Source organism: Felis catus, chromosome B3 (genome assembly GCF_018350175.1).
Source record: "Felis catus isolate Fca126 chromosome B3, F.catus_Fca126_mat1.0, whole genome shotgun sequence".
NCBI classification, from domain to species: domain Eukaryota; kingdom Metazoa; phylum Chordata; class Mammalia; order Carnivora; family Felidae; genus Felis; species Felis catus.
The window spans coordinates 92,018,876-92,090,964 of NC_058373.1; the positions used below are offsets into that span (position 1 = coordinate 92,018,876).

At 33.6% G+C, this 72,089-nt stretch overlaps 1 long non-coding RNA gene across 1 annotated transcript; it reads left to right on the forward strand.

The window, feature by feature from the left end:
* Positions 1-6,929: 6,929 nt before the first annotated feature.
* On the forward strand, positions 6,930-39,183 carry LOC123386341. Its single transcript, XR_006600124.1, has 3 exons — positions 6,930-7,179; positions 8,354-8,497; positions 38,808-39,183. It is a non-coding gene; the product is annotated as an uncharacterized LOC123386341 (long non-coding RNA).
* The last annotated feature ends 32,906 nt before the right edge of the window (positions 39,184-72,089 follow it).

The window sequence follows — 72,089 nt, forward strand, 5'->3', positions numbered from 1 at the left end:
GGTCTGCTTGAAAACAGTAGCAGCATAGGGTCCTGGGATAAGGGTGGGTCCAGGGAGGGACAGAACAAAACAGTGAGAAAGCTACTGTGGCTACTGTTGTGGCTTTGGTCGGGCTGCTTTTTCTGGCACTGCTCCTACCCAGAGGGTCACAGAATCCAGTAATCTACACATCAACTCCAGCAAATGCTGCTACAACAGCCTCTAAGCCAAGAGCATCAAGAAAGATGACAGAAGTCCAGTGTGACAAGGTAAAAAAGGCCTTTAGCAAACCCGCTAATTTCATTTCTTATAAGCATAGAAAATATTGAAAACTTCAAATTTGACTAGTTTTAGGAGCATATGAAGGATTTGTATAGATAGGACATACCAATATTTAATGTTCTGAAGTTTCATGCACAAGAATGGAAAGAAAACGTTTAAAAATAAGATATGATTTGCATTTCCGGGATGATTAATGACGTTGAGCATCTTTTCATGTGTCTCTTAGTCATCTGTATGTTATCTTTAGAAAACAACATCTACTCAAGTTCTCTGCCAATTTTTAATCAGATTATTTTCTTGAGTTGTATAAGTTCTTTATATAGTTTAGATATTAACCCCTTATTGAATATATCATTTTCAAATATCTTCTCCCCTTCAGTAGCCTGCTTTTTTGTTTTTTGATGGCTTCTTTCACTGTGCAAAAGCTTTTTTATTTTGGTGTGATTCCAATAGTTTAATTTTGCTTTTGTTTCCATTACATGAGGAGACCAATCTAGAAAAAGTTGCTATGGCTGGCTGATATCAAAGAACTTACTGCTTCTATTTTCATCTAGGAGTTTTATGGTTCGGGTTTCACATTTAGGTCTTCTTTTTTAGTTTATTTCTTTATTTTGAGACAGAGAGAGAGAAAGAGAGAGAGAGAGAGAGAGAGAGAGAGAGAGAGAGAGAGAGAGAGAAGGAGTATGAGCAGGGGAGGGGAAGAGAGAGGGAGACAGAGAATCCCAAGCAGGTTTCACACTGTCAGCATGGAGCCCTATGTGGGGCTTGAACCCACGAAGTGGTGAGATCATGACCTGAACCGAAACCAAGAATCAAACACTTAACCAACTGAGCTACACAGGTGCCCTCACATTTAGGTCTTTAATCCATTTTTTAGTTTATTATTGTGCATGGTCTGAGAAAATTATCCAGTTTCATCCTTTTTCACGTAGCTGTAGAGTTTTTCAGAACAATTTGTTGAAGAAGCTATCTTTTCTCTGGTGTATATTCTTGCATTTTTTTGTAGATTAATTGACCATATAAGCATGGGATTATTTCTGGGCTCCGTGTTCAGTTTCACTGACCTATATGTTTATTTTTATGCCAGTACCATACTATTTTGATTACTACAACTTTATAATATATCTTGAATTCTATAATTGTGGTACCTACAGCTTTGTTCTTCTTTTGCAAGATTGTTTTGGCTATTTGGAGTCTTTTGTGGCACCACACAAATTTTAGCATTATTTTTTCTGGTTCTGTGAAAAATGCTGTTGGTATTTTGTTAGGGATTGCATTAGCTCTGTAGATTGCTTTGACTAGTATGGACATTTTAATAATATTTGTTCTTCCAATCCATGAACATGAGATATATTTCCATTTGTTCATGTCATCTTCAATTTCTTTCATCAATGTTTTAGAGTTTTCAGAGTATAGTTCAGAGTTTTTTTTCACCTCCTTGATTAAGTTTATTCCTAGATATTTTATTATTTTGGTGCAACAGTAAATAGGATTGTTTTCTTAATTTCTCTTTTGGCTAATTTATAATTAATGCATAGAAATACAACGGAATTCTGTAAATTGATTTTGTATCCTGCAACCTTACTGAATTTATCCATCAATTCTAGTAGTTTTCTGGTGGAGTATTTAGGGTCAAAATCACAATGTGATATCACCTTGCACCTGTCAGAATGGCTAAAATAAAATTAAAACAAAACTAACATAAGAAATAACAAGTGTTGACGAGCATGTGGAGAAAAAGGAACACTTGTGCACTGCTGGAAGGATTGCAAACTGGGGCAGCCACTGTGAAAAACAGTATGGGGGTTCCTCAAACAATTAAAAATAGAATTACCATATGATCCAGTAATTCCACTATTGGGTATTTGCCCAAAGAGAACAAACGCACTAATTTGAAAAGATATATAATATACACCCCTATGTTTATTTCAGCATTATTTAAAAATAGCCAAATCATGGAAGCAACTGAAGTTTCCATACTTAAATGAGTAAATAAAGAAGATGTGGTATAGGGGCACCTGGGGGGCTTAGTTGGTTAAGCATCCAAATTCAGCTCAGGTCATGATCTTGTGGCTCATGAATTCGAGCCCCTTGTCAGACTCTCTGCTGACAGCTCAGAGCCTGGAGCCTGCTTTTGATTCTGTGTCTCCCTCTCTCTCTGGCCCTCCCCTGCTCACTCTCTGTCTCTCAAAAATGAATAAACGTTGAAAACAATTTTAAAAAAGAAGATGTTGTTTATATATGTAATGGAAAGCACTCAGCCATAACAAAATAAGATCTTGCCCTTTGCTTCTAGGATGGACCTAGGCAGTATAATGCTAAGTTAAATAAGTGAGAGAAAAACAAATACCGTATGATATCCCTCATATGTGGAATTTAAGAAACAAAAAAATCAACAAAGAAAAAAGAAACAAAGAAACAAAAAACACTCTAAAATATAGAGAATAAACTGGTGGTTACCATAGGGAAGGTGGGTGGGAGAAAGTGTGAAATAGGTGAGGGGGTAAAAGCATACTTCTGTTGATGAGCACCCAGTAATGTATAGAATTGTTGAATCATTATATGGGGTACACATGAAAATAATATAACACTATTATATTCCATAAAAGAAAGCGCCACACCCAGATGTTTTCACTAGTGTATCTACGCTATCAAATAGTTAAGGAAGAAATGATACAACTTTCGACAATCTCTTTCAGAAAAGACAAGCAGAGAGAACAGTTCCAAATCATTCTGTGAGGCCATAATCATCCTAATTTCCAAAAAAAGGGGAAAGACATTTTAAGAAAGGAAAACTTACAGAAAACTATATTTCTTTTGAATGTAATGCAAAAAATTCTTAACAAGATGCCTACAAGGTGTAAGAAACTGAGTGAGATTTATCCCAGAATTAAAATTCTTCTCACTGTAGCCTCTCTCTGGTCTTTCAATTTGACTTTTTATTTGACTTTCTATGTAGTAATTGACATGTTTGAGGTCACTGATGGATTGCAATCTACCTCAAATACGAGTATAATGAGTAAAACTTTCTTATACACTTATAAAGTCAAAGGACAGGAATTTCCCATCACATAGTAACATCAACTAAATCTTAAAATGCTTTTTATTTCACATCTGTTGAATAATTTTCCAATTAAAAAAATTGTCTGCTTTGAAGTCATATTTGGCAAGTTTTGAAATTAAGAGACAAACATTTGAAGAAGACAAAAATAATGTAATTAGGTAGTGAGAAGTGAAGACAAGAAGCTCAAATACATTATATTCACACACACACATGCACACATACACATACACCATTTTATATTCATTTTTTTTTAATTCATGAATCACAATAGTCACATTTGAAATACTTTCTGTACCAATCAATAGTTTTGGTTAGAACTTCATCTTCAAGCTAATGTGGGCTTGATCTGGAAAGTAATTCTTTTACAATTTCATTGATTGTACAGACACTTTTAGCAATAGACATTCCTTGATTGTTTTCTGGTTAACAGGGCCACATGCTGATACTTAGATCTTCCAGTATTTAATATGATTACAATAGTGTCAATTACCAGTAAATTTTTACCATTTTTAGAACCTCATCAGGGACAACCAGATCCAACAGATCCGAGGCTACTGTGTATATGAATGTATGTTCCCTTTTGCTTCATATCTGAATATTGTACATCAGTTTTGGATTATACCTTGAATTTGTTTATTAATGCCTTGATTTGTAGTAGCTTCTCATGTTATGGAATTGATTTACACTGAGGAAAAACTACCAAATGAGCAAAAAAAGAGCAAAAAATATATACTCAACCAAGATATACCTCAGTGAATACCATTGTGCATGAATTTTTCTTGGAACATGGAACATGATATTTACTACCATTATGCAGATTCATGTCTTTATTTAGGTAAAGTTTTCTTTTATTATATTTTAATGGATTTCTGTTCCATTTTATTTTTCTATTAGCTTCTTCAGGAAAACCCTCAGTGCGTATTCTGGATATTTTTTGTGTCTCCTCCATATGTAGAACACATTTCTTCCTTTGGGTGACTTTTACCAACTTGTTATTTATGGCATTAGATACATGTTCAGTGACATTCTTTTAATTCTTCCTGTTTTTAATATATATCTCACTTTTGTAATGGTTCAGTGGTTCTCTTAGCTTTGCTTATCATTCATCTTTTTTATTTTTATTTATTTTTTTATTTTTGATGTGTCAGAGGCAGTAAAGACAAGTAAACTACAGAATATGAATTTTAGGGCCATCCTTCTTGGGATCCAATCTTATCTCCGCTATGCAACTTTGATCAAGTTACCTCATTTTTCTTTAATTAAGCTTTCTTACCTTAAAAAGTAGGAATAATATTAAGATGCTATTTATTTTATTAAAGTGTTGCTGTGAGAATTAAATGAGCCCTTAGTAGAGTATCTGACAGGAGAAGATTGGAGCACTCAGTGACTGAGTACATAGTAAGCACTATCTATGTAAGTGTTGTTATTTTTCCTTGAATATTCTCTTTTCTTTTTTGGGTGTTTTGTAACAGAGTCTTCTTTTTATTTGTTTGTTTTGTTTTTGTCTATTTAAAAATTTTGTTTTAAATGGGTCTACTCTTTTCCTAAGAAAATCAGTTAGGTATGAGCTAAAGCATCAACAAGTAAATTATACTAGAAAGGTATACTAAAATCAGGTGAGTAAATCAGTGAAAAGGATTTAGCTCTTTGTGATGCTATATCTCTTTCTGAAATGCAGCTGAAAATGGATTAATTATCCAATCAAATGGCAGGAAATGGCTGACTGAATAAAAAAAAAAATCAAGACCAAACAATATGCTGCTTACAAGAGACTTACTTTAGCTTTAAGGGCACACAAAAGTTGAAAGTGAAGGAAGAGAAAAAGAAATTTCAAATACATGGTAACCAAAAGAGAGCAGAAGTAGCTATACTCGGATAAAATAGACTGAGTAAAAATCAGTCGCAAGAGACAAAAAAGGTCACTATAGAGTGATAAAAAGGGTCAGTTTATCAATTGTAAATATGTACACACTCAATATTGAAGCACCTACATATTTTTAAAGCAAATTTTAATAGACCCGAAGGGAGAAATTGATAGCAATATGATAATACTAGGGGACTTCATTACCCACATTTTATACTGGAAAGATCATCCAGACAGAAAACTAATAAGGAAATAGTGTTTCTGAATAACACTATAGACCAAGTAGACCTAAGAGATATATAAAGAACATTTCATTGACTAGAACCAGAATACATATTCTTCTCAAGCACATATGGAACTTCATCCAGAATAGATCATATATTAGATCAAAAAACAAGTCTTGATGAATTTAAGAAGGGTAAAATCACATCCAATATCTTTTCTGATCACAATAGTATAAAACTAGAAATCAGCAACAGGAGCAAAACTAAAAAATTCAAAAACAAGCAAGTGGAAATATATTAAACTAAAACTGTTTCTGCATAGCAGAGAAACTAATCAACAAAGTGAAAAGACAACCTTATAGAATAAGAAACAATATTTGCAAGCCATATATCTGATGAAAGGTTAATATTTAAAATAAAAAAAAATTGAGTTCCTTATTCCTAAACTCTATAGCAAAAACAAAAACAGATAACATAGTTTTTTGTTAAAACATAGGCAATGGGGGACTCCTGGGTGGCTCGGTCGGTTGAGTGTCCGACTTCAGCTCAGGTCAAAGTCCAGGTCATGATCTCGCAATTCATGAGTTCGAGCCCCTTGTCAGGGTCTGGGCTGACAGCACGGAGCCTGGAGCCTGCTTCTCCCTCTCACTCTACCCTTCCCTCACTCACAGTCTGTCTCTTTCTCTCTCTTTCAAAAGTAGATAAACATAAAAAAAATTAAAAAAAACAAACAAACATAGGCAATGGACCTGAATAGACATTTTTCCAAAGAAGACATACAAATGGCCAACAGGCACATGAAAATATGCTCAACATCACTAATTATCAGAGAAATGCAAATTAATGCCACAATGAACTACTATCTCATGCCTTTTAAGATAGCCATTATCAAAAAGACAGGAGATAATAAATTTTGGCAAAGGTGTTGAGAAAAGAGACCCCTTTTCTGTTAGTGAAATGTAAATCAGATGGATAATGACAACATGGTATATATATGTACATATATATATATATATATATATATATATATATATATACACACGTACACACACACTGGATTGTTATTCAAATTTAAAAAAGAAGGAAGTACTGCCATTCGTTGCAACATAGATGAACCTGAAGATAATTATGCAAAGTGAAATAAGCCAGAAAGTAAATTGAACAGCTGTAAATAAACCTTTACCAATGTGGTGGTAAGGTGTTGGGGAGGGGAAGCCTTCTGTAGCTATTTGATTAGCTCTCTTTAGTGAACCTGTGCTTCTGGGTTGTGAACATCACGTGTGCTTCCCAGTGCCTCATCCCCCATTGGTGGGATAGATGGCTACAGTGGGCTGCATCTGGGTATTTCCCTCCCTATTTGTGGAAGTCTAGAGTCACCTGGAATTGGCTCGTTCTCTTTCCTTGGTTAGGTTCTGATAAAATCCCAGTAGGTCAGGTTCTAGTTAAATACTTTTCTCCCCAGGGCATACCTTGTTAAGAATAACAGCTTGCTCTAGCAAATTTCAAAATGGTTCCTTTCCCTTCCTGCTGGAAGCATGAGGGAATTGTTCCCCACTATTCACTGCGAGAACCTGGTGAAACTGCAGGAGGTAAATCTCACAAATGTGTGCTCTCATACCTCGCCAAAACTTGCCGCCCCCATCCCAGAGATTTTAATTCTCAGAGTTGTCCACACGGAGAATCCAGAAATTTGCCAGTTGTAGTTCAGGTTTCTTTACTCTGACACTTGTTCCCATGGAGGCTTTAGCTTCTGGATTTCTGCTCAGGTAAGTTGTGATTTTCTGTATTCTCCCACCAGCCCCTCCAATTTGGGGGTAGCATTTTACCCTGTAACCTCACTTCTCTTACAGATTGAAGATGAGTTGTTGATTCTTTAGGATTTTTTCAGCTTTTTACTTGGTAGGACAGAGTGATGGTTTACAAGTTTCTTACATGCCTGGCTGGATCAGCTTTTAGTTTTTGAGGTGTTTCTGTGATCTGCTACTTCATTGTTGACAATCAAAAATACATTAAAGTAATTAAGGTTTTCTTTCTGAAAACAAACAATAGGCTAAGCCTTTCAAAGAGTGTTTTTTTCTTTTAATTTTCTGGTATTGAAATACTACATTTTATGTAAAAATCTCTTTTCATTGCTCTTGATATCCCCTGAAATCAAAGCAAGTTTTTCTAAGTTTATTTATTTTAAGAGAGAGAGAGAAAGAGGGAGAGAGAGCACATGTATGATCAGGGGAAGGCCGAGAGAGGGAGAAAGAGAAGGCCACGCAGGCTCCACACTCAGCGCAGACCCAGAGGCCGGCTCCATCTCACAAACCGTGAGATCATGACCTAAGCCAAAATCAAGAGTTGGACGCTTAACTGACTGAGCCACCCAGGCACCTCAAGGAAAGTCTTGAGCCATGCTAATCTCCATGAAATTTTTAATCAACCCTTCAGACTTCAATGACTGTTTATGATCCCTCCAAAACAGCAAAGCACATTCACTAATCTCATATTACCAGGTGACAACTGTTGTGTGTTACTTTGAGCATTTTCTTGAAAGTGGTCCAAACCATTATAAACCTTGCATTTTAATACCGGCATGACACTCTTTATTTTTGTGCAACAATTCCATCACCATCACTTGAAAGCCTTTTATGAGTTATGGGTTGAAACTGTTAGCACAAAGACACAATTTGCAGAAAGAATGAAACTTAGTGACATAAAGAACACAGGATTTCAAGCACATTGAAACCAAACTAGTGTGGGAGCTGAGAGCAATTTCCCACATTAAAAAAAGGATATGTGTATATATAGATATAGATAGATATAGGTATAGATATAGATATATGTAAATGTAACTATATATAGATAGATAGATATAAAGTTAAGTGGCAAATACAAACAATGCTTTGGATAGAGTTGAATTTTATAAGTGTATTATTCCTGTTTTTTCCACTGCAGGTGGCATATTTTCGTATTAGACTTATTTAGGTGGGACACCACCTCTGAAAATATCCTGGAAACCTCCTTTCATAGTCTTGGTAGGAGGGCTGAAGCTACATTCTTCAGGTTCAGATCCTGATCCTCACTTGGCCTTATGATCTGGTAAGTTATTAAATTCTGTCTTCTTTAGTTTCCTCATGTATATAAAGAAGGTGAAAAAAATTTTTATGATGCTTGAATATGGCAGAGTATGTGATTTATCCCAGGAGGGGGAAAAAAGAATACTCAGGAAAATGAAAGATCAATTAGCAGTAGTGAGTGAGTAGTGGTGAGTTGGAGCTTAGACCTTGAGTAGCGCTGTAGAATGAGGTACCAGATGCAGTTGATTATTGAGATTGTAATGAGCCTTGTAATTTACACTTTAAAACCAGTGCTGTTTTAAAAATTTTTTAACATTTATTTATTTTTGAGAGAGAGAAAGAGTGTGGGGGGAGGTGGGGCAGAGAGAAAGGGACACAAAGAATCCGAAGCAGGCTCTAGACTCTGAGCTCACACAGAGCCCGACCTGGGGCTTGAAATCATGAACCTGTCTGACCTGAGCCTGAGCTGAAGTCAGAATCTTGACTGACTGAGCCATCCAGGCTCCCCAAGACTAGTACTTCTTTATGTGGGAGTAAAGGAAGGCTAATGAAGTTATTTTTTTTTAAGATCAGATCAAACAGTTTAGTTTAGAAAGGTTTTTATAACTGAATTTGGGAGAATAAATTTGAAAGGATCAAGAATGCAGGGGTACCTGGGTGGCTCAGACAGTTAAGTGTCAGACTGGATTTTGGCTCAGGTCATGATCTCACGGTTTAGGAGTTTTGAGCCCATGTCAGGCTCTGTGCTGACAGTGCAGAAGCTGGTTGGGACTCCCTCTCTCTCCTTCTCTGTCTGCCCCTCCCCTGCTTGCTATCTCTCTCTCTCCCAAAATCAATAAATAAACATTAAAAAAAATGGAGGCAGAAAGGTATGTGGGAGGATGAGTGAAATAAAGGGAATTAAGAAGTACAAACTTCCAGTTAAAAATAAATCAGAGATAGAGTACAGCACAGAGAATACAGTCAAAACTATAATGATGTTACATGGTGACAAATGGTCAGTACACGTATCATGGTGGGCCTTGAGTAATGTATAGATTGTTGAACCAGTATGTTGTACTTGAAAATAATATAGCATTGTATTCTAATTATACTTCAATTAAAAAAATACTGTGTAAAAGAGAGAGTGGAAGCAGAGAAACTAGTTGAAAGAATAGAAATGGTAGTGGGTATATAAGGAAAGGAAGATAGGAGGGTTTTGATAGATATTAAAATCACTATATTTAACAAAATTTAATGACTATAAAAACATGGAAATTTTTTTTAATCTTTATTTTTATTTTTGAGAGAGAGAGACAGAGAACTAGCAGGGTAGGGGCAGAGAGAGAGGGAGACACAGAATCCGAAGCAGGCTCCAGGCTCTGAGCTGTCAGCACAGAGCCCGATGAGGGGCTCAAACTCATCAACTGTGAGATCAGGACCTGAGCTGAAGTCAGACACTTAACCAGCTGAGCCACCCAGGTGCCCCAAAACATGGAAATTTTTTAGAAGGTTTCATTAATAATATATTCAATTAACTAGCACACTATTGACACTCATGAAAATAAATAATAAATAAAATATTTGACCTATTTAGCTCCACTTAACGTTATTTCATTTTCTGCAGCAAATACAACCAAGTAATTTTACATAGCTGGGACAGACTTTCATAATGTACTCCAATTTAGCCTGCACTTTTTCTTCTGCAACTTTTATACTTCATTACCATGTTTTACTTACAATTCTTAAATCACTGTTAGTTTTTAGTCTCTCATTGCTTATGTTATAATCTTAGCCTAAAATTAACCTTTTTTCCATTTCACTTGTAGTCTATAAATCCCAATGTAAATGCTCTCTCCTTTTTTCTTTCTTCCTTTATCCCTTTTCTTCTTTTATACCTTTTAAGAGGATTCTTTCATGTTTGCGTTGATGTTTTCAACCTACACTCCCCAATTTAACAGTCACATCCCTTAATAAAGTACCAATCTCAGAGTGAGATGCAATCACTTGTCACCCTTGTTTTACTAGCATATTAAAGGAGTCTCAAGTTTATGGATTTAAAGTTGTATCAGTTTATAACTCAAAGAGTTATTAAAATAGTTTGTCTAGTCTTCAAATTTGTTATTTTTCTATTTGTGAAAGATTAAAACGCAGGCAGTGTCAGCATTGACTCTGTTCAGACCTTTCCAGTTTGTGTTTCTACATTTCTACAGCCATAGCATTATTCAGTTCCTTGGGACTTTTTTTTTCATTAAAACATAAGTATGAAATGATTAATACATATGTATGAATTCTGCCACTACGTCCACTTGGTTATTGGGTAATCATACAATCAAGAATTTAAAAATATTTGGACGAGGTGTAAGGTACTGTATAGTTAAGAAGCCTATAAAGGCTCAAGCAATATTGTTCTAATATACCTGTCAGTTGGTGTCCTTACCTCTCAGCCCTTGGGGCACTATTCTTTAACAACCTCCATTATTTTTCAAGACTTGCAAGCCTTAGCACACCGTTAGTGCTTGCCTGGTGAGAGGCTGATCTACTCAGCAGAAATCTCAACACCCTGCAAAACCCCATTACATTAAGTTATTGTGATGGACATTTAGCTATATAAAGTTGGTTAATTCTCAAATCACCAGAACTCAAATACAATCGATATATATATATATATATATATATATATATATATATATATATATATATATATAGTTTTTGACAATATTAGATTCAGCGGGAGAGAAAGGGAAGGAGAGAGAAAGATGAGCGAGACATACATACACACAGAGAATGAGAAAAAAACTGTAAATAAAATGAAAATAGATTAAGTTTATGACCTATGTTCAACATAACTAGATGCAGAGATCACACACTACACATTTTGACGGTTGTCTCTTGTGTATGTCAATGAAAATGGAAGCCTGGACAAAGGTTTACCTTTGACAAATAGCATTGATAACAGAAGGTGAGATTGCTTTTTTGGAAGTGTTACAAAGGGTCTTTTAGGCATTGCAGCATGGGAGTTCAAGCTCATGGATGTTAATGTCCAGAAATCTCAGTTGCTGATCAAATTAGACAACCTATTAGAAGAAACTACTCCTCTCTAATAGATGTTATACATAATAATACCTTGGAGGTGCATTTGTTGAGTTATGTATTTAATCCTCAAGACTTAGCTCAAATTCCACCTGCTTTTGGAGACTGTCAGTACCCAAATATCTTTAAAACTTTATTTATTTTCTTTTGCACTTAAAAATATAAATGTAAAAAGAGAATAGTTTTTCCCTCTAACATAAGACCTATGAGTATTTCTGTTGTTCTCCCCTAAGCAATGAACATTATGACTTTAATATCAAACATAGGGCTCTTTCTTAGAACATCTTTAAAGATATGGCCTTGGGGTGCCTGGGTGGCGCAGTCGGTTAAGCGTCCGACTTCAGCCAGGTCATGATCTCGCGGTCTGTGAGTTCGAGCCCCGCGTCAGGCTCTGGGCTGATGGCTCGGAGCCTGGAGCCTGTTTCCGATTCTGTGTCTCCCTCTCTCTCTGCCCCTCCCCCGTTCATGCTCTGTCTCTCTCTGTCCCAAAAATAAATAAAAAACGGTGAAAAAAAATTAAAAAAAAATAAAATAAAGACATGGCATCAATATCAAAAGAAACTTCCGTAAGCACTACAAGGGGACCAAATTCTGTGCATATATGAGGTAATTAAATTATTTTACCAAATTAAAAATTAAATGTAAAATTATAAATGTAAAAGTATTTAATGTATATCTTTAGGTAAAATCCCTATGATATTTATTTAAAATGATGTTTTAATCAGATGGGACACTAGGGTTCAAGGTAGTATTATCCAACAATTCACTGAATTACAGGAATTCTGTGTTATAGATCAAGGGCAGGTACATATACTTTGACAATTACCAGACAAGAGAATTAAAATAATCGATTCATTGTAAAGTAAATGAATTAACCAAACTATTGATCCATTGCTTCAGAAAATGTTTACTGATTGTTCAATTAAAAACTAATCGTGTTGGGGTAAAACAGAAAACAAGATGCTTTCATGCTTATTTCTTAATGATTATCAGCCCAAATCAGTTTGGAGGTAGGCTCTAATAGTGCTTATGGAAAGCTCCAAAATATTCTTAAAAAGATCTGAGTTTTTGAAACCTCTAAGTTCTGAATCCTAGAATATCTCTAAAAGTTTTAATTGAATTTTTTTTCAATCTTTGAAGTTCATTAACTTATTAACATATATTTTGATGTTGAATATATTTTATTAGTTTTTCCTGGAACATGATACATCTTTTCCATCTGAAGATGGCATATTATATGGATTATATTTTTAATAACTGATTTTTTATTATTTACCTTTATTAGGTTAATTGTATATAAACAAAATCTTATTCTCTTATTTCTATAATTATCTCATTAATTATCTTAATGCTTTTTGCCCATATTATTTTGTTTTTTTTTCATTTTTGTTCTCTCCAGGCTTCATTTCCAGTAATTACAGATGCATCACAACAGCTTTGTGCATTTTCCAAAATTTTCTATGATTTTTAATTTTTCCCACTGTTTGTCAGCTTATATACCTCCTTCTGTTACCTCAATATTTCTTCCTTGTCATATATTTCTACTTTGTACTTTACTGCCATAGAGGGTAATATGTTATTGCTCTTGAGAGTTAAGATTTTTAGTAATGTCTTTAGTCAGGCTTTTCTTAATAATATTTTTCTGCTTCATATTCTCTTCTAGAGAGTGTTTTTTTTTTCTGTTTCTACCTGCCTATTCAACCCTCCCTCACTCCCTTTCTTCCTTCTGTCCTTCCTTCTCTCCCTCCCTCTCTCCTCCTTCCTTCCTTATTCTTTCTGGTATAAAATACAGTACTTATTCTGGATTCTTGTTAGATTATTTATCTTTTTTTGAAATACATGAGCATTTTTCCAGGACTAGCTATTGGTAAGACAGAAGCGGATGTGTATGTTTAAGGTAGGTGTGTGTGTGTGTGTGTGTGTGTGTGTGTGTGTGTGTGTGTGAGGAGTGACTGAGTGGGTGAGTGATGTGGGAAGGTGAGAAGAGGAGGGTTGGCTATTTTCCAAGCCCAGAACACAAGAATTTTCCTTAAACCAATAGTTCTGTTTATGTAAGCCTACTGAGTACACTTAGCATTCGTTCCCCCCATCCCTGAGCAGTTACCTGAGTTACGTAGCTGTGGAGCTGTTCAAAATTCAGTCTTTCTTTTTCCTTCCAACTGCAGGAACAAATTTGTCCTACAAGTAAATATGGCCTGCCTAGTGTATTTTCCATTTGGGTCCATTTCTGTTGCATCTTAGGTCAAAAGAGCATTAAAAAAAATCTCTCACAGTGCCCACATTTGTTGAAAACACAGGATATGTAACTCACTTCTAGAGATCCTACTGCAGAAATCCTCTCTTTGCTTCCACAGCCATTTGTCTTGCTTTATCTCTTCTGTTTTGGCAACAATGCCACCTAATTTGTGCTTTGTGGCTTTTAGTTCTCTTCATTTCTGTTGATGATGGTGCCTACAGTTTTTGTTCTCCTCCTATATGAAACTTTTTTCTCCGTTTATAATAGCATGGAATATATTTTAAAAATGCTATCAAATCATGATGCAAAAACAGTGGTTTCAAAACACATTTACATTTTATACTGTGTGAATTTTTTAGCTAACCAGGCAAGAAACCATTTCTTAAAACTCTCTTCCTTGAAATGATATTAATATTAACATTCTCTATAAATACCAGTAACCAGGGCTCCCTGTTATGTCTTTAACATCTCCAAGTAACATAATACAAAATGATGCTTTACCAAGAGTAATGACTTCGTAATGCTTTTTTGTATTAGTGTGTCTCATTTCTCCTCTAGATTATGAAGCTCTTTTGTTAAAAACATTTTACACATTTGTATGCCTTAGCAGAGAGCCAGACACATATTTGGCATGTAAAATGTACTGGTAAATTAAAGCTATGTAGATGAATGTTAAAAAGCTAAAAAGTGTTTTAACAAAATATTTGAGATGGAGGGCATTTATATATTCAGAGCCACCGTGCTATAAAATTATTAGGAATAGATACATACTATGATATTTATTACAGGAAGTGTCCAAACCTAATCATTTCTCTCGAGGATATTTAAGGTTAAGCACTATATTTTCATAGTGTTTAATCTCACATGTCTAAAAATTATTTTCCAAATCCCTATCCTGGTGACATTTTTCATATCTATTCATCACAGCCTTTGTTACTCAATGGTACAGTGGACAACAGGGCTTGGACAGTACTTTTAAAATAAAAGAACAAAGCAAAATGATTTTTATTTATATATAAGCATATATATTTTATATATGTTAATAAATATATACATATATTTTAACATTATACACACACACACACACACACACACACACACACACACACACACAGAGTTTGTTGGGTTTCCAAGATGGCTAAATTTGAGTTTCAGTAAATATCTTGGAAATCTTAACAGATACTCACTAAATCACTTGCACAATCTTCATTTTCAATATAGTTTGTTTAAATCTAATTTTGCTTGTATTCCATCTCATGATTTTAAAAAATACCTTAATTTAATATTTTCCTGTTCATCTGATGTATCTTGCTTCCCTCCCCCTCAAAAAATACTTTTTTATATATTTGCCTTATTTGCAAGTTGCTTTTGACCTTATATAAGCGCCATATGAACTGTTCAATAAAAATACCGTAATTCAGTGAATATGTATAATTCATCAGTCAGCCGTTTGCTCAACTCACAGCTCTTCCCTGACTACCTAAATGCCATGAAGAAAATTAAATATGGATATAAAGCTTGTTTTTCTGAGTAGATAGGCTTCAATGTCCCAGATTCATCAAAGAGATGGAGTTTGGGCATCTACTATGCAGCTGGACAGCTGCACCCACGCCAGACATCACCGAACTCTGATCTGAACCTGTGATGCCTTCCAACGCATCAGGAGACCCACTTGTACATAGCACTGCTCCTTCCCCAACTTCCTTGATTTGTCCCACAGCAAGGGAGATCACAATTTAATTTTTATGACATTATCTCTGATACATAACAATGGCTACTCTTCTACACAAACAGGAAGCAGCTACAGAAAAGAAGCTGTCAGTTTAAAAAAGAAACAATAACTATGTATGTACATGGTACAGCATTTAAGAGAAAATAAATTTTCTTCCTTTCATTTCTTTCCCTCAACACCTCAAATAGAGGTAGGTTACATTTTATCCCTGTGTATACCTCTAGAGATATTCTTTATTTACAGAAAAGAAAATGTTTACATTCTGTATTTTATATAAATGGTCCCATAATATGCACCTGTCTGGGTCTTGGTTTTTCACTATTAGCTATTACCATTACACACACACACACACACACACACACACACACACACACACACTGTAGAGTTTGGAAATTAGGAAATGGTGGGAGAGTGTGAATCAGCCAGGTGCGCTATCCTTCACTGAAAAAGGAAACAAGGGTTTTGGTTCTTTGTACCTTAATGCCAATCAATCTTGGGTCAGGGCAGGGTGTGGAAGGCAACTGCAGTCAGCCGTGTCCACTGTGAGCAATCCATCATAGCAGAAGTGCAGCCATTAGCCACAAACAACCACAACTGAAGTATGGGTGCACTGATCTACTAACAGAACTGTGTGGAGTCTTACATTATGTATGTATGTTTTGCTTTAATATTTTATTTAATAAAATAAGAGATACTGATCTTTTATCTATAACTTAAAAATAACTTACACTTTCTTTGTGTTTTGCATGTAAAAACATTATTTATAAATCTTACACTTTTAAAGTAATGCTACACTGGCAAATGTATTCTTCCTTTACTTTTATTTTACTTTATTATTTATTTTTAGTTTCAAGTTTTTATTTAAATTCCAGTTAGTTAATATTACACTATATGTTATTGGTTTCAGGAGTAGAACTTGATGATTTATCACTGAACATACAACACCCAGGGCTCATTTTCATGAATGCTTGATGCAAATTTTAGTCAAATGATTGTTGAATTATTTGCATTTATTATATTTCAAATCTCAGCTAGATCTATGGGTAGGATTTGAAGGCTCTGTTCACTCTCACCACCCTCTGCCCAGGCACTTTATGAGGCTTTTAGGATTCTCTGATTTCCTAGAATTTTCTTCCATCTTTACTGACTCCCTTTGTTTACTTACCTTTATTTCTCCTCATCTCCCCAGACTTATTGCTGATACCTCCAGATTTCCAATCTTGAACCTTTTCACGTTTCTATGTCATTTAATCTCTTGATTATCTCATCCAACCTCATGGCGCTAAAACCCATCTATCCACTGTGAATCGAAAATTCACACTTCCTCCCCTGACCTCATCCAAGAATGTTAGACTCCTATTTGAACAACTACTGAACCCCTCCATCCATCTCAAATTCACCATTTTCAAACCTTTGTTCTAAACTCATCTCCATGTCTGCATCTTCCAACATTTCATTATGTTAATTCATAATTGCTCTATTCTTTTGATTCCTCGGGCTGAGTTTTAGAGGCATCTGGAACACTTACCTTCTTTCCTATCTGACCTCCAATGCTTCAACAATATTTTATTTGCTCCACATTCAAAATAGAACTAGAATCTTACCTCCTCTTATTGTCTCTACTTCCACTACCTCCAATTAAAGTCCTCTCTCACTTGGGATATAGCAAATGCCTCTTAGAGCCTGATGCAACTTGTGGTCCTCTTCTCTTGATTTTCTTTCTTTCTCTTTCTTTCTTTCTTTCTTTCTTTCTTTCTTTCTTTCTTTCTTTCTTTCTTTCTTTCTTTCTTATCTAATTTATTGTTTGAATGGATAAATTTATTTTTAGACCAAGAGTATCACCAAAGTTTTTTTTTAATTTAAATTTTAGTTAACATACAATGTAATACTGGCTTCAAGAGTAGAATTCAGTGATTCATCACTTTCATACAACACCCAGTGCTTATCACAGCAAGTGCCCTCCTTAATACCCATCACTCATTTAGCCCATCTCCTATCCACCTCCCTCTATCAACCCTCAGTTTGCTCTCTATCCTTAAAACCCTCTAGTGGTATATTTCCCTCTCTTCTCTTCCCCCTACCCATATGTTCATTTGTTTTGTTTCTTAAATTCCACGTATGAGTGAAATCTTATGGTATTTGTCTTTCTCTGATGGACTTATTTTGCTTGGCATAATACATCCTACCTCCATCCACATTGTTGCAAATGACAAGATTTCATTCTTTTTGATGGCTCAGTAATATTCTTTTGTATATGTATACCACATCTTTGTTATGTGTTTATCAGTCGATGGACATTTGGGGTCTCTCCATAGTTTTGCTGTTGTTTATAATGCTACTATAAACTTTAGGGTGCATGTACCTCTTCAAATCTGTATTTTTGTATTTTTGGGGTAAATACTGAATGCAATTGCTGGGTCACAGAGTATTTCTATTTTTATTTTTTTCTATTTTAAATCTTTTAATTGTGTAGTATAATGATCACCTACATACTGAATAAGCATCTGAAGAAATAGAACATCTCTAACAACTTACACCTCCCTCTCTGTTTCTTTGTTCTTAATTTTTAAATTAATTTATTTAAATTCAAGTTAATCAACATGTAGTGTAGCATTGGTTCATTTATATATAAGTGATGAATCACTGGGTACTACTCTTTTTCTGTTGATTTTTCATGTCAACTGCCAGTGATATTCTGTTAAAAAAGTAAATCAAATCTCATCACTCTGCTCAAAAGCCTCCAAGGTTTCTAGTATTACTCAAAATAAAATACAAGTTTTAAAAGCCTTCCAGGCCCTACATGATCTGCAATCCCAGATAACTCACTGAAGTTATTTTTGACACTCTCCCATCACTTCCCATTCTCCCCACACTGGCTTCCACACTCTATTTCATTGCTGTTCCAGAGCCTTGGCACTTGTTGTTCCCTGTTGCTGAAACTACCTTTTCCCAGGTAACTGTGTGATATATTTTCTTATATTCTTTATGCCTTTATTCAAATATTAACTTCTCAGTGGTAAATTGTCCTCTTCCAACACTATCATTTCTTTTCTGCTTTATTTTTATTCATAGAAAACTGGACATCTAATATACTATATATATATATATATATATATATTTTTTTTTAATCTACCTCCCTCTGTGGAATATAAGATCCATGAAGAAGATGAACGTTTCCTTTTTCTTTACCTTTTTTTCATTGTTATATGTTAACTTCTAGAACAATGCATGGAATATACTTACCCATTTCATGAATAACAAATCATAAAATTATTTGTTACAGTGCATTAGTTCTGAAGTGGTAAATAATTATAAATACATGATACAATGTCAAATGCATCTATAATTATATGCCATGAAGTAAGCAGAGAGGTGCTCAAAGTTGTTTATAAAAGTATGTCATCAGGGCATTATTTACAATATTTAATCATTTGAAACAACTTAATTTTTAAGTAGTTAAATAATTGTCCCTCTTTATGGTGAAGTACAATAAAACTATTAACATAATTTTGTATTTATAAATATCAAGATAACATGGAAAAGTCCTTCAATTTATTGTGTGTGTATGCGTTTAATTGAACTACATTCCCGGTGCTCTATTTATAAACATAACATGATGTTCACACCTTAATTGTTCATCATAAACATTAACATACAAGTATACACACCTATTTCTCTTTATATTTACTGATAAATAAAGAGAGAAAAAGGAAGAAAGGAAAAGTCCCTCAATTATGCATAGTGAATGTTAAAACTAACTATAGATTAAATAACTAGATAGATACATAGATAAACTATGGATGACTTAGTTTACAACTTGTCTCAGGGATTTGTATTGCTCTTTATATTGGAAAATACACACACACACACACACACACACACACACACACACATATATATATATATATATATATATATATGTATGTATATGTTATATATATATATGTTAGGTGTTTCTTCACTCTTTCAATATGTAAATAAATTAGGCAGACCATACTACAAATTGATTTTAAGTGTAAATTATTTAACAATGTTTACCAGTTGGAATAAAATGGTTACAGGTAATTTTAAGTCAGACTTTTGCAACCTCCCAGAAGCAGTCAGTCTTTGTCTTCCTACTTTCTCAAGTATGTCACATGATTTTTATTTTTGATATACTGAGGAAAGTTTTGTGGGAAATATTGAATTTCTACTAGCACATCAGGTCACAGCCCACTTTAGTTTTTTAGCATCACATTGAAAATCTCTCAAGTTTTAATCGCATACATGGTAAGGAAAAATAATTTACACTAAAATTAAAAACACGATAAACATAGTGCAAAAAAATCCAAATAATTAAATATGCAAAAATACTGTTCATTCAAGTGTTTTATAAAAGAGCTCTTAAATATCTGTTTCTACTAAAATAGACAGTTGAACCTTGAACAACACAGAGATTGGGTATAGTTGAAAATCCATGTATAATTTTGATTCCCCCAAAACTTAATTATAATAGCCTGCTGTTAATGGGAAGTCTAATGATATACAGTTGATTAATATATCTTTTATATGTTACATATATTTTATGCTGTATTCTTCCAATAAAATAAGGTATAGAAAAATATTAAGAAAATCATGAGGAAAAACTACATTTACAATATTGTAATGTATTTATCAAAAATATTCACACATAACTGCATCTATGCAGTTCAAACCTGTATTGTTCAAGGGTCAATTGTATTTCATATTTTATATACCTATCTTCAGACAAATATATTTGACAGCCTTCAAGTATTGCACGACGTTTTAACTTCCCCAATGAATACTGAGGTTCATGACATTGGAAATATCAAAAATTTCTACAATAACGTGACCTTTTTCCCTTTAACAGTGTCACTTATTTTTGCATGGCTATTTCCTTCCTGTATAAAATATTATATGATGTTTTATTTCTGACTTGTTTTCAAATCTTCTCATTTTTTACACTTCTGAGATCTTTTGTTGTTGTTTTTGTTAAGGTATTTCTGTTTTTGTTTTTTTTTACATTTTAACTACAGATGAATATTTCACCATTATTCAACAACATTTCAATGTCATTTTTTTGATATAAAGCTATAAAGTCCACAAAATAAGTACTATTTTAAGGGACAAGATAGAGACACAAATTTCCCCAAAGGAGTTCAAGTTAGTTTAGAGACATCCAACTCCTTATTAACTTTCATTACAGCTATGATCTTATATAATTCCCATTAACCAAGAGGATGATGTAAAGGTGACAGGCCAGAAAGCCTGCAGGAGGTCATGGAGAATATGATTGAGTGATCTCACCTCCGTGTAGTAAATGATAAGGTTACCAGGAGATCCAAATAAGAAGTAAAATGATTTCATTAGCAGCTGAAAAGTGGGTTATCGTAAAGGTCTAAAATTCAATTTCTTCTAATTTTATAACACAAGCCACTCTAAAATCTCTTTGTAATATTGAAAGCAAAAAATGTGGTCAGCCACAACCAAGCTTGAATTTTTATAAACAACAGAAGAGTTTAACATTATGTAATGTATTATTTTATGATCTGGAGAATTTTAAATTCCTTCATTTTTTTTTATAAACTTGGCATATTTAGACTAGCTATTGCATCCTCTTTACATAAACTGTGAAAGTTGTAAATGACAGCATGAACAGGTATTAAAGAGATAAGCATAGAAGAACATATGACCCTTTTTAAAAAGTATTTATTACATATAATAAAGTTCAAAAATATGTGTATTTAAAACAATTTTGCTTTTCATATATAACAAAATAGTTACTGCAGATAAGATACCAAAGGAAATAAGACAACAGAAAGGTCTTGGTGGACAAAAAGAGAAACACTAAATAACAATCTAAATTCATGTAATTAGGCAATTTTTAAAAATAAATTTGTGAAATTCAGTGATATTACTGTTGCTTTCCTAAAAATGCTGAATATTATTCCAGACTATTTGTTTAAATATTTCTCATACACTTATCAAATGGTATTAATTGCCTTTAAACAAGAGGTTATTAATGTTTTGTTCATTGGTACTTTATTTTTAGTCTCATCTTTTAAGATATTTTAATCAATACCTAGCATATCCCCTACTCTCTGGTAGGCACTGAGAGAAGGAAATAACGAGTAAGAGAATGAATCTGCTTACTATAAAAAAATGCCATCTTTTTGGGAAGATAATAATATAAATTACAACAGTACATGGAATAAAGAGCCATACAGGAGCAAGAGATAAGTGTTTTTGGACATAAGTGAAAGAAGAAATTATGTCTTCTTAAAGCTATGAGTTATAGCATTGTTTTTGTATGACTAAGAACCAAACAGAAAATATAAAACAACATCACAAAAAAACTTAAGTTTGATCTTTGTGTTTTAGTGTACTTTGTATATTTATTCAGTGCTATATTCCTAAAAGGTTCAGTACAATTTTAAGGTGAATGAATAAATTAAAAATAACACTACTAATAATGTTAATATTAGATAGCAGCTGTTTTGATATGATATAACCCTGTAAATATAATTGACATAATTCACTATTTGGAGGCTAACTTCTCAAAGTAGTTACTTTGAATAAATACTGTAATATGTTTTAGGGTAATTTTACCTGTTCTGTAGGAAAATATAGAATCAAATGATTTCGTTACGTTTTTTTTTTTTAATTTTGTTAGTGCTAATTGAATGTAAAATTTTATAGTATTAGCGTTAACCTTTTTTACAGATTAAATTTTTTTTCAATTTGAGGTATAATTGACATATAATGTTATATCACTTTCAAGTGTGCAACATAATGATTTGATATTTCTATTATTGATGAAATGATCACCATAAGTCTAGTTAACATCCATTACCACACATAATTGCAAAATTTATTTTATTGTGATGAGAACTCTTAAGAGGTGCTCTCTTAGAAACTTTCAAATATACAGTACACTATTATTAACTGTGGTGATCATACTGTACATGATATTCCCATAAATGTTTAGTTTATTCCTGGAAGTTTATACCAGTTTGTACAAACGGGAAGTTTGTACTAGAAGTTTTGACCACTTTCATTCTTTTTTTGCCCACTTCCCACCTGCTACTTTTGGCAACCACTAACCTGTTCTCCATATCTATGAGTTAGATTTTTTGTTGTTATTTTGTTTTTTAGATTCCACATGTGAGATAGTGCTGTATTTGTCTTTTGCTGTTTGAATTATTTCATTTAGCATAATTCCCTCAAGATCCACCCATGTTGTCATAAATTGAAAGATTTCCTTCTAGTTTATGGCTGAATAATATTCCATTGTATTCATATACGACATTTTCTTTATCCATTCATAGAACAAGGAACACTGAGGTTGCTTCTGTGTCTTGGCTATTGTAAATCATGCTGCAATGAACATGAAGGTGCATGTATGTTTCCGAGTCACCATTTTGGTGACCTTTGGATAAATACAGTGGAATTACAGGGTCATATATAGTAGCTCGATTTTTTTTTTTTTTGAGGAACCTCCATACTGTTTTCTATACCTGTTGTACCATTTACATTACCACCATTAGTGTACAAAAGCTCCCTTTTCTCCTCATCCTTGCCAACACTATTTTTTACTACTATTTGATAATAGTCATTCTGGCAGATATTAAATGATATATCATTGTGGTCCCTGATGATTAGTGATGTTGAGCACCTTTTCATGCACCTGTTGTCCATCTGCATGTCTTCTTTGGAAAATGTTAACTCAGATCATTCAGATCCTTTGACCATTTCTAATTGTTTTTGCTATTGAGTTGTGAGTTATTTATAGATTTTGGATATTAACTTTTTATCAGATGCATGATTGGCAAATATTTTCTCCTATTTGATAAGTTGTCTTTTCATTTTATTGATGGTTTCCTTTGCTGTGCAGAAGCTTTTTAATTTGATATAGTCCCACTTGTTTATTTTTGCTTTTGTTGACTTTGATTTGGTATCAAATGCAAAAAATCATTGCCAAGACCAAGGATAAGGAGTTTACTGATTAGGCCTTCTTCTAGTAGTCATGATTTCAGGTATTACAATGAAGTCTTTATTCTATTGAGTTAATTTTTATTTATGACCTAAGATAGTGGTCCTTTGCATGTGGCCATCCATCTTTCCCAGCACCATTTATTTAAGAGACTATCTTTTCCCCATTGTATAGTTTTGGCTCCTTTGTTGTAAATTAATTAATCATATAGTGTGGTTTTATTTCTGGTTTTTCTGTTTTGTTCCATCAATCCTTGTGTCTGTTATTATGCCAATACCATACTGTTTTACTTACTATAGTTTTGAAAAATAATTTGAAATCAATGAGTGTGATGCCTCCAGCTTTGTTGATTGTTGCCAAGATTGCTTTGGTTATTTAGAGCCTTTCATTATTCCATATACATTTTTTGATTGTTTATTCTGTTTCTGTGAAAAATGACATTGGGATTTTGATAGGGATTGCATTGAATCTTTAGATTGCTTTGGGCAGTATGGACATTTTAACAATTCTAACTATTCCAATCCATGAGCAAATAATATCTTTCCATTTATTAGTGTCTTCTTCAGTTTCTTTCATCAGCATCCAGAATATTCAGTGTACAGGTCTTTCATCTCTTTGGTTAAATTTATTCCTATGTATTTTATTCTTTTTGACACAATTGTAAATGGGATGGTTCCCTTAATTTCTCTTTCATTATTACTGTATAGAAATGTAATGTTTTTTGTATATTGATTTTGTATCCTGAAATTTTCCTGAATTCATTTATTAATTCTAAGTTTCTTTCCTTCCTTCCTTCCTTCCTTCCTTCCTTCCTTCCTTCCTTCCTTCCTTCCTTCCTTCCTTCCTTCCTTCCTTTCTTTCCAAGTCCTTAAGTTCTTCTATATATAATATTGTCTCATCTACAGAGGCACCTGGGAGGCTCCATCAGTTGAAAGTCTGACTCTTGATTTTGGCTCAGGTCATGATTTCAGGGTTCCTGAGTTAGAGTTCCTCATCAGGGCTCTACAGCAACAGTGTGGAACCTACTTGGTATTCTCTCTCTCTCTCTCTCCCTCTTTATCTCCCCTCCCCACTTACATGCTCACTCTCTCAAAATAAATACACTTAAAAAATAAATAAATATAAATTAAAAATACTGTATCCTCTGCAAATAGAGACAGTTCTATTTCTTTTATGATTTGGATGCCTTTTATTTATTGTCTCATTGCTGTAGTTGTTAGTATTTCCAGTATTATGTGGATTAAAAGTAGCAAGAATGGGCATCTTTGTCTTAGTTCTGATCTTAGAGGAAAAGCTTTTAGCTTTTCACCATTGAGCATGATATTAGCTATGGACTTGTCATATAAGGCCTCTATTATATTCAAGTATATTCTGTCTATATCCACTTTGTTGAGAATTTTTCTCATAAATCCATGTTGAATTTTGTCAAATGCTTTTTCTGTATCTATTAATGATCATATGTTATATTTTTTATTTTGATGGTGTATTACACTGATTGATTTGTGGATGTTGAACCATTCTTGCCTCCCTGGGATAAATCTCACTTGATTATAGTATATGATCCTTCTAATGTATTGGGAAATTCAATTTGGTAATATTTGTTGATGATTTTTGCATAAAGTTCATCAGGGATATTAGCCTATAATTTTCTTGTGTCATCCTTGCCTGGTTTTGGCCTCATTTAATACTGACCTTATAAGATGAGTTTGGAAGTGTTCCTTCCTCTTCTATATTTTGAAAGAGTTTAGGAAAAATTACAATTAATTCTTTTAAAAATATTTTGTAGAATTCACAAGTGAGGCCATCTTCTCTGGACTTTTCTTCATTGGGAGTTTTTTTTTTTTGTTTTTGTTTTTTTTTTTTGCTTACTGATTAATCTCCTTACTGGTAATTGGCCTGTTAAGTCATCTTGGTAGGTTGTAGATTTCTAGAAGTTTATCTATTTCTCCTAGGTAGTTCAGTTTGTGAACACATAATTATTCATAATAATCTCCTATGATCCATTGAGTTTTTGTAGTATCAGTTGAAATACCTCCTTGTCATCTGACTTTACATCTTCTCTTTTATTTTCCCCCTTGGTTAGTCTAACTAAAGGTTTGTCTATTTTGTAAATGTTTTTCGTAAAGCTAACTCTACCTTCACTGATTGCATTTCCACTCTGATCTTTGTTATTTTCTTTCATCTAATAACTTTCGGCTTTGTTTATTCTTCTTCTAGTTCCTTGAAATGTAAAGTTAGGTTATTTATTTGAGATATCTCTATTTCTTAATGTTAACTTATTTTTTATTTAACAATGATTACTTAGCGGTTGAGACTAAACCCATGTAGCTAATGGTATACATGACCATGTACTTGGTTAACCTGGGAATTACATTTCCCCAAATCCCTTTCTTTATGTTTTCAGTTAGAATTGGCCTAAAAAGGAATTTACATGAGATTTGGAGGGTAGAAGTTGAGCAATGGCCATTTGTCTCTAAAGATCATTGCAGTCAGTTAAAGTGATGCAATGACAACAGAGGCAGAGACAAATAGATTCATCTTGGACTTTACTCTCTTCTGCTCTGTGTACTGTTATCCCTACCTACTGTGTGCTCTGTTGAACAAGTGTCACTGACTCACAGGGAGACTGTTGTCTGTAGATAGAGGCAGAATCTACATAGTGGCAATAGCTTCCTATAGACTTCCTCATGAGCATAATACTATGGAATCAACATGCTTGGCATCACAAAATGAGCACTTGACAACCTTTCTGATTGTCCAACTCTTATGTGTACTTTCACTATCCCATCTCTTTTCACAAGTATACAAATTGTAATCCTCATAATAACTTTCTTCTGTAATACAATTACTATGCTTTGATGACTGAACCCTGACTGACAAACAACTAAAACTTTTCTACAAATATTTGCATTGCCATATAAGCTTCAATGACCAAAAAATCTAATAGTTATCACAATAGAATGTCTAAAGAAACAGGCTACTGAATATTCTATCTTGGTACTTTATTTTTAGGTGGACAATACAGAGGAAGTGGTAGAATTATTGTAAGTTAATGAAAAAAAAATAGAGCTATCAATAGTGACTAAACCACAAATTACATAATTTTTCACTTTCAAAAAATATTAAATGTAGATTTGAACTCACTAGGAAATTAAGTGTTAGTAAAACTGCTCTTTCAATGAAATGTTCAAATGAATTGACCATATAGTTCTAGTTCCATTTCTGTTTTTTTTTTATCTGTTCCATTGATTTATGTGTCTTTGTGCCAGTACCATACTGTCTTGATGATTATAGCTTTGTAATACAGCTTGAAGTCCAGGATTGTGATGCCCCCCACTTTGCTTTATTTTTGTAACTTTAGTTTGGTTATTTGGGGTCTTTTCTGGTTCCATACCAGAATGCTGGTGTTATAAGGATTGCGTTGAATGTGTAGATTACTTTGGGTAGTATAGATATTTTAACAATATTTGCTCTTTCAGTCCGTGAGCATGGGATTTTTTTTTCATTTGTTTATATCTTTTTCAATTTCTTTCATAAGTTTTCTATAGTTTCCAGAAAACAGATCTCTTACCATTTGGCTAGGTTTATTTCTAGGTATCTTATGGGTTTTGGTGCAATTGCAAATGGGATTGATCCCTTGATTTCTCTAACTGCTGCTTCATTATTGGTGTATAGAAATGCAACAAAATTCTGTATATTGATTTAGATCCTGTGACTTTGCTGAATTCATGTATCAGCTCTAGCAATTTTTTGTGGACTCTTTCAGGTTTTCTACTTAGAATATCATGTCATCTGTGAATGTAAAATTTTGACTTGTTCTTGCAATTTGGATGACTTTTATTTCTTTTTGTCATGTGATTGCTGAGGGTAGGACTTCTAGCATTATGTTAAATAACAGTGGTGAGAGTGAACATCTCTTTCGTGTTCCTAACTATAGAGAGAGCTCCCAGTTTTTCCCCATTGAGGGTGAAATTAGCTGTGGATTTTTCGTATATGGTCTTGATGATGTTGTCCTACTTTCTTCAGGGTTTTTATCAAGAAAGGATGTTTTATTTTGTAAAATGCTTTTTTGGCATCGGTTGAGAAGAATGTATGCTTCTTATCCTTTCTTTTATTAATGTTGTATCACATTGATTGATTTGTGGATATTGAACCACCCCTGCAGCCTAGGAATAAATCCCACTTGATTGTGGTGAATATTTCTTTTAATATACTATTGGATTCAATTTGCTAATATCTTGTTGAGAATTTTTGTACCCAAGTTCATCAGGGATATTGGCTTGTAATTCTCCTTTTTAGTGAGGTCTTTGTCTGGTTTTGGAATCAAGGTAATGCTGCCTCGTAGAATACATTTGGAAGTTTTCCTTACATTGATGTTTTTTTGAAAGGTTTCAGAAGAATAGGAAATAACTCCTCTTTAAATATTTGGTAGAATTCCCCTGAGAAACCATCCGGCCCTGGACTCTTGTTTTCTGGGGGATTTTTGATACCTGATTTGATTTCTTTGCTGGTAATTGGCCTTTTCAAATTATACATCTCTTCCTATTTCAGTTTTGTTAGTTTATATGTTTCTAAGAACTTTTGTTTCTTCCAGATTGCCCAATTTGTTTATATATAATTGCTTACAATATTCTTTTATGATTGTTTGTATTTCTGTGGTGTTGGTTGTGATTTCATCTCTTTCATTAGGGATTTTATTTATTTTGGGGTCCTTTCTCTTTTTGATAAGCCAGACTAGGAGTTTTTCAATTTTGTTAATTCTTTGAAAAACCAGCTTCTAGTTCCAATAATATGTTCTGATTTTTTTAATTTATTTTATTTTTTTTTATTTTTTTATTCCTATATGCGTTATTTCTGCTCTAATCTTTACTATGTCCCTTCTTCAGCTGGGTTTAGGCTTATTTGCTGTTCTTTTTTCCAGCTCCTTTAGGTGTAATGTCAGGTTGTGTCTTTGAAACTTTATTGCTTCTTAAAGTAAGCCTGTATTGGTATATGCTTCTTTCTTATGACCGCCTTTGCTGCCTCACAAGAGTTTTTGGACTGCCATGTTTTCATTTTCATGTGCTTCCATGTATTTTTTATTTCTTCTTTAATTTCTTGGTTAACCCATTCAGTTTTGAGTGGGATGTTCTTTAACTTCCATGTATTAGTGGTCATTCCAAATTTTCTCTTGTGGTTTACTTCAAGATTCATTGTGTTGTAGTTGAAAAATACACATGGTATGATCTCAAGCATTTTGTACTCGTTGAGACCCAGTATGTGATCTATTCTGGAGAATGTTCCATGTGCACTTGAAAAGAATGTGTATTCTGCTGCTTTATGATGAAATATTCTGAATATATCTGTTAAGTTCATCTGGTCCAGTGTGTCATTCAAAGCCATTGTTTCCTTGTTGTTCATCTACTTAGATGATCTGTCCATTGTTGTAAGTGCGTGTAAAGTCATTTACTAGTATTGTATTATTATAAATGAGTTTCTTTAAGTTATTGATTTATTTATATATTTGGCTACTACCAAGTTTGGGGTCAAAATATTTACAATTTTTAGATCTTGTTTGATTCACTCCTTAATTTTGATATAGTGCCCTTCTTCATGTCTTATTACAATCTTTGGTTTAAAATCTAGTTTGTCTGATGTAAGTATAGCTACTCTTGATTTCATTTAATGTCCATTAGCATGATGAATGGGTCTCCACCACCTCACTTTCAAACTGGAAGTTTCTTTGTTCTAAAACAAGCCTCTTGTAAGCAGCATATCAATGGGCCTTTTTAAAAAACCCATTATGATAACTTTTGTCTTTATTAGAGCATTTAGTCCATTTACATTTAGAGTAATTATTGATAGATATGAATTTACTAGCCCTTGTATTACCAGTAAAGTTGCTATTCCTGTAGACTGTCCCTGTTCCTTTCTAGTCTTTGTTGTTTTTTGTTTCTCTTTCCTGCTCAAAGGGTCCCCTTTAATATTTCTTACAGGGCTGGTTTAATGGCCATGAACTCCTTTAGTTTTTCCTTGTTTTGGAATTCCTTTATCATTCTTTCTATTCTTAATGACAGCCTTGCTGGATAATGTATTCTTGTCTGAATATTTCCCCATTTAGAACATTGAATGTATCATGTCAATCCCCTCTGGCCTGCCAAGTTTCTGTGGACTGGTGTACTGCTAATCTTATCTGTCTACCCTTATATGTTAAGGCTCTTTGGTCCCAAGTTGCTTTCCGAATTTTCTATCTCTGTATTTTGCAAGTTTCACTATGATATGTTGTGTTTTTTTTTACCTGATTTGTTGACTTTGAGGGGAGTCCTCTGTGCCCTTTGGACTTGAATGCCTGTTTCCTTCCCTAGATTAGGGAAGTTCTCAGCTACAATTTGTTCCAATAAACATTCTTCCCCTTTTTCCCAGTCTTCTGGGACCTCAGTGATATGGATATTTTTGTGCTTTTTAGAATCACTGAGTTCCCTAAGTCTATATTTATGATCTAATACTTTTCTTTTCTGCTTCATTATTTTCCACAATTTTATCTTCTATATCACCTATTCATTCCTCTGATTCTTCCATCCTTGTTGTGATTACAATCTGTCAGCTTTGCATCTCAGTTATAACATTTTTTTTTTATTTTGGTCTAATTTTTAGGTCTTTTATTTCTACAGAAAGTATTTCTCTGGTGTCTTCTATGCTTCTTTCAAGCCCAGCTAATTTTCTTATTACTGTTGTTCTAAATTCTTCTTCATATATATTGGTTATATCTGCTTTGAGTAAATCTCTGGCTATAATTTCTTGTTGATCTTTCATTTCAGGAGAATTTTTCTATCTTGTCTAGGTTTCTGTCTTTTGCCTGTTATGAAAATTGTTATGTTTTCTGCTCCCAGAGGTAATGCTTTATTAAGAAGGGACCATATACTGTTCAGGGCCTGGCACTTCAGGAAGTATTTCTGTTGTATTCTGTGTGCACTCTGCTGCTGTTTTCTGTCTGCTCTTTATAGGTCAATTATCTGCAGAGTTCCTCCTTGCTTTTAGTGAGGAGTGTTTGGGTCTTTAAGGAGGTGTGCTTTGATTTGTTTGTTAAATAAGCCTTATTAAAAGAATAAAAAGGAAGAAAAAGAAATCCTGATCCAAAAAGAGAAAAGGAAAAGGAACAACAACAACAAAATAACTAAGCAAACAAAAATAAGCTTGTTTCCAAATAGAAAGAAAGAAAGAAAGAGGACTCATCCAAAAGAAGATAAAAGGAAATGAAACAAACAAACAAAAATCTATAAGCCGGTTATAAAAAAAGAAAGAAAAAATGCAAAGAAAAAATAAGTAAATAAAATAATGCCTGGTCATATTTCCATTAGAACTGAAGCTGATGCTTTGGAGCACTTTTTGATCAGTAGACTTGGTGCATGCAGGGTGCCTGTGTTGTTTCCCTGAGGGAGAGGCCCACTGTGCTGGCTCACAATCAGACTTGCCTTAATAAAGATGCCTGCAGGGCAAAAGGGGTAAGGTTTGGTGTAAGTGGCCTCAGCCTCCACTAGGGATGCTGTGTTGCTCACTGAAGTCCAATAGTGCTGGTTCATGGGGAAGGGCACTTGTGCCTGCTGCTGTTCAGGAAGCCCTCATAGAAAAGCAAACAATCTCACCTCTTGTGTCCCAGGCTTTAGTCAGATCCCAGCCTTCAACCTGTCTGTGCCCGAGCAGTTGCTATGCCCGGAGCCACTGTTCACCTGTGTTTTATCTCTGGTGTGAGGATGGGATTCAAAACTACAAATCTTAAAGGACCAGGCAAGGCATGGACCTGCCCCCCTACTGTGGAGGAGAGCCTCACAGCACTGTGTTTGGTGTCATTTTGTCCCAGGAAGGCAGTTGCACAGCTCTGCAGATGCTTGGAGTTTATAGTGAAGCACACTGAAAAGTTGCAACCGCATTAAGAATTTTCAAAGCATTGGGGTTCCTGGGTGGCTCAGTTGGTTCCAACTTCGGCTCAGGTCATGATCTCGCAGTTTCTGAGTTTGAGCCCCACGTCGTGCTTTGTGCTGACAGCTCAGAGCCTGGAGCCTCCTTCAGATCCGGTGTCTCCCTCACTCTCTGCCCCTCCCCTGCTTGTGCTCTGTCTCTCTTTGTCTCTCAAAAGTGAATAAATGTAAAAAAAAATTAAAAAAAAGAATTTTCAAAGCATTGATATTTATACCATCATTATATTAGTTGCTATTATCCTAATATTTACTGACAGGACATAAATCTAGAATGCAATGATAATATAATACTCTTTTTTAACAAAAGAAGGCAAGGGCATAAAGGACTAATTGTGCATTCTATATAAAATATGTACACGATTAGAAAAATCACTGTTCAGTGTCCTGGGAAGGAAATGGCTAGGAAAGAGTATCTTCACAAAAATGTTTTTTCCAGCTTATTTTTATAGCATCTTTTTTTAGAAGTAAACAGTGAATGCCAAGATATTTAGAAAAATTAATTATGTCTCCAGGCCAACAGCATTTTCAAAACTACATTAAAAAAAAGGGGGGGGGGGGTAGAAGGGTCTGCAAGAAGATGCTCAAAATGTATACTAATATTTATGTAATATTAATAATAAACCTATTTGCAAATAGAATTAAAATAACAGAAATGTATTCTCTCATATATCTGAAGGCCAAAAGCCAAAGTCAGTTTCACTGACCTAAATAAAATAGGCCATACTCCATCCAGAAAAACCAAGGGAGAATGTTTTCCTTGCTTGACAATTTTCCTTTCCCCTTTCTTGTAAGGATTCATGTGATTTCACTTAGAACCCACCTAGATAATCCAGAATAATCTACCCCTGTCAAGATTTTAATTTAATCACATCTGCAATGACACTTTTCTTTTTAAATTACTTATTTTTGTATGTATAGTTGACATGCATGTTACATTAGTTTTGGTGTATGACATAGTGATTTAACAACTTTGTGTGTTATTTTATGATTATTACAGGTGTACCTGCCATATTTTACCATACCATCCTATCGCAATACCGCTGAGTATATTCCTAATGCTGTACCTTTCATTCTTGTAATTTACACATACCATAACTGGAGGTCTCCTTTTAAAGTAAAATGTACAAGTTCTAGGGATTAAGGACCTAATATCTCTAGGTGACCTTTATTCAGCCCATTACCAGTAAATAGAATAGGACATATATTAAAAAGTTATAAAAACATATACAGTACTTTTTGGGACAGAAGAAAAAAACTGATGATACTGAAACAAACAATTGCAATGCTTCTCTACTCACTAATATCTTAGATAAATATATTTAAAGTAACCTTAATTAACAAGGCTGCCAAAGAACTGATTCTTCTTCTTTAGATAAATATGATTTCTTATTTTTTTTAATGTTTGTTTATTTTATTGGGGGGTGGGCAAAAAAAGAGGGGGAGAGAGAATCCTAGGCAGGCTCCATGCTGTCAGCCCAGAGCTCAACGCAGGGCTTGATCTCACAAACCACACACGAGATCATGACCTGAGCTGATATTAAGAGATGGGCACTTAACTGACTGAGCCCCAGGTGCCCGTACATCAATTTTCAATTCTATACTATTGAATTTTAATGGATGGATAAGAATTTCAATAAATTAATTATTCATCTGTTAGAGAAAATAAAATACATAACCTATTTTATTCTACATTTATGAAAAAGTCTTAAATGTCACCCATGTTGTATACACACCCACCTACACACACACCCACACTCACACATACCCACACCCACACCCACACATACCCACACCCACACCCACACACATACACATATATATATGTACATATGTACATATATATGTGTGTATATATATATACATATATATATATGTGTATATATATATATATATATATATATATATATATATTTGTTCTCCTACAGCCCCTTACATTGGAAGATGTAAACTCCCCTGTCCTTTGGTGTGGACTAAAATACAACAATAACTTCCCTTGTAATTCACAGATTTTAAAAGGCCATTTTAAGACAAAAGAATACATCTCAAGTTGGTAATTGGAGCATGTCATCACATTTATGTTTATATATTGATGTTAGAAACTGATGTAGAATGATCTCTTCTTTCTTCCTCTCTTTTGTGTTATGCATCTGAAGTGGAAAGGGATTGGGACAGATTTGGTTTCTTGTCTTCCTTTCTCCCTCTCCAGTCCTTCTGCACTCACTAGAGCCATCTTGCTCTCAGCTGGGCTATGAGTAGATGTGGGGGGGGGGGGCGGTAAAGGGAGATAGGAGGTAGGACACTGTTTCTTAAGCTAGGTGACCTAGAGTACCCTTGGTCTGATGGGTAGTTGAAGCTGGTCTCCCTAAGTTGCCTAGAGAAGATTCCACTAATCCACTCCTGAGCATGTTGTGATTCATTAGCAGATCCTTCCTGGACTAACAGTTTCCTTAATGGCATGCCTGAATCTTGGAATTTCATTTCCCTTTATCAGCCACAGGGTGTTTGGTGTAATAAATGCAGTCTCCTTTTGCTAATACTTACTTAACCTATCAGGATGCCCTATTGAAAATGGTCTGTGGCAACCCCATCATGGGCCAAAGATCAAATGGAAACATTCAACCATATAGCAAACCCTGAAAAAGTTTTCTGGACTCTGTTTCTAAAACAGTGAGCCTTATGAAATTTCTTTTCCACTTTAAAAAGTCCTGAAGGAATAGTTGGGGGATTGGAATTCAGACCTGCATCCACAATTCCAATATGGCTTTCCAAAATCTGCCTCAGATATGAATCCTTGATCTAACCTGCAATGGACATATTTACATATTATAAGTTTTCCAACTATTCATCAGTAGGGTAATAGCCTCATAAAACTATTTTACAAATCTCCCATTCTCCTGTTCTGATCCTTTTTATATTCTTGGGGGAGGTGCTAAAACTCAAAAGTGATGGTCGATTTTCTCTGAAAACTCCATATGCATATTGGTCTCACAATCATTTTGGTATCTAATTTTGTCTCACTGACATTTCAATAGAAACTTAGGAAGAGTGAGTCCTTTATAATGTCCTGTTACAAGGATTTAAAATGCAGGAAGCTAGCATATTTTTGTATGTAATGGAAATGTTGTATTTTTAATGGACAGTATAAATGCAAATAGGGGGAGAAAGAATTCTTAGGGTTTTATATTTTACTTTTATAAAGAAAGAGCATCATATTCAGATTAAACAGAGACAGGCACCATCACATCAGAGTTACTCCACAGAGGGGATATTAAAGCTTGAGCATTCCAAGTAAAAGGCACATTATAGCTTTTCAAACACCTAATTTCTCTCAGTGGTGTGGGAGATATAATGATAGGTAGCACTTCTGCAACTTAAGTGGCTCTTATACATCATCTACTTTTAAATGGCATAAACTGCTTTGCAGTTTTTAATTTTTCGATCTTCAAGGAAGTATAAGAGTAGAGCAATCATGTACGTAAGATCATCATACTTTTTTAGTCTTTCAAAGCAACAATTTGTGACTCCAAATACAGGGTTGTATTTAATGTTTTTGGATTCTTTTAGACTTTTTCTCTGGTTAGGTAAAAAGTTGAAATTAACTTTTTTCTTATGCTAATACATACCATGGATCATGTAAGATAGGATATGGTCTGCTTACCTTTAAAAAGAAAACAATATATGTAAGAGAAAATAATACCAGGTAATACAATACCACCTAAGTGGTATACTTAGGCCAATAGATGTTAAGATAATAGGATATGTGGTGCTTTCTGATATAAATTTGAAAAGTCTTGCCCTTAGCAACTTCTTACTAGACATGTCTCTGGAGGCAAGGGGAATGAAAGCAAAAATGAACTATTGGGACTTCATCAAAAGCTTCTGTACAGCAAAGAAAAGAATCAATAAAACTAAAAGGAAACCTACAGAAAGGGAGAAGATATTTGCAAATGACATACGCATCCAAAAAGCAAATAATCCAGTTAAGAAATGGGCAGAAAACAGAAATAGGCAATTTTTCAGAGAAGACATCCAGATGGCCAACAGACACATGAAAAAATCCTAAACATCACTCCCTCACACCCATCAGAATGGCTAAAATTAACAATTCAGGAAACAACAAATGTTAACAAGGTTGTGGAGAAAGGGGAACCCTCTTACACTGTTGAGGGAATGCAAACTGGTACAGCTACTCTGGAAAACAGTATGGAGGTTTCTCAAAAAGTTAAAAATAGAACTACCCTATGACCCAGCAATTGCACTACTAGGTATTTACCTAAAGGATGTAAAAATACTGATTTGAAGGGACATATGCACACCAATGTTTATAGCAGCATTATCAACAATAGACAAATTATGGAAAGAGCCCAAATGTCCATTGATTGATGAATGGATAAAGAGGATGTGCTATGTATGTATGTGTGTGTGGATATTTTATATATGGGCATATATATATATATATATATATATATATATAGTCTCACAATATATATGTATATATGTATGTATACACACACACACACACACACACACACACACAAAAGAATATTACTAAGCCATCAAAAAGAATGAAATCTTGCCATTTGCAATGACGTGGATGGAGATAGAGTGTATTATGCTAAGCAAAATAAATCAGAGAAAGACAAATACCACAAGATTTGACTCATAAATGGAATTTAGGAAACACAGCAGATGAACATGGGGGAAGGAAAAAAAGAAAGAAAAGCAAATCATAAAAGACTTTTATCTATAGAGAATAAACTGAGGGTTAATGGAGGGGAGGTAGGTGAGGAATGGGTTATATGGGTGATGCATATTAAAAAGGGCACTTGTTGGGATGAGCCCTGAGTGTTGTATGTAAGTGATAAATCACTAAATCCTACTCATGAATTCTACACTATATTTTAACTAACCAGAATTTAAATTAAAAAATTAAAAAAATACAAAAATCCCTCAAAAAATTAAAAAAATAAAAATAATTAAAAATAAAAATAAAAAAATTAAGAATCTGAATGCAATTTTCAATGAACACAATTTAGTATCGTGGTGAATATGGAAAGCATGTGTTAAGCTGTGTCTTCACTCAGTCAACACACCCTCTGGGCTGGTAAACCAATCAATTATATTGTTCCTGACAGATAAAGTGAGTGGCATATATCAACTGATTTTAGGCAAGTATTTTTTTCCATTTTTTTTTTGTTTTTTAGGCAAATATTTTGGTAACTATTCTAAGGCTTTAACTAAAGATTCAAAGAAATATTAATCATTCAGTTGTACATTTATAATTTGTTTAAACTGCAAATGGGAAATATTAAATGCCTAATAATTGATTTATTAAATAAATTATGAATATAATTTTATATACCTATAATTTTGTACTTAGCCACCACAATGATTTTACTTTGACTATATGGATATAGATATGTATTGACTATATATAAATATGTATACATCCTCTCTGGCCATTCTCAAGGGATATGAAACAAAATACTAGCAGTCCTCACTGCTGAATACATAAATGACTTGTGTTTGCTTTCTTTTCTTGTTTCTATGTATTTTTATATACCCCAGAAATAAAACAAAAATTGCTTTAACACCAGGAAAATAAAACAAAAATATTTTTTGTTGTTAGGCAATAAATCCATCTCCTGTAAATAAGGGAGGATAGGCTGATCTTGGAAAAGTTTTAGTGAAGAATAGAGTTATTGGCTGCATTCATTCAATGAATAATCAGTAAGTATGCTGTGTCAAGCACTATGCTTGGCATTGAGAGTAAATTAGAGCATCAGGCAGGGAACATGTTTCCTGAATTTACTCAGTTAAAAAAACCTAAAGAGTCCTCGTAATCATCACAGTTTCTCCCTGATACTAATAAATACGCAATAACAAAATATAAATTCTGTGGGGAAAAAAAATCACTGAGTGTCAGGGGTGTCTTTCTCCAAGAAAACTAAAAGAGCATAGAGCATAATAAGGCAAGATTTATGCCTGCATATACATTGGAATGTGTTCCACGTCAGAAACCCTGAGATTAGAAAACCCAAATCTTTATAAAGGGCAGTAAGCCTCCCTACTCTTTGCTTTGGAGGGAGCTATTACCTTTATTATACTGAGCATTAGGCATGCTTCCAGAGTAACACAACATCCTGATCCTCCAAGAGTAAAGCAAAGGCAGTTAGGGCCTCACACAAGATGTGCACAAGTGGAAAGGCCCAGGGAGAATTGCCTCTCAATAGAGAAGAGACTAAAAAGGACACTAATGAGAAGCAAGAAGAAAACAAATGTAAAGCCAAGAAAAGTGTTAAGAGAAAGAAAAAAAGGGAGTGACTGGGTTGCCCAATGGGTTAAGCATCTGACTTAGGCTTGAATAACGATCTCGCAGTTCATGAGTTCGAGTCTGCACAGGGTTCTCAGCGCAGAGCCCACTTCAGATCCTCTGTCCCCTCCTCTCTGCCCCTCTCCAGCTTGTTCTCTCTCTCTCTCTTTCTCAAAAATCAATAAACATTTTTTAAAAATTTAAAAATGTAATAAAAAAGTCAACGTTGGTAAATATTGAGAAATCAAGTCATAAAATGAATGAAGTACCCACTATATTTAACAACATGGAAGACATCATAAGTGATTCAGTTCACATTTTTGATAGCATATAATAAAAAATAGCTGAGAACTTGAAGAAGAAGGAGATCCTACCTCCTCTTTTGTTGGAGAAGACTTAGTTGCACCTGTTGTCTTGATGTAATGACTAATAGCATCCTTGTTAACTTTAAAAAGTATCTTGGTTTGGACTATAAACTATCTTTGGTTAATAGAAGAGTCTATTGAAGTAAAATAAGAGCAGAGTATCTAAGACCAAGAACGATAAGAACATGGGCCACCCCAAATCTTTCAGTGGAGAATTTATGAACATTTTCTGGAGGAGTACTGATCAATGACAGTTTTTAGTTTGTGTATCTCACTATTTAAGTATTTAAATCCTATTTAAAGATGTATAAATCGTTCACTTTGGTTTAGCTGACTCTGCAGTTATTTTAATCAGCTCTAGCCAAGAAATATCAGAAAGATAAAAGAAATTTTCACTGAAGAAATGTTAATGAGCCATGAACCAGCAGCTGTCTCACTTGATATTTCTTACAGTGATAGTAAAAAGGGAAAAGTTTAGGTGGCACTGTGGGAGTAAAGCCAGATTAGACTGGATAGAAATATGACTGGAAAAATAGAGATTACATATACAGACCATTCCTACAAAATATTTGGCTGTGAAAGGGAATAGATGAGGGTATCACTGATGTTGATGGGAAAGGGGTTAAAGATACAGGAGAGTCTGTAACAATTTATGTAATTTCTCAGTGGTGAAGATACACTGCACAGGGAGTATGATTGGTTCCTGGCAGGAAGAAGGCATTTCATCCATTATAACCAGAGATAGGAAGGAAAACACAGAAGATACAGGTGAGTTGGAGATTCGATGTCAAGAAGGTGAGAAAGCTCTTAGCTGACGGCATATTCTTTTATGTGAACCATAAAATAAGATCATATGTTAAAGATCAGGTTGGGGAAGGGCAGCTTTAGGAAGGGTAAACACGAAGTTGTTTTAGAGGCTAGAAAAATGAGGACAAAATAAGACTTCTAAAACTTTGGTCCATATTAGTATTTATAAAGGTATAGTGTTATCAACTTGCCAATTATGGGATTCATAGTGACAGTAGCCATATTTGTGTCAAATAATAGCATATGTAGTTTATTAGTGGTACATAAGATTTTAAATTTCAGAATAAGTGCTCAATCTATATTTTCTTTCTCAAAAGATATTAGTAAGACTTACTGAATGATTCATTCCTTTTATTTTTGAACATATGGTAATTTTAAATCTGGAGAGTAAACATATTTTTAGAAGAAATAGTAGGATTATAAAAGCAATTTTGTTTTCTCCATAAATCTCATGTCTCATACATTATTCATAAGTGGAAAGATTTGGATATTTTCAGTATCTTCTAATTAGAAGAAGCATTTTACTTGGAAATTAAGAGATACTGGGGAGAACCTGGGAGAGAAGGGAACAAGATGCTGTTTACAGGGCCTGTGTGGGACTGGGTCAGAGTATTCACTTAACAACCATTGGTTGAATGGGGGCATCTGGTGGGGGGGATATGGGAAAGAATATAAATGAGTAAATAAGTAGGACAGAGACCAGAACAGACCAGAGATTTAATTTGAAAATTTATTATTTAGGATATAGAATATTCCTTTGACTAGACTGTCTACCAGACACTATTTCTTAGAAATCTCAGCATGGTCTTAGTTGCAGGATACAAATTTATCTCTCTATCTTTCTGCAACAATTATCCCCTTCTCTTAAGGCACTTGTAATTTCATAGTTTGGGGGTAGAGGTCAAGTAAGTTAAATTGCTAAAGTATGTCTCTTCATTTTTTTTTCTCATGGAGCATGATGTTTAAATTGTAAGAATTAATCATATTTTATTTGAATCTCCTTATATCACCTATGATGCGTAGTCCTTGTCACCTTTAAAATTATTCCCTCTTTGTTTTCTCAAACTGTCCATTTACCTAGAAATCTGTAACTTCCTCTAAGAAATAATCAAATTATATGAGAGTTTAGGTCTGTGAATTTAAAACTTATGTATATATCTTTATCAGTATTTGGTTGATTTTTTTTCTGAAGCTTATCTGCTATACACACAAAAATATGAATTAATATATTGTCATAATCTGAGTCTATGTTTCAAAACTTATGATCCTTATTTTGTTGTATTGAGAGATTATTTGCCCTTCTCTGGACTCTGGTACGACCACACTTTATAACTTCAATTTGAAGAATGTAACAGATACTGAAAACTGTGGGTTAAAATAGTAACTCTGCAGCTGTGGAGTTTTTTGTTGTTTTGTTTTGTTTTGTTTTGTTTTACTTTGAGTAGCACACAGTTATATTTCACCCTTTATCTCTTCATAGATTTTGAGTTAATGTAACTATTCAAAAAATTTTGCATTTCTTTTTTTTTTTTTTAATTTTTTTTTTTCAACGTTTATTTATTTTTGGGACAGAGAGAGACAGAGCATGAACGGGGGAGGGGCAGAGAGAGAGGGAGACACAGAATCGGAAACAGGCTCCAGGCTCTGAGCCGTAAGCCGTAAGCCCAGAGCCCGACGTGGGGCTCGAACCCACGGACCGCGAGATCGTGACCTGGCTGAAGTCGGACGCTTAACCGACTGCGCCACCCAGGCGCCCCAAAAAATTTTGCATTTCGATGTAGCATAGAGTATTACTATATTCTCACTTGTGCTATATTCTTTTACATACTATTCTTTGGTTTGAGTTGGGGGTTGTATATTTGTTTGCCTATTTGTTGGTCCAATTCTAACACTTCCTTTCCATTGACTTGTTATTAATCTTATTCTTTTAAATTTTACACTTGAGATTATACTAGGCACCCCAAAATTAAAATCTAGTATAAATTGTTATTTTTGTAACTTTCTAAATGATACAAAGACATTGAAGAAATAGGGGCACCTGGATGGCTCAGTTTGTTGAGAGTCAGACCTCAATTGAGGTCATGATCTCACAGTTCATGAGTCTGAGCCCCATGTTGGGTTCTGTGCTGAAGGCTCAGAACCTGGAGCCTACTTCAGATCCTGTGTCTCCAGCTCACTCTGCCCCTCCCCCCCCTTTCTCTCTCCCTGAAAAATAAAGAAACATAAAAAAAATTTTAAAAAGACATTAAAGAAATTTAACCTTAATTCTTTTCTAATTTATGTACTATTTTTGATGTATATTTGAGTTTATATATGTAAATATATTTATGTATATTATATGTAAAAGCATAATATATTATATATATATATATATATATATATATATATATATATATATATAATTTAATACTCCCAAACCAATATTGGTATTTTTCCTAAATCATTTGTATGTGTATTGGTCTATATATTTTTCAATTTTTTTTCTTTGTAATTATTTTGTCATTTTTTTTAGGTCTGAAGAGTGCCAATTGATGTGTCCCTTTATGTCAATCTGTTAGTTTCAATTCTGTTTTGTTTTATTGAAAATCTATTTATTTTATATTCAAATATAAATTAATAACTGTTTAAAATCATAGACTTTATATTTCAGCATGAAGATTCCACTCTATTGTCTTCTGTGTTCCACATTCCAGTGCAATAATGTGATCTCATTACTACCTCTTTGAAAGTTACCTACCTTTTTTCTGTTTTTAAAGTTATTTTATCATCTTTGATTTGAAATAGATTTTAGAAAAATGTGGCTTTCAGTTGTTTCTTCGCCATTTTTTTCCTGCCTCTTCTTTTCATCCGTATACAATTACATCAGACTTTTTCACTCTATTTTCATTATGTCTTACCTCTGTATTTTCTAGTGTTTTGTCTCATCATGCTTCATTTGGATAGTTTCTTTGGACTTTTTCCTTTCATTAACAATGATATCACATGCATGTAGAAAACATAAAATAATCTGTATAGAAATAAAATTGATATTTGAGGAAGATAAGGTGTGAATATAAAATTCTTCTACAACACTGGTTTGTATTTCTATCTACTAGTAGAAAACTAATATAAAATGAAAAATGTAAAGTGTCCATTATAATAGCATAAAAGTTATCAAATACATAGGAACAAATATTTATTTATTTATTTATTTATTTATTTATTTATTTATTTATTTATTTAATCTTAAGAGAGAGGTATATATAGAGAGAACAAGTGAGGGAGGGGCAGAGAGAGAGAATCCCAAGCAGGCTCTCCGCTGTCAGCATGGGGCTTGCCACAGGACTCAGTTCAGGGCTTGAAATCACGAACCATGAGATCATGACCTGAGCTGAAATTAAGAGTGAGATGCTTAACCGAGACACCCAGACCTCCCCTATAGGAACAAATCTTAAAAAGATGTCAAGGTCTTTGGGAACCTGGGTAGCTCAGTCAGTTAAGCACCAGACTTGGGCACAGGTCATGAAAGTGTGGTTGGTTAGTTCAAGTCCCATATCCTCTCTTCTGCTGTCACCCTGGAGCCCACTTTGGATCCTCTGTCTTCCTCTCTCTTCTCTTCCCTCCCTCACCTGTGTATACTCTATCTCAAAGATAAATAAACATTAAAATAAGTAAATAAAAATAATAAAAAAGATGTGTGATATCTCTACATTGCAAACTGTAAGAAAATTGCTGAGAGAAAAGAAGCCCTATATTTAATAAAGAGATATATCTTTTGGTATGCTATAATCTTTTGTTCCTGATATGAATGCTAGTTACAAGTATGTGAAAATTTGTATCACTACTCATTTATGATATTCACTTTAATTTTTTTTATTTTTTAATTTCAAGTGTAATTAACATACAGTGTTATATTAGTTTCATGTACAATATAATTCAACAATTGTATACATTAGTCAATACTCATCAGGATAAGTGTTCTCTTAATCGCTTTCATTTATTGCACCCATCTCCCCACCCACGACCCCTCCTCCAACTACCAGTTATTTGTATCTGAGTTTATTTTTTATCTGTTTTCTTTGTTTTGTTTCTTAAATTCCACATAGGAGTGAAATTATATATTTGTCTTTCTCTAACATGTTTCATTTAGTATTATACTAGATCTATCCATGTTTTGCATGTTTCATGTATTGCATGCATTTCCACTGAATGTATTAGAAATGGAAAGATGTTATTCTTTTTTATGAATGAGTACTTTTCCATTGTATAGTTATACAACTTCTTGATCCATTCACCTTTAGATGGACACTTGGGCGTTTCCATGTCTTGGCTAATGTAAATAATGCTACAATAAACACAGGGTCTTCCTGAATTAGTGTTTTTGCTTTCATTGGGTAAATTTCAGCAGTGGAATTACTGGATCATATGGTAATTCTTTTTTTTTTTTTAATTTTTTTTTCAACGTTTTTATTTATTTTTGGGACAGAGAGAGACAGAGCATGAACGGGGGAGGGGCAGAGAGAGAGGGAGACACAGAATCGGAAACAGGCTCCAGGCTCTGAGCCATCAGCCCAGAGCCTGATGCAGGGCTCGAACTCACGGACCGGACCGCGAGATCGTGACCTGGCGGAAGTCGGACGCTTAACCGACTGTGCCACCCAGGCGCCCCGGTAAATCTATTTTTATTTTTTTAAGAGCCTTCATACTGTTTTCACAGTGGCTGCATCAATTTACATACTCACCAACAGTGCACAAGGGTTTATTTTTTTCCACATCCTCACCAACACTTGCTATTACTTCAGTTTTTGATTATAGCCATTATCACAGGGGTAAAGTGATATCTCACTGAGGTTTTCATTTATATTTCCCTAATGATTACTGATGTTGAGCATCTTTTCATGTGTCTGCTGGCCAGCTGTATGACTTCTTTGGCAAAATGTCTATTCGGGTGCTCTGTCCATTTTTAATCAGATTATTTGTTTTTTTGGTGTCAAGTCCTAGAAGTTCTATATAGATTTTGGAGAGCAACCCTTTATTGGGTATAATGTTCAAGTTTCTTCTCCCATTCAGTAAATTGCCTTTTCATTTTGTGAATGGTTTCCTTGACAATGCAAAGAGAAAGCTTTTTATTTTCATGTATTCCCAATAGTTTCATTTTACTTTTGTTTCCCTTGCCAAAGGAGACATTTCTAGAAAAATATTTCTGTAAGTAGTGTCAGATCACTGTCTATGTTTTCTTCTAGGAATTTTATGGTCTCAGATCTCACACTCAGGTCCTTAATCCATTTTGAGTTTATTTTTGAGTATGATATAAGAAAGTGATCCAGTTTCATTCTTTTGCATGTAGCTGTCCATTTTTCTCCACACCATCTGTTGAAGAGAATGTCTTTTACCCATTGTATATTCCGGTTCTTTTGTTTTAGATTAATTGACTATATAATCATGGGTTGATTTCTGGGTTCTCTATTCTGTTCCACTGTTCTATGTGTCTATTTTTTCATTAGTACCCTACTGTTCTGATTACTACAGATTTATAGTTTATCTTAAAATCTTGGATTGTGATACCTCCAGTTTTGTTCTTCTTTTTTAAGTTGCTTTGGCTATTGGAGGTCTTTTGTGGGTCCATGCATTTTGAGTATATTTGTTCTGGTTCTGTGAAAAATTCTTTGGATATTTTGACAGGAATTGCATTATATCTGTAGATTGTTTGGGTTACTATATATATATATATATATATATATATATATATATATATATATATGTGTGTGTGTGTATATATATATATACACACACACATTATATATATATACACACATATATATAAATATATATACATTTTAACAATTTAATTATTATATTTACATTATACATTATATATACATTAATATATATATAATGTATAAATATATACATTTTAACAATATTTGTTCTCCCAATCCATGAGCATGAAATATCTTTTCATTTGTTTGTGTCATTTTCCATTTGTTTTATCAGAGTTTTATAGTTATCAGAGTACAGGACTTTTACCTCTTTGATTAAGTTTATTTCTAGGTATTTTATTATCTTTGATGCATTGTACATGGGATTGTTCTTAATTTCTCTTACTGCTTCATTATTAACATGCAGACATGCAACAGATTTCTGTATATTGATTTAGTGTCCTGTAACTTTACTGAATTAATTAATTAGTTCTACTACTTTTTTGCTGCAGTCTTTAGGGTTTTCTATGTATAGTATAATGTCATCTGCACAGAGTACAAATTTTACTTCTACCGTGTAAGTTTGGGTGTCTTTTATTCCTTTTGTTTGTCTGATTGTTGTGGCTTGGACTTTCAGTACAATGTTGAATAAAAGTGGTGAGAGTGTACATGCTTGTCTTATTGCTGATCTCGGGGCGGGAAAGCTCTCAGTTTTTCCCCATTGAGCAGGATGTTAGCTGTGGGTTTTTCATATAAGGCCTTTATTATATTGAGGTATGCTCCCTCTAAACCTTGAACGTATGCTGAATGTTGTCAAGTGATTTTTCTACATCTATTGAAATGACCGTATTATTTTAATACTTTCTCATGTTAATGCTGATACTTTTCTTAATCTATATTGCACTTTCCAGAAAAGTTCATTAGGAAAAGTAAACAAGACATTTACTGCGGAGGACCCATGAATAGGCAATTCCAAGAGAAATGAAAAGAATTAAAATTGCTGTAGATAGGGTTATATGGAGAGTTAAAACCATAGATGTAGATGTTTATTCATTCCACATACTAAAACGGAATGACAGCTTTAAAGGAATTAGTTGCCAGATCCTCAGCTTGCATGAATTCCATTTCCTAAAACTAATCTGCCAAACACATGCCTTCAGTCAAGAAATTGTGAGGTTCTTTTCCTTTCCCACTTTAAAAAAGAAAACAACAGTGTCTTTTACTCCTTTTGAATTTTGGTAACATGTCTTAAGGTTTTAAAACTTACAAAACAGCAATGAAAAAGACAATTTGAAATAGTTGTGTTCATAAAGCCTCCTTTGATCAAGACAGCACATAATACCAGTTCAGGCTTCAAATGTTTCCCCACCTTAAAGATAACTTCTGTTATAGAAAAACATTAAAAATGGGATCCTTGACCCATAGTGGTGTATTCTGAGTTCAGATAATTTGTTAAGTAAGGCAGCAAACATGATGACAATTTTAATTTAATGATCTTGTTTTTTTCCATACTATTTTATTGTTGAATAATGCATTGCTCCTATGAAGTGTCCTGGGACAGCAAAAAGATCATCAGAAAGAAATATTGAAGACTGTGGTACTAATTGTACTCAGATAACAGAGCAAAACACCATGCTTTGCTGTCTGCTTTTGGCTCTTACTCTCCTTCCTTTCTCTCTTCCTTCTTTTCTTCTTTCTTTTTCCCTTTCTTTCTTTCTATTTTCTTTTTCTCCTTTATGTCTTTCATCTATTTATCTATCTATCTGCCATCTATCTAACTAGTAAATAGAATATTCGACTATGTAACAAGCAAACATACATACTGGAAAATACAGACTCTCAACTTTTGTGTTCACACTTTCTTCATTCATAGGAATGAGAATCATGTTGGTGAATATTCTTGTTCATGAGTCAACTGTTGTTCCTCAGTTGCATATTTTGTGATTTCCAAAAATATAATCAAGAACACAATTTGCACAACTTTATAAAACCACCTTTTACGAAGTACCACAAATTATTATATCTTACATCTATATGCTGTTCCAATTCTGTCTTAAGCATAAGTAAAAGCTATTAATTATTAATATATATATATTAATTTTACCACAATTAAAATTATATCTATAACCCATAGCTAAAACTCTAGGTTTTGCCTTCTGACTCCAATATGATTTATGAATAAGTGCACAATCACAATATTTATGGAAATCGTCTTATAAAGAGGGAAGGAAGAACTCTTCAGAAATAATCAAATTAAATTAGAGGTCTTCAGGGTGTACAAACTCAGCAAATTTGATTCTTTTGCAGGTTATTGAGACCTAATTTTTCTATGTTTTGCTGTTTACAAACTAGGTAAAGTGTGTAACTATTAAAGGCAAATAATTCAGATGTATAAGAATAATTAATATAATCACAGACTCTCAGAGGCAAGGAATAAAACTAACCCAAATGTCTGTTGAATTCAATATGTTCCATCCTAAGATATAAAATCAGGTCTCCACTTTCATTTTCTACACAACAGAGGAATGGATTATTGTATTGGGAGGGTGGAAAATAAAATATAATTTTATTTAAGATGAAAACTACTTTTGTAATCCTGTCAAAATAGTCTCACTAATGACAATTTTAAAGAAGCACTGGCTTTTCTTCATTAATCTATTTCATATGTCTTGCAACAATTTTTTGGCATGAATTAATCAGTAATAATACAATTTGTTTCTGTAATTTAAAAATTCTATAATTAGTTCTTTTCGACTACTTACAGAAATCTACCATGTCAAAATATTAATAAGTCCAGCCATTGAATAGCATTTTTATGATACAATTTAAATTAGGTATTTTTCATAAAGACTTTCTAATCATTTGAAAATTTTGAATTGTCTTCAATAAGTTGGAATGGCAATAGCTCAGATTATCAAAAAGTGTATAAATGGTAACAGAAAAACTGGGTTAAATTCCATTTTTTTGAAAAGTGACATTAGAATTCATGTTACTAGTGATGAAAGATATCTATAATAAAATATTCACTGAATATTGGATTTTAAACACTTACCTGCGAAATCTGTGATAGGAGGATAAGAGAGAAAAAAGAAAGAGATATGCTAACTGAATTCTATGTCAAACTCAATACATGGAAATAGTATGTTAAATCAGGCAAATTAGGACGTATATAATATTTTCACAGCTACCTTGATTGTTACCTATGATCATACAACTGCAAAGGCACCTCGATGTATTTCAACATGTTTTTTTATTTAATGACTACTCACTTTTTAACAATCTTCCTGCTCAGGGCTCCTCAGTTGGTTACTCATCCGACTCTTGATTTTGGCTCAGGTCATGATCCCAGGGTTGTGGGATCCAGCCCAGTGTTGGGTTCTGTGCTGGGCGTGGAGCCTGCTTGCGATTCTTTCTCCCTCTGCCCCTCCCCCCCACTCGCACATGTGCTCTCTCTCTCTCTTTAAATAATAAATAAAATGAAATGAAATGAAATGAAATGAAATGAAATGAAATAAATCTGCCTGCTTAAGTTAGCCATTATGATTTCCAAGCAAGTCACTGAAGCTCTTTGCTTTAAATTTGTAGAGATAGCATAGAACACCAAATTAGATGGAAAGATGTGAAGAAGACAGTGATAAGATTTCATTTTCAATTTGATTTAAGATGGTAATTGATCTTTTGGTCAATTTTCTTTTGACCCACTTGAATTAATACATTCTTTTTTTCCCTGGTAACCATCTGAGCACACTATTCTTTTTTAAACTAAATTTAATACATTTTTCTCCCAATATATTTTAATAAAAAACAACTCTAGAGCATTAAGTAAAATTATCATTAAAGCTAGGTCAAATTATTTTTTGTTGCTTGTACACACACAGATAGATCTTGTGTCACTGTAATCATAACGTATCTACTGAAATGAAACAGTGAAATTCAGTTGCCAGCTACAGTATGGTTTCTTGCTTAATATATGGGTCTTTAGAAAACATTTAGTATTTCGATGTATTATAAGAGTCTGCCTCCAGCATCATCACTATTACCATATTTATGATTATAATCCACAACCATTATCTTACTGTTTAACATTCATTATTAGTATGGCACATTCTATATTAAACTTGAATATAAAACTTTTTTGATATTTAATTCCTTTTATTCTCTCAGGTCATAGAGATTCAAATTGAATAATATAACTTGGGTAAATTATATATATATATATATATATATATATATATATATATATGCACACACACACACATATATATATATATTTTAAATTTTTTCATGTTTGATTATTTTTGAGAGAGAGAGGGAGAGAGAGAGAGAGACAGAGTGTGAGCAGGGAAGGAGAGAGAGGGAGACACAGAATCTGAAGCAGGCTCCAGGCTCTGAGCTGTCAGCACAGAGCCCGATGTGGGGTCGACTCACCAACCGCCAGATCATGACCTGATCCGAAGTCGGATACTTAACCCACCCAGGCGCCCCTTGTAAATTATATTTTTAAGCCTGATTTGATGACCGACTTGCCACTTTTGCATACATATGCTTTCAAACGTATTTGTGAAATGCAAACCCAGTTTTCTCTACTACTTTCCATGATGAGGGCAAATTCCACAAACTGAACTGAAAGTGCTGAATAGTATGTAGTACTGTTTACTAAATGATTCCAGACAAATGGCAGGTATTTACATTTCAGACAAATGGCAGGTTTGCACCTTCTTGCTTTTCTTTTTAAGTTGGTCATGGTTGCAACTTTGGTTTTGGCAAATAAAATGCAAACCAAAGTGACTTAGCAGCTATTAAGTTGTAGTGTCAGTTACAGATGGGAGATTTAAGAGTCAACAGGTGAGTTATTACATCCCCTGACCACTGCTGCAATGATCTTGGAGGTGTATATAGTAAACCAAATTAGAACTATAAGAGAACTAGTGAGTAAAATAATTTCTAGTTGAAATCAAGTATATGTGCTCTAATTTCTACTAATAAGCATGACTGAAAAGTTAATTTAGTATGTTTACTTATATAGAAACATATTAATTAGATTCATGATCAGACATTACTGAAAAATGAATAAACTCCATCAAATTCATTCCCTAATTTTTATCTTTCTCCTTCTGTTCTTAAAAAGTTTTAAAATATTGATTTAAGCAATGTGCTATGTCCTCAATTTATATCTGTTTTTCTGTAATCTTTTTTGCATCCTCTCTGGGTCACTAAAATTGGTCTGTGTGAAGTCACCGATGATCTCCATCTAACTGCAGACTGTGATCTGTCCAAAATCTTTACATTTCCCCTTGGGCAACTCTAACTCTCCCCTGATTTTACCAACATCTATTTCTTTATTATTGTTTCATATATAACTTCCAAATTTAAATCTCTAGCCATGACCTTGGTTGTGATATCCTTTCTTAAACTTTCAAGTGCTTTTGGACATTTTAAGGTATGCTTAACACTGAACATAATTTTAATCAAATATATTTTCAAAGGGATTTCTCAGATTGGTTACTTGATTAAATTTTGATAAATTTTCAATATTAGATTTAATTTTGAAAACTGAGGGGGTAATTAGTTGTTTTGTTGGCTGACTCATCTTAATCAAAATCTGCTTATTTTTATTTATAATATCCTCTGAGAAATGAGAAAAATCAGAATTATCTTTCATTAGTTTTTACCCCCAAAGATTTTACTAACGAATTTGATTGATTCTTCTTTTAGTTTAATTGAGTCTTATTTATTCGAGACTTGATCATCACCCTATGATCCTTTTTCTCACAAGTACACAATCTGAAACTTTTCTAAGTGATTTCTTTATCTCCATTCTCCTCTTTCTCCAATATACCTAGATTTACCTGTAATACAGATTATCAAGTAAATTCATGTTTATTTGAAGAGACCTAGAAAAATATTTCCAGTCTATACTATATTGTATAGAGCTGAGTCAAATTGTATGTAAATACTTGAACATTTTATCTTGCCAACTGTACTACAGAGACTTAGATATACTTCATTTCCTAAAGAATAAAACATCTGCTTTGCGATTCGTGTGCTCAGTAATCATAGATTACTTATTTTTCAATAATAGTTTAAGGATAATTCTACAATATTGTGAAAAAACATTTTTAAGTTTTCCCAGACTGGGGTAGGGAAAGTTAATCATAACTTTTTTTTCTGCATCAACAGTAAAATAGTAGTAACACACATACACATGTATACATTATATTTAGTAAAAATAACTATATTTAAATGTAAAGCGAGCATAAATTTTTACATTTCCCTTATCTTACCCCTTTTGTTTTTGCATTCCTAGGGAATTTTAACAAATTATAGACCATGAACCATGTCACTTTTTGGTCACATGAGAGGGTATATCACTTATATTGCATTGATATCTCATAGATTTTATTAGGATTAATTGGTTTGCATTTCCATTGGTATCTCCTTAGGCTGCTTAATGGATTTCTTTTGCCTAGGCCTCATTTTATTCCTGTTTCTATTTTATGATGTAGTAATGCCTGCTGACAATAGTAAATGTCCTGTAGTATTTCTATTTCTAATACCGTATTTCATATATTTAGTACCAACCATAAATGATTGTTAAACAGGGAACTAGAAGGTAAATTTAGATTGAGATTTTACAATTGAATTGAATTACAATTTTACAGTGGAATTCATTCAGCTTAGTTAAAATTTACTGCTATTTTTCAATCAGTAGATGTTAACTGGTGGTTTTCTAGTTTGTGTTATTTAAAGTTATGCTAATTTTAGAAAGTGTACATTAGTTACCCAGGATTATATGAAGTATTTTACCTGCAGAAAGCAAACATATTTTTTTCTAATTTTCCTTTATTTCTACGATGGGAATTCTACAAATTATGCTGTTAATAAAAACATTCTGTGACTTAAATTATACATTTATGTTGGTAATATGCTATGTGTTGAAAGTTACTTTTCACACTCACATTCCCTAAATAATGTAGATTTGCCTGATATACTTGTTTTGGTCTTTTGATTCATCCTAAATTATGGGAAGGCACAGCTATGTAGATGTACCAGCTGTACAAGGTCAGTAACTTTCAGGTCACTCAGTACCAAACTAGCACAATGGTGAGAAAAATAGAAAATACCTGATTAATTCCATGAATGATTTTATTTGAAAGTTTTGAATAAAAATATCAGAGATAAAATTTTTTTCTTGTTGAGACTATTTCATTACTTCTGTAATGAAACTATTTTAACCATATAGTGACATTTTCAACAGTCTTTCTATTTTTATTTTTTTTTCAACGTTTATTTATTTTTGCGACAGAGAGAGACAGAGCATGAACGGGGGAGGGGCAGAGGGAGAGGGAGACACAGAATCGGAAACAGGCTCCAGGCTCTGAGCCATCAGCCCAGAGCCTGACGCGGGGCTCGAACTCACGAACCGCGAGATCGTGACCTGGCTGAAGTCGGACGCTTAACCGACTGCGCCACCCAGGTGCCCCTTCAACAGTCTTTCTAAAGCATCCTTTCATGTAAAAAGAGCAAAGTGCTCCTGCTGTGCACATGTTAGATCAGGTTATTTAGCTTTTACCTTAAAATGACCAGGATATCTTGAATGGAACGACAAGTATACCTTTAGTCTTCAGAAGAAAATATGTGTGTGTTGATGATCAGGGTTAACATTTTTATCAGGTAGATAAAATAAATTTCCTCTATCTCTTCCACAGATAATTTTGGAGTAAAAGTACAAAATGCTCAGGCTTGTCTTCATTTTAATAATTACTTAACATGAGAGTCATTCAGATTCCATTTGGCAATCATGTTTTCTCTTAGTTTGACAAAAATAGCATGTTAATATCTTCCTCATAAAATAGAAAGTATTGACCAGAAATTTTTATTACATATGTGTTAACAGAAATACAGCAATGTTTGGCATGTCTGCTGCCGTTCATGATGTTAACTAAAACCAAGGAGTGACTACATATTTGTGAAGAGCTAATCATAGTCCAAATAGTGGTAATGGTGTGAAACATGGGAATTTTCAATTAATCTGTGAAGAGTATAAAGTCAATTCACCAAAATCTAAGTTGAAGATATAGCTTCTGAAGATATAGCTTCTACTCTTTTTTGTTTTACTCCTAGCTAATGTGATAGATTCTCAATTTGCACATAAAGAAATATGACCAAATATGTTAATTATACAAACGCTCATACTAGAAATTTTTTAAAAGTTTCTATCCATGAATGTATTAGTTTTTAGAGCTACAATAACAAAATATCACAGACTGGGTGGCTTAAAGAGTAGAAATGAATTTTCTCACAACTGTGGAGGCTAAAAGTCCAATAAAGAGTCCTTAGTTTCTCCTGAGGCTTCTTTCTGTGGTTTGCAGATAGCTGCCTTCACACTGTGTCCTCACGTGGCTTTGTGTGTTTCCCTTGTTTGTCTTACAAAAACACCAGCCCTAACGAATTATGGCCAAACCCTTGTGACCTCATTTAACCTTAATTGCCTGTTTAAAGGCTCTATTTCCAAATGCAACCATGCTGGGGGCGAGGGCTTCAACATATGAATTGTGAAGGCACACAACTCAGTCAATAATAACCAAAAATGGATTAATTTTTTTGTGTCTACTTACACAATAAAATATTCAATAGCAATGACACTAAATGATATCAGTCAGCTTAACCTAAGTTCTTCTGTGGTAATAAATGACCCCAATGGCTTACAACATAATTTACTATTCCCTCATACATCAATGGTTAGCTTCTGTCCTGTTCCTCAATCTTTGCATGTGGGAAATCATATATGTCTCTATATATATGTCTCTATATAGTTTATCAAACTTTTCATGGAAGAGAAAAATAAATCACAAAAGCATATATATCATTGACACTCATCTCTTCCCTCCTCATTTCATTGTCTACGACAAATTTAATGAACACTTCTCACATTTACAAGACACAACTAATTCCTTCACTGAAGTAGTAAATGTTTTAAACTTAACTAAAAAGAAATCACTTTCATTTGTTAGGTATTAGTGTAGATAAATCTCTCTCATGAACAAATGCTAAAAAGCTTAAGATGTATAGATATGGTATAATATAGTACTAGCATAAAATATAACCAAATACTTTAAAGATGCTTATTTAGGGGCACCCAAATAGCTCAGTCAGTTGAGCATTTGACTCTTGATTTCGGCTCAGGTCATAATCTCATGATTCATGATATCTAGACCCATGTCAGTCTTTGCTTGGGATTATCTCTCCTTCTCTCTCTCTCTGCCCTTCCCCCTACTCTATCTCTCAAAATAAATAAATAAACATTTAAAAAATATAATGCAAGTCAAATATGCCATCTGTGATCACAATCTCCTCAATATTTCACCAATATCCAGCTTTGGAGCTTACTCATATGGGTGTGACCAAGTGACAAAAGGGCAAGAAAATTTAAGACAGTGGCAATATTGCTGTTAAATGGCAAACGTTATATACAATATGTATACAACATATATTGTGGTTAGTTACCTAGTACACTTTTGACTGTATTTCTCACTATTAAAATCTCTTTTAGTTGAAAGCACACCAGAAGATTAATTAAGATGGGGGAAGGGGAGCACTTCTGGGAACTATGTTTTTCTTTTTTTTAATTGTTTATTTATTTATCTTGAGAGGGGGAGGGGCAGAGAGAAGGAGAGAGAATTCAAAGCAGGCTCCATGCTGTCGGCTCAGAACTCAACATGGGGATCAGTCTCACAACCACGAGATCAGGACCTGAGCCACTATCAAGAGTCGAATGCTCAACTGACTGAACCGCCCAGGTGCTCTCTTTTTGATAAAAAAACAAAAAAACAAACAAACAAAAAAAAACCCTTCTGTTCTTTCTCTTCCTTCTTTCTTGGGAAGACAATATTTGGTGCTGCAGAGTTCATCTATTAACCATGAAATACATAACAAAAAATTGTACAGACACTAATATCATTGAGCTATTGGAGGAACTTAAGTATTTCCCTCCAGAAAATTGTTGTATGAGAAAAAAAATTATCTTTATAACTCAGTTAAAGTCATACATGCATTATTTTAGCCCAAATCCATCTTGATGACAGAATCAAAGATATATAAGAAAATTTTATAGGAAATAGGGTACACAGATTGGAGACAAGTAGAATAGAAGGTAAGAATTAGAGAAAACTCCATTGAGAGTTAGGTTCAAAAAATGCAGCAAATTCTAGAATTATTTTAACAAATTAATTCAAGACTGCCAACTTCAAAAGAACCATAAATATTTTCCAAAATTTCTACCCAGTTTTTCTACTCAACTCATTCTTGGTTTTCTTCAGTGATATCTCTACTCTCATCAAAATGTCATATTTCACTAATTCTGACTCCTTTTCATCAGAAGACATTTCCCTCTTTACTGAGAGGAGGAAGCTCTTCAATAACTTTCTGAACTTCATCTCACATTAGTCTTAGAAGCTGAGTTTCATTGTCCCCTTCCCTGCCTCCCTCTTATAATCCATACCTTCTTCTTCCTCTCATGGAAGGAAGATTCTTCCCTCATTTCCTAAGATTCACTCATCTTCCTCCTAATCCAGAATCATATTTTTTTATTAATCCTTAGTATCTCCTTTAAAACCGCTACTCAAGTGTCTTTTAAAAAAATCTTAAATTCTTTCAAGTATCTGACCAAGTCTATTGTCTTTGTGTGTGTGTGTGTGTGTGTGTGTGTGTGTGTGTGTGTGGTTGTCTGCCTTTCACCTACTAATTTATAATTCTTCTACATTCTCTACATATGGTAGGTATTTTGAGAATTGATAGACATATCTATAGTAGACACATTTTTCATACCCTGACCCATGTATTTTCATGCTGTTAAATGTGACTTCTGATAAAATGAAATTGTTAATTTTAATCAAATTCATAATTTTCCTTTAGTTTTTTGTGATAGTTTTAGGAAAGTATTTTGTGTACTCCAAGTTTATGAAGCTGTTTTTATAACCTAACCATTCACATTTAGAAATACAATTTATTAATATAATGATATCTGTATGTTTTGAAGAAAGAGTTAAAATTCAGTTTTATACCAAAATTTATTTGAGCGTACGTCATTTATTGAAAGATTATCATTTCTTAACTGTATATTGGTGTAATTTTTGTCATTATCAAGGAACCACATATGAATGTGTTTTTCTCTCAATGCTATATTCTGTTTCATCTGTCCATTTGTTTATCTTTGTGTCAATATCTCACTGTGTCAATATCTCACTTATCTTTACAATAAGTGCAGATATCTGGTAGCCAAAAGCCTTCAGCTGTTATTCTCTAAGAATGTCCTAGAGATTTTTATTCCTTTACATTTTCACAAATATCATAATCTGCTTGTTAATTTCCATGAAACAACCACACAAAATATTATTATGCTTCTTTTGAATCCATGGATAAATTTAAAGAAAGTTGGCATCTTTACAAAATTAATCTTGCAATCCATGAATATGGTATATTTTACTATTTATTTAGAATTTTAAAATCTTTTTAATATGCTTTCATAGCTTTCAATGCAAAGTTTGATACATCATACCAGATTATAGTCTTAGGCTTTTGATAATTTTCATTGAAAAACAATTCTCCTTCTGTCAGTAGTATATAAAAAACAAATGTATTTTTGTATATCTTATAGGGTCAGGGCTGCTGTAAAAATTCTTTATACATTTTTATAGATGGCCTATAGATTCTTTGGATGTTCTAATTTTTTTTAATGTTTATTTATTTTTGAGAGGCATAAAGAGACAGGTGCAAGCAGGGGAGGGGCAGAGAGAGAGAGGGAGATACAGAATGCGAAGCAGGCTGCAGGCTCTGAGCTGTCAGCACAGAGCCCAATGCGGGGCTCGAACTCACGAACCATGAGATCATGACCTGAGCCGAAGTCCAGTGTTTAACTGACTGAGCCACCCAGGTGGCCCTGAATGTTCTAAATACACAAAATTGTTGTCTGTGGTTAATGTCAGTTGTATGTATGTATGTATGTATTCATTTGTTTATTTTTATTCTGCATGCATCTTACTTATATTCTCATCTTCTTTGTACTTGTTAGAACTATCATTATACTATTGAATAAAAGGAATGATAGTAGGCATCTTGTCCATCCTCTATTCAAGAGGAAAGCTTAGAATATTTCACCATTAGGTATGATGGCTCTGGTGGGTGTTTTGTGAAAGCTCAATTTCTAGTGTAAAAGGTCCACTCTATTTCTAATTTGTTGAGATTCATTTTTATCATAAAGTGGTGCTAGTTTTTATCAAATTATTTTTCTGCATTTAGGTAACCATAATATATTTTGTTTTTACGTTTTGTGATGGCTTATAGTCACAATCCTTTACATATAAAATTCTCTTTCATTCCTGGCATCTTTATGTTTCCTTTGTTATTTTTATTTTATATGACTGAATTAAGTCTGTTAATATTTTCTTTAAAAATGTTTATATCTTGGGGTGCCTGGGTGTCTCAGTTGGTTAAGCATCCTTCTCTTGATTTTGGCTCAGGTCATTATCTCATAGTTCATGGGATCTAGCCCAAGCATTGAGCTCCATTCTGACAGCACAGCAAGGAGCCTACTTGGGATTTTCTCTCCCTCCCTCTCTGCCCCTCCCCACTTGCACTTTCTCTCTCTACCTCTCAAAATAAATAATTAACTTAAAAAAATAAAATGCTTATATCTTTATTCATGGGAGATACTGTCTATAATTTGAATACCTTGTAATGTTTTCAACAGGTTTTGGCATAGAAATTTTCTATAGTAAGTTGGGAAGTATTTTTTAATCTATTCTTTGGAAGAGTTTGTGTAAGATGGTGTTATTCTTAATCATTTGGAAGAATTTAGTTCTAAAGGCAGCTGAACTTGGAAATTTGAGAGTATAATTTTGAATATGGGATCCAATTTTTATTTTGTTCTAGTTTTAAGCATAGAAACTAACATTTTAAATTTCACATGGATCTTTTTAAACTCCAAGTACAAGTTTCCTACTTGTCCTACATCAAATTTCCTACTCAAGATTTGAGCCAAGTTTAACTAAATTTGTGTAATAGAAACTTATTAGCACAATAATGAAAAAAAATGCTAATGTACTCAAAATAAGCCTAAGCAGTAATACAACGAGGCATGGCAATATCTTCACATGTCAGCATTATTGTAACATGGCAGATTACTTTTTAAAGTATGCTATTCTTAAGCATAGCAGTCTAACGCATATATTTTTAAGAGTAACAAGCCAATATGGAACAAGAAAATGTTTTGATTAAATTAAGAGTATTCTGTGGAAGAAAATGTATTAATTTCTTCTGAGAGATAGTGGTAAATGACTTACCTAGCAATCAGTAAAAAAAAAAGCTATCAAATACCATCCTTATATTTTTTAACCCTATCCATATTAGTCTCCTGAAATTCTAATTTTTTTCTTATAAAGTATAGAAGTGTCGTATAATCATTATTCCCTTAAATAAGTCATTTGATTTTGGCTGAGTTCCATGTTTTAGAATTTAAACCAGGAAAAATATTGGTTTCCATATATAAAATAATAATCACAGTATTTTTAATATATTTTTACCTCTATGTTATCTAAGAGCCAGTAATATAGGATATTCTTTGGAGACTCTAAAGCAGAAGGAAAATAACAGACAAAAAAATATTATGTCATGTATTTTTAAGTTTTACATGTTCTTCATACAATTATTTGAAGCTGCCATAAAATTATGTCAATATCATTATATTCTTTTTGTATTGACTTCACTGCAAAAGGGGAGACCTACTTTATACACGTACAAAAATTATATAGTATATGGGGGTTAATATGAAAGAAAAATTTCAAATTATCTGGAAGCATAGTACGCTGTCAGGAAAGTTTAATTATTTCTGACTTGTAAGACTGGTTAGTTGTACTGCGAGTTACTCTATAAAACATTTCCAACCTGACTGAAAATGAATCAATATTTACTGATGAAAGATTCTACAACTTTGAAAGAGACAAACTCTGAAATTGTTCTCTTACTACCTGAAAGAAACTCCCATCAGTGTACAGTGTGGAAAAAAGAACAAAGTAGCATTACCTTTGACTTATAATTGATTTTAGTTGTTGGAAGACACTAAACTAATCAATAACCATAATAGTGACAGAAACTAGAGTCTCATGTTTGGAAGTTCACTAAAAACATATCTGTATTCAAAGCAATGTGAAGGTAATAGTCATGAGCTCCCTACCATAAAATGGCTCTCCAAATAGCTACAGAGATGTGCAAATCAATATATGTCCAAAGTGATGCATGATATGCAGAATCTTCCAATTGAATCCAGTAGTAGAAAGTGGTATAAAAATAAATATGAGAATCAAAATTCTGAATTTTGGTTAGGCTACTTGTGATTGCAAGTATAGGAAAGCTAGTTGTAAGGGATAAAATGAACAAGTTTATTTGCTCATATGGCTAGAAGTCCAGAGGCATATCTGGTTCAATCTATCTAAACCCATTGAATCTAGTCTGTATGTTTGCAATTTCCCTATGAATTCATCTGTCTTCATCCCTAAATTGGCCTCTCTTATAAGAACAGAATAACTATGGAATGTCAAAGCTTTACAGTCACATTGCACAAAATCAGCACAATGAGAAAAAATACCTTCTGGTGGTTTATTTTAGGAAATAGAAAACTTCTTTATCTTTAGCCCCCAGTAACCTCTATTTTATCTCTTTGTCTCAATGTCAGCCATATGCCAATCCTGGAGCCAAAGGGATTTTTGTAGTTAATTGGCTTAGGGATTACCACTGGATTTATCAGGCTCATCCCAGGACCTGAAGATAAAGAAGCTTCTGTTTTTTTATGAAAGAAATATGGTACACTGAAGAAAAAATGGAGTGCTCCAAAAAAGTTAAAAATGAAAACGTTTCATATGTTGGTAAATTTAAAAAATGAAAATATTACTACATTCTGTTTGAGCTATCTTTACTGAAGCAATAAAAAATGTACTCAAAAGGCAAGTATAAGCTTTATCCGTAAGAAGAATTGTCCAAACACACACACACACACACACACACACACACACACACACACACACACAAAGTCAATGCCCAGGTAAAATCTGTCTGTTCCACATTAATTCTCTAATGAGGTCTTCTCTCACTGAGATTATATTCTATGTAGTAAGACAAGTCAATAATTAAATGAATAAAATATCTCCACAACACTAAAATTTATGGAAGAAATCAACAGGGAAATATGATAGAGAATAATAGGCAAAAGGTCTGACTACTTTTCATAGAATAATAAGAGCAGGTTTCCCTGGGGAGCCAACATTTAAGCTTCAACATAAAAGCTGAAAAAATGGGAAAGAGCATTAGAGCAGTTGTTTCAGAAAGAAGAGGCAGAAAGGGTGAAAGCTCTAGGAGACACACATATACACACATGCACACACACAGACACACACACACACACACACACACACACACTAACACACTCCATCCAGTCGTTACAGAAGCAGGTCTCCCTCTTTTGAGGGTGAAAGTAAGGTAGTGGAGACATATAATAATAAAACAAATGTAGAATAAATATGTGAATTTGATCAGCACTTTAGACAAAAATAAGCCCAAAAAGGTTAAATAAGATGGGAATGATGGGGACAGGGAAAGGGTTGAAATGTTAGAGTGATCAGGACAGAGTCTCAAAGAAAAGGTGAGATTTGAACACCTGAAGGAAGTGAAAGAACAGGCCATTCAGAGATCTGGGGGAAATGAAATTTAGGGAGAGGAAAATGTGAATTCAAAGACACAGCTGAGAACTTTCCTGAGATTTTTGATAAAAGTAGGAAGGCCAGGTAGCTAAAGCTAAGTGAGCAAGCTGGAAGAACAGAAGGAGCTGAAGCATTATAGGGCATTGAGGTCTTGGTGAGAATTTTGACTTTTACTCTGAGATCAAAGCCATTGGAGGATGAGTTGCATAAGGGAAGCAATGATCTACACAATCTGACAGACTTAAAAGATCACTCAGGCTGGTGTGTGCTGAAGTAGAATGCAAGAGGACAAAGGCAAAATGAGGGTCATTTCAGGATACTATTGAAAAGTCTAAGTGGGAAGTAATGGTAGTTGAGACAGAGAAGTAGTAGTGAAAGCGGTAGGGATTGATTGAATTCTGGATATGTGTTAAAGGAAACACTGAAAGGATTTGCTTAGGGAATAGATAGAGATTTGAGAAAATAGTATGTATAAGGAAAAAAATGGCAATTTCCAAATTTCTGTTTCCAAGTACATATAAATACCATAAGAAAACAATAGCTTTGTTTATTATAATTTCATGTCTTCTTCAATAATTTTTAATTTTATTAATTTTAGCAAATAGGAACACATAGTGGTGAGCCTAATTTTACCTTTTGAAATAAGTTCTTTGTTGTGAAATAAACTATGAGCAATGACACCAACATTGTTTCTATAAGTAATATTTGTAATGAGGTAGGGTACCTCTTTGTGAGTTTTGTGCAGATGTATACTAACTGAAAAGGAAATTAAAAAGCAATGAGTGAAGAAAAAAATGAGAAAAAATAGAAATGATCTGAAAATATTGACAAAGACTACCTATACTAAATATGAATAAATACAAAGGGTTTTTCTTTTTACTTCAAGTTTTTGTTGAATTACAATATATACACAGCAAAACGGTGCTTATACCATAAGTGAACAATTGAGTTTCCACATGCTGAACACAATCTTCTAACTAGTGCTTAGAAAAGAAACCTAAAGTAAACAATACCACAGAAACCATTTTGTGTCTCCTTTTAGTCACTATCTCAATGGGTAACCACCATTGTGACATGTAAAAGCATAGACTGGTGTTGTCTATTTCAGTATTTTCTGTGCAAATGGACATATTCCACATGTACTCTTGTGTCTAGCTTCATTAACTCAACGTAATTTTTGAAAGATTCTTCTGTACGGATGGGTGAAATTGTCAATGTCATTAACGTATTTTGTGGTAGATTCTGTCTCTAAAAATCGCCCCAGCAATATCTCCCAGCCTATACGATCTTCTGCAAGGTGAATTTGCCACTTGCAAGGTATGGAGTCTAATTATCTTCCCGTTGAATCATGGTGACCTTAATGAGTTGTTTGTATCAATACAATGTGGCTTAAGAAATAGGGTGTGATTTGTGACTTCCAAGACAAAGGTAGAAGAAATATTAGAACAATTATCTTGGTTTCTTGAAATGCTACTTCTTCAAACACTTCTTCTAGGGACTCTCCCTTCTTAGAATGAAGCAGAAATTCTCAGAGAAGTGTAATACATACTTACGTTCTAGCTGAGAACAGCTTTCTAGTCCTTTCAATCAGTCATCAAACGTGTGAGTGAAAAAGCCTTCAGAAGCTTATGGTTCCTAGCCCCTGAAGTCATCCCCAGCCACTCTAGTCTTTGCAGTAGAGGCCCTAAGTATCATAGAACAGAGAAAATCCATCCCAGTTGCCCCCTACTCCAATTCTTGATTTATAGTACCTGTGATCATAGTGTTTTTTTAAATTTTAATCTACTTAATTTGGATTGGTTTTGTCTACAGCAAGACAACTGGAGTATGTAGTAACCATTCTTGGAATGTACTAGAATTTGTTAAGTCAACTGTGGATGAAAACTTGGATTGTTTCCAGTTTGTGATTCTTATGAATGGTGCTTCTGTGAACACTATAGAGTCTGTTGTTGAACCTATGTATATATTTGTGCTGGGTGTATAAACAGAGATAGAATTAATAGAGTACTGCCTTATTCAGGTTAAGAGATGGAACAAAATAATTTTCCAAAGGAGATGTAACTTCTAAGCAGTATAAGGGTTTTGCTTATTCAAACTTCTCCACACTTGATTTTTAAAATTGTATTTAGTTTGAGCTATTCTAGTGGATACGGACTGGTATCACATAACAGATTTCGTTTGCATTCATTCCCCTGATGTCTTATGTTATAAGCAACTTTTCATATGTTAATTGGTTATGTGTATGTCCGCTTTTCAAAAGTAAGTCTTTTCCAATTGAATTTTCTTTCTTTTCTTGTTTTTTAACAATAATTCTTTATATATTCTGGATATATGTATCAAAAATACCTTCTCATATCTTGTGGGTTGCCCTTTTGCTCTATTAATGATGTCTTGAATGAACAAAATATATTAATATAACATAGTCCATTTTATTAGTTTTAAAAGCTTTTTGCCACTTTATCATTTTTAAAAGCTTTTTATACTCTATTTTAAAAATCAGTGCTTAAACCAAAGTTACAAGGTTATTCACTCAAAGCTTTGTTGTTCTGTCATATTTAGTTTTTAATACAATTGGAATTTTTCATTTGATGTGAGAAGGATATTTTGTATATGTGAGAAGTAAATCATTTTTACTTATTGATAACCATTTATCCAACAGATGATAATTTCTGAATACACTGCATTGCTGCCTTTGCCATAAATCACTACTATGTTTTAAAACTTCATCAATGCTCACCTGTACTTTTCCGATTGCCTTCTAACTAGACTAGCCTAGTCTCAGTGCTCTCAGATTATACCCGAAAACTAGAAATAAGACAATACTCGTTCTCTACATGGCAACATTCAGTGGTTTTCAATGCCTAAAACAATGTTTCTCTCATTATAAACCTTAAAATGCCAACTCTGTGGGTCCTCCAGAAAAAAAAAAACAAATGGAGAGAAAAGTTGATGGTAGTAGAGCTCCCAGGAATCTGCATTTTTTAAAAAATAAGTGCAAGGTATTATGTGCTTCGAAATGTAATAACCCTTGATTTAACAAATTAGGAAAGAATTCCTTAGTATGTATGGAAATATACAGGCCCTTTATGATTAAGTTCCTGTTTACATCACCTATTCTATGTTCTATTCATTTATATCACCTTTTATACTGATTGCTCCAAAAAAAAATACCATTTTAGTCCCCAATACACATACCATGACATTTAATCCATCCATGTCTTTGCATATATATTGCTATGTGTGTCACACATTTCACCACCAGCCTACAAAGGCCCAGTAAATCCATGCTATATTTCAAAACCCAGTACAATAATTACCCCTATCGTTCTGCCTTCACTGATATTGTTCTGTGACCCCTTCATTTCCTACATAAAAATAATATATCTCTCACTTCTTTAATACTCCAGTAACTAGAAAATATTTCCATTATTCCATGCGTCTATCCTTCCTAGAAAACTCTAAGGTCCTTGCTGACAGGGCCAGGCATGATATCTGATAGTTAATATATATGTAACATTTTTAAGTAGAACTAAGATCACATTAATGATTTTTATAAAAGTATATTTTCAAAACTATTTAGGGAAATACAGTATCGGATTCAATGTGTGGTTATAAATTATAAACATATAATCTAATAAATTAATATTAGAATATTGTGGTCCCATGTAACACTCAACCTACAATTAAAATAATAAATTTTATTTTCTACTAGAAAAAAACCACATTGCTTATGAGTAACTTCTATATGCCAGACTTATCACAAACTGAGTTGTTTTGCTTCCGATAGTTTGCTCTGTAAAACTGAACAATGATTAACAAAAGAGCCAAGCCTATCCTAGAACCTCAGTCTTTATGAGCAGCCACCTTCATTAATCTTGATATTCTCATCCCTTTTGTTGTAAAGAATTTATTCATCTGTACTTATTAGAAATAAGTGGAAAAGCTCATTATAAATTAGACTTTAAAAAATTTTTTTTGAAAAGATTATCTTAGAAAATTTTCTAAAAAGATGTATACAGCTGACTGGTAAAATGAACAAATGTTAGGTTCTCTTTAAAACTGTATATGTTCAGAAGTCTAAATTTTACAGTTTAATAACTTCAGCCAAGTGGAAGAACCATGAAGTGGAGGATATCACTGCTTTTATAAAGTAATCAGGTTCCCATTCATTCTGTTATTAAAATATTTCCTGATGGGGCGCCTGGGTGGCGCAGTCGGTTAAGCATCCGACTTCAGCCAGGTCACGATCTCGCGGTCCGTGGGTTCGAGCCCCGTGTCAAGCTCTGGGCTGATGGCTCAGAGCCTGGAGCCTGTTTCCGATTCTGTGTCTCCCTCTCTCTCTGCCCCTCCTCCGTTCATGCTCTGTCTCTCTCTGTCCCAAAAAAATAAACGTTGAAAAAAAAATTAAAAAAAAAATATTTCCTGAGCATCTGCAGTTTCTGAGCACCTTGAGAGATAGGTAATAATGATTGTGTTTATTTTACATTTTTTGTATAGCACATAGTAATGCTGAACACAGAGCTGTCGCTTAATAAATTCTTAATTAATAGGTATTAGTTAGTGTGCCAATTGCGCATACCAAGTTTATGGAGCATCAGTGAAATCAAGAGGGACATGTGGCAAGAGACAACATGGGTTAGAGCAGAGACTACCAAATGACTCACAGCCCTGACCTACTCAGGCAATCATTCAATTTCACATATAATTTAATTTCTAACTCTATGAACCCAGTTAGAACCCAGGTTCTAACTCTATGAACACCCAGGGGGTAAACAAATTAATATCCATCAAGCACTAAGTTTGTCATATACTTTTCAACATACATTATTGTATTTTATTCAGTATTCTGTAAGAATGTATGATATATTAAATATGCTTTCACAGATAGACAAGCTGAGGGTTTTTAAATTAAATAATATCAAGTATACTATTTAATATAAAAAAGTAGTGTGAACAGAATTAAATGCCAGCCTGACCTTAAAATAGATACTTAATCTGCTTTACTTGACTATTTCTTTTTCACTGATGTGATAGTAGTTTGAAGGTAATTTAAATACTGAAGCTGAACCATTTTATTTTCCTGTGCAGGACTTCTCAGCCTCTGTATAGGCTCAATCTGAAGGATTTTGCAGGAACTCTGCCCCACAGAGAAGTCCTTAGCCTCCCTGAGAACAGCCAAAACTCATGCACATTTTTCCTAAAGGAGAGTCGCCTATTCAGGACCTCACCCATTTTTTTTTTCTATTCCACTAATGACTATAAGTGGAAGAAAGCAATATAAAAATTGTTTTTCTATGAATATGAGTTATGTACCAACATTAGAAGGCAGGAGTTGCTACTAGTTTTCATTTTAAAAAGAAAAATTTTCCCCTTTGTATTTTTATTAACTGAATATAGTAAATCCAACATTAATTTAAAATGATATGGGCCATTGTGAGCAAATTCATTGTTTTAGCATTATGATAAAATGAATAGAGATAATTACTATATGTTTAAAATCTATTATTAAAATATTGTATAGAGAAAAGTATTCCTTTCAAATATGCTGAAAAATGTATATGCTTTACTATATTTCTAAGGCTTTGTTTTTAATTGCATATAGGCTTGCCCATAATTTCTCACTAACAATAGTAGGAGAGTAAAAGCTATAATTATAGATCACATTTTAAAATGCCTAATCATTATTGAAATATACCTCTTATTCTATGCATAAAATTTTATTTTGAAGAAAATGTATGGCATACAAACAAGGAAACTTTTCTTCTATATATTTACTATTGAGAATTAAACAAATATGCCCATATAAAAGAATTTAGCTACTTGAATTTAGTGACACACTTTAGGTTTCCCAGCACTTATTTGTAATATTTGTGTGTGGGAGAAAGGAAGAAGGCATTTAATATAATTTTAAAAATAGAAAATACATTTACATATTACAAAAATAACACCACTATGAAGATGACTACATATGAACTACATAATTTATCAAAACCTAATGATGACAATACTTTGAGCCCATTATTTCTCAGTAACAGAAAGAAAACTCAACACCACTTATTATACTCTCAACTGATTTTTTGAAATAGTTCCATGTATTGTAATTCCATGCCAATTTTTTAACTTAACACATACTTATTATTTAGTAAACTTCGCATTTGTTCTTAGAGTTTCCAATTCACTTTTCTCCAATTCTTATGTCACAGGTGTTTCTTCTGAGATTACTTTCCTTCTACCTGAAGGATATCCTTTCAAATTACCTTTCATAATGGCAATGTCTGTGCAGCTCTGAAAATATCTTCGGGGTGTGTAGATTTCTAGGTCAAAACTGTTTTTCTTCAGTGCCCTGGGTTCCCTTATTGCTATTTAGAAGTCAAATATCAGTCTCACTACCATTCCGTTGAAGAATTTTTTTTTCCCTCAGTATGTTTTTGAGATTTTTTTCTTTTATGTTTTAAATTATTAGGATTGACTATGTCATGCTTGAATGTATTTTGTTTCTGTTTATCTGGCTTGGGATTCATTGGGATTCTTGAATCTTTGACTTTTGTCCTTAAATTCTGGAAAGTTCTCACCCATTATCTCTTCAATATTTCCTGTGACCTATTCTTGCTGCTCTCCTTCTGCTTTAACTCACAAGGCTTTCTCATCTTACTCACCATCTTGCCAAGCTTTTTATTATTATTATTATTTTTTAATTTTGTTCTATTTTATTTGAGAGAGAGAGAGAAAGAGAGCGAGTACTTGCACATGTAAGTGGGGGAGGAACAGAAGGAGAGAGACTCTTAAGCAGGCTCTCTGCGCAGTACAGAGCCCAAAGTGGGGCTCAATCCCAAGACCCTGGGATCATGACCTAGGCTGAAATCAAGAATAGGATACTCAACCAACTGAGATACCCAGGTACCCTTTCTGGCCAAACTTTTCTTAAATATTTCCAGTGGTTACTCCCTGATGCATTCTGGATAATTTTGCTGTGCTATTTTCCGGTTCCCCTGTTGTATTATTAACTACATTTAACTAGCTTGTAAACCCATTCGCAGTTTTTTTTTTTCAGATTACTCAATGTTTAATTTATTCAATTTCTATTCATTTTTTACCCCCAAATCAGCCAAGTTATTGTGTCTAGTGTCTTTGCCATAGAGTTTTTGAAGACTTTGAAAAGTATTTGAACAAAGTAAGCTGAGCTGTTTATTTTGTGTGTGTGATAATTCTGGTATTAAGGCTTGGTAGGTCTGTGTTTACTATTTGCTTTTAAACACTGATTTTCACTCATGGTGCATGTTATTTTTTATTCTAAGCTTTAGATTTACCTTGAAAAAATTTTATTGGACTACTTTGAGTTTTAGGATGAAGTTTTATTTCTCCGGAGAGAGGCAACTTGACTTTGCTTTGAGCATTTTTATTTGTTTTTAGCAGGATAGTTTGTCTGAATAAACTAGTCTGCCATAATATGGGAAATAAAAGCCTTCATGTCATCAACTACTAAATGTTTTAAACATAAATAAAATCTCTCTAAAAATTTATGGTGCATTTACTGAATATATTCTTTATCTAATGTTCAAGTTTTAACACTAATTTGTTTTCTTTTGAGAACAAAATAAAAAGACCTATTTGTAGCTTTTCTTTATTTTCTCGCATTCTTTTTATTTTATTCTGTCTCTTTTCTTTAGGGTAGAATTTTCATGTTCCCCTTATCTGAACATATATTCTATGTTTTGAAAAATGTTATTTTTGACAGATTTATTGAGATATACAATAGTTTTAAAAAACAAAATTTTTAATGTATATAGTTTTTTTTTAATTTTTTTTTCAACGTTTATTTATTTTTGGGACAGAGAGAGACAGAGCATGAATGGGGGAGGGGCAGAGAGAGAGGGAGACACAGAATCGGAAACAGGCTCCAGGCTCCGAGCCATCAGCCCAGAGCCTGACGCAGGGCTCGAACTCACGGACCGTGAGATCGTGACCTGGCTGAAGTCGGACGCTTAACCGACTGCGCCACCCAGGCGCCCCTTAATGTATATAGTTTTATAAGTGTGGAGATATGATGGCTATGCTATTACCTTAACTGTGATGATTGTGTGCATATGAAAATTTTACTCTCAATATGCACAATTAACATTCTTACTGATACCATTGCTCAGGAGTTAGTCCACTGTGGGTCTCAGTAAAAAGATTCCAAGGCAAACCCAGAAATACCTATTTAATTTCTAGGGTGACTCAAACACTTAGCTTTTGTAATGAAGACTAAAAGCAACTATAATAACGTGAGGCAACATAACTAAATGAATAAAAGAAAAAAATGAAAAATAAATAATGACTTTCTAAATTTTATTTAAAGGCTCACACTAAAAAAAGTGATGCAAATTTAATTGGAACTTTTATCATAATTTTGAACGTAGTTTTTAAAGAGCTTAGTAGACTCAAATATTTATAACATTATTTCTTTTTTAATTTTTTTAAATGTTTATTTTGAGACAGAGCATATGTGGGAGCACAGGACCAGGTGAAGGGAAGAGAGAGAGGATGAGAGAGAATCCCAAGCATGCTTCATGCCCAGCGTGGAGCACAATGAGGGGCTTGATCTCAGGACAGTGAGATCATGACATGAGCCAAAATCAAGAGTTGGTGCTTAACCAACTGAGCCACCCAGGCGTCCCTAGCATTATTTCTTTCTAATGTTTCATTTCACCGTAAAAGCTTGCAAACATATCACTATGTCAGAACTGTTGATTACGGGTATCTTTTGGGAATGTCATATATGAAATGAATGGAGGGAAAATTAAGATAAGTTTGAAAATATGTTTTTCCTTCTATGGCAAGCATTTGAAGTAAAGGAGAATGAAGGAAGAGTATTGAAGGCATCTAAGCCCTATTAAATAGGTCACAAAAGTAAACTCTCTACTGATAAAAGCTTCAAGAAAACTTCAAGTCAATATTTCTATAAGGTGTCCATAGTTAAGGAGGGGGTATGAAAGAATAAAAAGATTTCTGCTATTTATCTGCTCAGTGACCCTAAATAGGTTAACTCATTCCACCTCAATTTCTTTATATGTAAAATAGGATTGATAATAGTGGAATTTTCTTTTTTTTTAAATGTGTTTATTTATTTTTGAGACAGAGAGAGACAGAGCATGAGCAAGGAAAGGGCAGAAAGAGAGGGAGACACAGAATCTGAAGCAGGCTCCAGGCTCTGAGCTGTCAGCACAGAGCACGACGCAGGGCTTGAACTCACAGACCATGAGATCATGACCTGAGCAGAAAAGTCAGACACTCAACCGATTGAGCCACCCAGGCACCACAATAGTGGCGTTTTCAAACTACTAGAAATATCTAACATATTGTATGTAAAATACTATACCCATATTAGAACGTTGAGAATTTTTACCTCCTATTATTGTTGATTTTGTTGTGCTTAATTTGATCCTCCTGCTGTTTTATGTGTGTATATCTCACAGTTAAAATTATATTAATTCAGTTCTCTTTCACTCATTTAAACAATTATTTACCTGGTAGGTATAGTGCATTATGCATTGTGCTAAGCATGCTTGAGTGGGCAGGAGGTCACAGAGGAGGTACAAGTGTTCTATAATTCATACAATACATGTTTTCTGGAGACTAAATAACATCTTCCACATCTTATTATACTATTTTCCATTGTGTGTAGTTGTGATTAATAAATATGATTTAAGTAAATATTTCTTTAAAATTTATTCATTTTGAGAGAGAGAGTGCAAGCAGGGGAGGGGCAGAGAGAGAGAGAGAGAGACAGAGAATCCTAAGCAGGCTCCCCACCACCAGTGCAGAGCCCAATGCAGGACTCGATCCTGTGAACCATGAGATCACAACCCGAAGATCTCTGAACAAGACACAGAACTAAGCGCTGCTTTAAGTTAGGATTATAGCTACTTGACAGGTAAACCATGATGTATGTGATTCTCTAATAGAATAAGAGAACAGATGTGGTACCATTCCTATCTTTGGATCCCCTAGAACTCCCTCACGTACTTCAGTCAGCCTAGAAGTTTGTCTGTCCCTCCAGGCCAGAGTCCAAGATAGGTGCTAGCAGGTAAATTTCAGAGCCAGGAATAGTCTGCTCTGCTGAAGAGCAATTATCATCAGAGAATCTACCTGTCTTCACATCCTATTTACCCCAGGGAGGTGAAACTAGAAGAAGGATGTCTTTTTTGTTCAACAAACAGTGACTTTATTGAATTGTCTTTGAACATTTTTGCTTAGGAAGCTGCTGTCTTTAGGCACTGAAATAGGAATTTATACAGATTTTGTGAATCAGTGTCTTATTTTTCAGTATCTCTATATTTTCCTAGAATATATTTTATAAACTATTTAGCAGTCTTACCCATTGAGACTTAAACTATTTGGCAAAGATTTTTCCCTGATTTATTACTCCCACAAATCCTTTGTCCTCAACTCCACTGGGTTTCCAATGTCTTCTAGCAATTGTTAAAGTCTCTATTGAAAGACCTAAATTGTGAGAATAAGCCCCAATCTTGCTGTTTATTGCCATTAAGCTTATTACATATTGATTTACACATATTAAGATGTGAAAATCCAGGTGACTTTATTTGAAAGAAATGATATAGCTTCTTCCAAATTTCTTGTTTTTATATGACTATTCAAAAGAGAATATTACCCAAATTGAGACATGGAATGCATGTAGCAATTTATCTAGTTAAAAAAAAAAGAGAGCAGCTATTCAATGAAAAGATATGACACTCTATAGCATGACTATTTTTCATTTGTTTTCTTACTAGGTTTCTATCTCTAAAAAACATAAAATCTATCATTGGTATTCTCATTCCCCATAATCTAAATCATCTGAAAATCCCTAAGCTATTCTTTTTTAATTGTAAAGAATGGATAAAATGTATATATGGTGATATAAATGATTCAGTTAGATTCATATAGAAATTATATTTTTAATAAAATTTCACTTGATTTCCAAAATGTTATTATGGAAATACAGATTTTCATTGATAATTTCTACTTGTTACCAACGATCTGAAAATAAAATAAGTCAGCTAGTGATTTTCTATTTTGATTTTGATAGTTCTTTAATTAACAAAAAATGTGAAATATTTGGTGCTTCAATCCAAACTTTTTTGAAGCAATAATTCACAAAATCCTAAAAAACTATATGGAGGTAATACACATTCATATTTTGAATATTATGCAATCCCCACATTATTTACATACTAATGAGAAAACATGATTATTTCTTCTTACAGTGTTATTACATTTTTTTACTCCAGTGAGTTTTTAAGAATTTTATATTTTTTACTTGTTATGCTGCAGATCTCTTGAACTTATATCCTACATAACAGAAACTATATCTATTGAAGAGCAACTCCTCATTTTCCCCTCCCCCAAGCCTCTGGCAACTAGCTTTCTTCTCTGTTTCTATTAAGTTTGACTCTTGTAAATACCTTGTTTAAGTGGAATCATGCAGCATTTGCCCTTTTGTGATTGACTTTAGAAATAGGCAGGAAGAATGAATCACTAAATTCTACTCCTGAAATTCATATTTCACTATATGTTAACTCACTAGAGTTAAAATAAAAACTTTGAAACATTAAAAAAAAAGAACTAGGGAAAAAGATGACTACAATGTTTGATGAACTGGGCCTATAACTGGGTCATCCATAACTTGTCAGAGACATCTTTCTCTATGGTACAGGAATGTACCTCAAGACCCA